The sequence below is a fragment of the Nannobrachium achirus genome, assembly GCF_963921795.1.
Source record: "Nannobrachium achirus genome assembly, chromosome: 19".
Lineage (NCBI taxonomy): Eukaryota > Metazoa > Chordata > Actinopteri > Myctophiformes > Myctophidae > Nannobrachium > Nannobrachium achirus.
Genome location: NC_137826.1, coordinates 22,076,650 through 22,148,738, shown reverse-complemented (window position 1 = coordinate 22,148,738; position 72,089 = coordinate 22,076,650). Strand labels below are relative to the sequence as shown.

The 72,089-nt window shown below is 42.3% G+C and overlaps 2 protein-coding genes across 3 annotated transcripts; both read right to left on the bottom strand.

Annotated features, from left to right (window-relative positions):
• Positions 1 to 9,741: 9,741 nt before the first annotated feature.
• Positions 9,742 to 30,081, bottom strand: slc22a6l (solute carrier family 22 member 6, like; the record flags this gene model as incomplete). The annotated part of the gene is made up of 10 exons (XM_080749321.1): positions 9,742 to 9,745; positions 12,768 to 12,980; positions 22,850 to 22,958; positions 24,005 to 24,219; positions 25,217 to 25,332; positions 25,955 to 26,078; positions 26,410 to 26,578; positions 28,161 to 28,315; positions 28,641 to 28,744; positions 29,683 to 30,081. The coding sequence occupies 10 exons, from the start codon at positions 30,079 to 30,081 to the stop codon at positions 9,742 to 9,744; spliced, it is 1,608 nt and encodes a 535-aa protein (XP_080605447.1).
• A 13,112-nt stretch (positions 30,082 to 43,193) lies between these two features.
• Positions 43,194 to 69,381, bottom strand: pygma (phosphorylase, glycogen, muscle A; the record flags this gene model as incomplete). Of its 2 annotated transcripts, XM_080748387.1 has the most annotated exons (20): positions 43,194 to 43,343; positions 44,344 to 44,410; positions 44,681 to 44,815; positions 49,434 to 49,644; positions 50,803 to 50,944; positions 51,190 to 51,248; positions 51,952 to 52,099; positions 52,206 to 52,307; positions 52,651 to 52,765; positions 53,823 to 53,986; positions 54,803 to 54,949; positions 55,482 to 55,574; positions 55,893 to 56,036; positions 60,044 to 60,126; positions 61,737 to 61,848; positions 63,159 to 63,290; positions 63,777 to 63,880; positions 64,622 to 64,700; positions 66,490 to 66,591; positions 69,139 to 69,381. In XM_080748387.1, the coding sequence occupies 20 exons, from the start codon at positions 69,379 to 69,381 to the stop codon at positions 43,194 to 43,196; spliced, it is 2,532 nt and encodes an 843-aa protein (XP_080604513.1). The 2 variants fall into 2 exon arrangements, with proteins under 2 accessions (XP_080604513.1, XP_080604514.1); XM_080748388.1 differs by lacking the exons at positions 64,622 to 64,700; positions 66,490 to 66,591 and having other exon boundaries at positions 63,777 to 63,797.
• Positions 69,382 to 72,089: the final 2,708 nt, after the last annotated feature.

The following is a 72,089-nucleotide window of genomic DNA, read 5'->3' as shown; positions in this document are numbered from 1 at the left end:
GCCATGACTGTCATTATATGACTGGTACATCATTCCAGACCTCATTAATTTTTCCCAAAAATATTTACATCAATTAATTTAAGCCTAGAATCAAGCCATCCAGGATCCTGGTGAATGGTGACCATAACACATTTCATTCTGTAAAATAATAATAATATATGACTAGGTATTTAATAAATACCATTTGTTTTGCGATGATGATGATTGATCTATTGTTTGTTAGTACCATAGTAAATTAAATAAGCCATTGACTACGATTGCACTGTATAAAATACTGGCCTATTTAGCATTTGTTTTTGTTTGTTTTGTTTACACAGACATTTTATGATGACCCCGATTACCTTCAAGATTACCTATAGCGAATACCAGTAGAGTCGCCGAAATGAAGGTCGCCCGGAATGGTCGCCGACAAGTGTCGCCGACGTGTTTGGAATAGTCGCCTGGCGTTATAGAAAACTCATCCAGGCAGTGAGAAATCTCATCGAGAATGGTCGCCGACGTGTTTGGAATTGTCGCCTATATTTATAAACCATTATAGACAACAAAGGTATAAAGGGAGTGAGTGAGTGAGTGAGTGGGGTATATATTTATAAACCATTATAGCCTACTTAGCATTTAAAACTCGACAACAAAGGGAGCGAGTGAGTGGGGTATTCAAGTGAGTGTTCATATGTCATATGGGTAGGCTACCCTACCCATATGTCACCCACACGTTACAGTAGTATACTACTACATGTTTTGTACCTGTGCTATTTAGAGAAACTATAAGCTTATATAACTGTATAAGCTTATATAACTGTAGCTGTACCTGTCTTCTGTTAAACATCCAACTGCCCCTCAACGTGTTGCTTTAAACACATGAGCTAAATTGCGGTTACGACGCAGCAGCCAGCCAGCTTTGTACTATGACTTCTGTTAAACTACTCTGCGTTCTGCCCTCTGTTAATCATCCAGACAACGTTTCAAAAGTTGTCTTGGTCTCATCACAGAAGCGAAGCCTACTCTGATTTCAGCCTTCCGTTGATTCCAACGTCGCGGTAGTTCTCACAGAAACGAACACAGACGAAGCATCAGTGGCTTTACCGTCTCAGCATCCCATCACAGCTGCGGAAAGCGAGCCAGCCAGTGGTGTTGCCAGATTGTCATTTGCGAGAGAAACAAGCAACCATGTCTATAACAATAAGCCAAAAATAAGCAACTAGGGCATGTCAGTCAAACTTTATTGTCTGTTATTGTTTTAGAACAATGGTTCTCAATCCTTTTCATGCCAAGAACAAGGACCCCCAATGTTTACAGTGTACTTTACAGAAAGAAGATGTACTTATAATAAACAGATTTGGCAACACAGTATAGCCACAAATCCTCATTCTCTTCTCCTTCTAAATGTATTAGATAGTAACTAGGTACATAATAATGTTTGAAAAATAGCAGATCTTCAAGCTCGAGCTTGTAGATCGGCTATTTTCAAATAAACTAGGGCTTATTAAGTGGATTGATTGATTATGTATGTTTGTTAATGTCATCTATTAGTGATCTAAAAGCACAGTATTTTTTATTTGTGCCCATTGTCTCTCTCTCTCTCTAGTGACCCCACTGCACAGACCTGGGTGAAAGGTCCACCACTTTTAGTGGTGTCTTAGGGTCGTTTCATACCGTTATAAGGAGCCTAACTAATTTCGGTTCGGGAGTGCTCCCCGACCCGAAATTATTTAGGTTCGGGGGGAGTTCATCCATACTTTCTTAACGGCTAGTGCCGAAGTCGCTTGTAAATATTGGAGGTCAGTGGCATGACTTACTAAATTTCCCCCTTGGGATAATAAAGGTATCTATCTATCTATGACAACGTTTGTGACCGATGAATGAGCATTGCAGGGCCGATACATATTTGACTTGCCCTGGCGCTGCTGCACGTTGAATGACTTGAAGTCCAGTGAGTAGCAGGCAGCAGCACCAGTGACGGGGACACGGGGTCTCTTCCATAGGTCTCTTTCTCCCTCTCACTCACTCTCACAAACGTCGAAAACATTTAATCTACAAGCTCACATTATAGACGTGCCGGCGCCGCGGCCGCCTCTCTTGCTGCATGCATATCATCACGCAGTCACAACTCGTCGTGGACAACACGGAACATTAGCAAAGTTGTGTCTATGCTTTTCTTTTCTCTTTAAAACGGTCGGCGAGTAGCACTAGCAAGACATGCACCAAAGCTGTGTGTGTGTGTGTGTGTGTGTGTGTGTGTGTGTGTGTGTGTGTGTGTGTGTGTGTGTGTGTGTGTGTGTGTGTGTGTGTGTGTGTGTGTGTGTGTGTGTGTGTGTGTGTGTGTGTGTGTGTGTGTGTGTGTGTGTTTCGCGCGCGCGCCTCCCAGTCCACCACTCGTCTCCAGAGCTGGCAGCTGTATGTATCCGCTCTGCGATGCCCAACACACGGCCACACAAGCATTTGGAAGTCGGCGTGTCTCCCTCCCAAACGACCGCTGTTTCCTTGGATTTACAGCCGAGAATATGCACTTGAAGCCGGGCTGAATGAATTTGAATACACCGCTGAGTACCGAAATTAAGTCGGGAGGTCACAACATTTCGTCAGCACCGTAGAGCCGAATTTAGTCGGTTGACGCCCCCCGAACCGGGAGATGCGAACCATATTTGGGTTCGCCTACTGCCGAACCGAACTTTGTTAGGCTCCTTATAACGGTATGGATCGACCCTTACTCTTACTTTGCTTGCGCATATGGACAAAGCAGCAAAGTGGCATTTGACATATTGAAATGTCTATAGTCAAGTATCTGTTTCACCAAACAGAAAGATTAATAGCCCACTTTGAAATTCAAAGTAGGCCTAAATACAAAGTGCATTTTGTATGGACATTCAACAATCATAGGCCTATTAAGAAAACAATCCGAGGCCAGTATGAACATTAAATGAGAATAGGCGCAGTTTTTTTTTTCTTTATTTTTTTTAAGATTCGATTAAATCAATGCATTCTGATAAAGTCTCAGAATGCATGTCACTGGTATCAAATAGAAATAATTTACTAAATGCCACAACTTAGACCTGACATTATAGAGTAGGCTATCACATGAATATTATAGCTTTGCGCCAAGTAGGGATTAGGGGAACGTTTAGAGTTCACATCATCACACTTGTAGACCTAATATTAGGCCTACATCCCAGCCAATTATTGTAGGCTATTACAATAGGCCTATAGACAATTTGTGTCGGAGATAAATCGCCGTCTGATATGACGGTAAAAAAACGATTCAAACTCAGCCTGCACAGGACCTGCCAAACTAAACGGACGTGGGTACCCTTTTAATTGATTGACTGATCATTTACAGCTGATGGCTTTGATTACTTCTACTTGGCCCCGTATAGAGAAATCTCTCTGTCCATATGGCAATGGCAAAACGCAATTAAATGGGCTGGCATTACGCACGACGCGTAATGCGTGCCATGTCTCTCCATTAGTGTTCCATACATCATTGTTGCATCAATTGCTATAATATAACATTCCAATTCATAAGTAAAATGTATAAGCTAGTCATATCTGTCAAATATTGTTTTAGTTCACTAATAAAAAGCTAGTATGAAAGCAACTTTGTTATATAAGGTTATGCACACCCGTTGTCTTAAAATCTTTTGCAAGAAATATAGCCTAACCCCGACTGCAATAACTGTTGTCTGTCAAATTATCTTTTATTTCAAGACAAAAGCTAGGCTATAGCTAGGCCTATAGTACAACGGGTCCAGTGTGTAGGCTATATGATGCCTCCTCTGTGCATCAGTTCACCGATCGACCGCATGATTATGTAGGCCTATTATTATTTTCAATCAAGCAAACACATCTAAGAAATTCCATAAATAAAAAAATTGAATTATGAAGTAGTGAAAATAGCCGATCTACAAGCTCACAGTCACAGCATCGTGAAGCGAAGCAATGTGTTTTGAGCATTCCATTTTAATTAAAAAGATCTTCTGTGAAATGTAATTTACTTATGTTGTATCAGCTATCATGAGTGTTTTATATGGATATGGGGGAATCACAAATAAAATAAACTCGTCCCTTGGTTGAAACATCAACAGAAATGTAGGCCTAATTATATCAAACTATATCCACAAAGTTTTATTTTACTGTCTGACAGCATCATGTTGCGAGCCACGACTCAGCACATATAGTGGCACGTGCACACATTAGACATCAAAGGGGGCTTGAGCCCCTGCCCTTTTATCCACCTGTAAAAAGTGCCCTCTCCAGTCTAGACCATGAATGCAGTTTTTTATGGTGAAAGAAATGCAAGCGCCCTTTTCCGTGCCATACATGAATGCAGCTCCTGAACTTGAATGCAACATCTTATGTTGAAAGAATTGACCTATTTGTACCCTGTATATATAAATGTCACAATGCGACATAGCTCTGTTTACACAATGCTGTACCCCCTCCAACTGTATGTTCCCCATTTTCAACTGTTTTTATTTTATTTTATTGTATTTGTGATACTTGCTTTGGCAATGTAAACGTATGTTTTCTCATGCCAATAAAGCTCCTTTGAATTGAATTGAATTGAATTGACCTCCTTTAGAAGTGTCAGCCCCTGCCTCTCTAACATTCTCTGCACGTCCCTGGCACACACTGACAGCTGCACGCACAGTTTACCTCGTGTCGTCTTGGTCGGAGGCGCGAACATAGGCTCGGTTAAAGTAGTTTGTGTCATGGAGGATGAAATGGATTGATTGAAGACTTAATTAGAAGTTTGCATAGAAAAAGGTAAAGTTTCATGACGTTTATTTCCAAAGCCACGTACCACCGCACCACTGTGTGGGAGTCGGACTACGAGCGGTTTTAATCCCAACGAAGCGATCTGTGCAGTCAGACATGCTGCTATTAAATCTACAGATCCAATACGTTGTAGTCGTTGGTCAGAGACAAAGTTGTCAGCAGCCAGCTTGTACAGTTATAAAGATTATAGTTTCTCTAAATAGCACAGATACACGTTGTAGCATACTGTAACTATTATTTAGGGTAATTGATCTGCAAAGTGGTGGACACTTGTGCAAACGTTATGTGTGAATGGGTGACATTGATATGGGTAGGGTAGCCTACACTCACTTGAATACCCCACTCACTCACTCACTCACTCACTCACTCCCTTTATAGTCTACCTTTGTTGTCTATAATGGTATAAATATAGGCGACTATTCCAAAAACGTCGGCGACACTGTCGGCGACATGTAAAAGCTGTCGGCGACAATTCCAAATCCGGCAGGCGAGAATTCCACCGAAATTGGTGAGCCTTCCTCGGCGACTCTTCCACGTTTTCCGGCGACCTTCATTTCGGCGAGTCTACCTGTTACCCCTATAGCTACTGTATCTGCTTGGAACTTTGTTGAATGGGCCCTGGTGATATGCTACCTGGTAAGTTAATTATGTTGAAAAACTATTTCCCCGACATTAAGAATATGTTGCCTATTTTAAACCTTATTAAATGTTAATTCCAATCAACATTAGTCATGCATAATGTAGCACAATCTCAATGATAGGCTATTGGGAGAATTACCGAAAGGAAGCCTTTCTAAAAACTTCATGAATCTCCATTTCAAGAACTGCTGACATGTACAGTAGAGTTTATTTCGTTTACTCAATTATCAATCAAGTATCCTATATTCATTATTAATTGCCTAAATGGGTGATCGGTGGACAGTGGGTCGACGTCACAAACGTAAAATCCGGACTTGCGTGGCGCACCATTGCTCCATTTTGCTCCAAACTTGGCACAAGCACTGTTCAGGGGTCTTCCATGGAATATCCACTCCAGTGGCCAAACAAATACAATAACGCTCGCCCCAAAACACACTCACTATTGAGATGTAACTCAATCGGTGCCGAGTTGGCTTCACAACGTTCGGCACGGAGACTCGCTCGCCTGAGGTTGCTCGGCAGTGCCTCATGTCATGGCTCAAGTCCTAAGTCAAATTCATGCCTCTGCCATTGTAACTGTTTATTGTCTAACTATTATAATTCCTAACTTAATATTAGGGGCTGTAGTCTGTTCTCACCAAGCGGGCCGAGTGGTCCGCCTCGCTTGGGGCTTTTTTAAGCTTGGGGCTTAAAAAATGCATTCGGTTACCCGCCACACCAGGGGCCCCCAAGGGCAAATCTTACAAGATGCTGTACAATAAATACAACGAAAATTAACTCATCACAGTAAAATAGAGTAACAATAAATGGAAGTTAAAAACCAAAATAGTTAAAAACAAAAGGTAAGGCAAAACATGTGGCTTACAGCTTTTTAAAGGCATCAACTGAATCTGCATTTCTTGGGGACAGTGGTTGGCCATTCCAGAGAGTTGGGGCTACCACAGCGAAAGCCCAATCACCTTTAGTTTTCAGCCTTGTTTTTGGGACAATCTCACATTGTCCTTGGGCCACAGTAGTTAATTTGTACTTTGGGACGAGCCTGTGAAAAGCTTTATAGGTTAAATCAATCCTCCAGTCAATTGGTAACCAATGAAGCAAGCACAGTTGTGATATATGATCTGCTAGAGTATTGGTTAAAAGTCTAGCAGGCACATTCAGTACCAGCTGGAGTCGATGTATAGAGGTGCTACTCTAGGTGGTACACAATTAATTGCAATAATCCAAACGGCAAGGCTATGATAGAAGAAGATAGGGTCAGTCCACAGGCCAGTGGTCAGGCGTGGGAGGCAAAACTGGATCCAGAAGTTCGGTGAAATACATTGGAGTCAATAACAGCCTGCTGGACCAGCTTGTGAACAAAGTCACTATTTCTGAACGATTGTGTCCGTTGTCAGTTAATCAGTTCAGAAATATAAAGAAGACATATCAGGTTGTTTTCAACCATCACTTGTTTTTCCATGTGCACACTATATTATTTAGGCAGCTAAATGGCATGCATGCATCGTTTCTGGCTTGGCACTGTTTTTTGGGGGCAATTTCATACGTCTTAATCTAATTCAATTTTAGAAAGTAATGACTCCTGCATTTGTTGATTCCATACAGACAGGCAGTCAGGGAGATTAAGACACTTAAATCAACAAGAACCATAACAAGTACCTTACTAATATCAGTGCTAAGTCTCTGTATATAATTTTCTTTCCTGATACAAGATTTTCTTAAGGATTATAGAAGTAACAGGGTCAAGATGGCAAATGGACGATTTTCTCATAGCTACAATTAGAAATTGAGATACTAGTGATCCAATTTGTTATTATCTGAGATTTCACAAGATTGCCAGCAGAGGTCACCATATAATGTAACCCTTTTTGTCTCCACCAGCCGAAGGCATGGGGGAAAGTACGCACGGACGGACGTCTCCGTCCGTGCGTCCGTCCATCTGTCCGTGCGTCCTCGCAGTTTGTTACCACCTAATCGGACCATTGGCCCGGTCGCTGCCAAAATGAGCACACACACTCCCTGGATGCCAATTCAGAACCTCTGACATTTTTTAAATGGGCCTGTTCTAGTGCCACCTTGAGGCCGATGTTTGCAAAACACATTTCTGTACACTACTCTTACAGATTTTGTCCAAAAATCCTACAAATCGGTAGGCAGTATCTCGACAGTCATGTGATCGACATGGATCTGTCCGATTTTGCATATTCCATCCTGATTGGCTAAGATTGGCTTCCAAAGTTTTTAGGATTGAGCCGTTTTGAACAAAATGCCTCAAATCACAAACGCAAAGTGCAATTATCATGAAATCACACACACACACATTCCCACTAGGCCACTTCAATTTTTTTAAATCAGCCTCATGGTGGCGCTATAACAGGCCGATTTGTGGTTTTACCTATTACTCCACCGATCAGTTTCAAACTTTGTAAGCGCACTCCCTAGAGGCCAAGGAAAAGCCCTTTCCCTGCATTTTTCACATCAGCCTTTTATAGCGCCACCATGAGGCTGTTTTTTGACAAACACATTTTTTGACACTTCACTGTCTCTGAAGCTAACTTGTCCACTCACCTTGGATTGCGTTTGACCCCGCTCATTCATAACCACCTAATTCAATACCACCCAATGCACACCCACAACCAACATACAGTACCACAACTGGTGGAGACCTGTGCTCGGAAGAGCACTGCTTCTAGTTATGGACTTTTTTTGTTTGTTTTTGGTTTAGGGCAGCAAACCTTATGAAAAACACATTGATGATCTGAGAAAGAGACAGTGAAACATCAATGGCAGTGGTGTACATGTACTCAAGTCTTGTCCTACAATGTTAAGGTACTTTTACTTTACTAGATATTCCATTACATATCAGAGGCGAATATTGTACTTTTTACTCCACTACAAACTTTAGTTACTAATTTAGTTACTTTGTCGATTTGGATTATTATTACAAAACACACATTAACCACTTCAGCCCTACTGTATATACATTTCGGCCATTTGAAAATAGCTGATCACAAAGCTCACAATGCGTCCTCCATTTTAATTGAGATTGGTGATATTGATATACTGAGATAATTCTGGGATAAATAGTGATATGTGCTTTGAAAGCCTGTAATAATGTGTTCAGCTGGTTCAGCTTGAATCACCAGGGAAAGATGAGAACTTACCTAGGGTGACCTTTGTAGGTATTGGCAATTCCACCTCCTCTTTTTTTTTCTTTCTGTCTGAATCCATGTATTCTGGCCGACATATGCCTCAATAAGTATCATAAGGCGGTTCATGTCTAACCGGGTGTGAGTTAAGTGTGTAACATTAAACTCTCGATGAACTTTAAGATAATCATTCATTTAAAACATAGTTAATTTGCTTGCTAGAGATCTAACATTAACAACGCTGTGGAAGACCTGTTAGGTTGAAACACGTCCATTGCTCTGTCCGTCACATGGAGAGGACATTTATCGTCTGATGGCTGTTCTCTCATTTTCATAACATTATTGAGCTGTGCACCTTGAGACTTTTATTTAATCTGAAGTGCAGGCATTCTGCTATGCTGCACTTTCTCTTTGAGAGCTAGCATTGAAAGGTTTACTTTATAGTATTTGCTTGTCTTAAACAGACGGTTGCAATTTGCAAAATGTACAATTTATTTCACACATGATGTTTTGTAGAACTCCAGTGTCCATATTTGTACTTGTAGTATCCTTGACTTGCTGAAGCACCAAAACAGCACCTGTCACAACAGCCCAGCCAGCAAGGTGTGGTACAATCTGTGGTGATGCCTGTTCCTATTGTCCAGTGAAGAGTTAGTTCACTACAGTTTACCAAATGGGATTTGATGCAGAGTGGCACTTGGGGAGAGATCCATTGGTGAAAGGGCCTAAGTGCACTTCATCTTCATGACTGTAGGTGGCAGAACAAGACTAAATGTTGATCAAAATGCAGAGCAAATTGCAGGTCACTTTCTGAAAATTACTTTCCAATACATTATGCTTTCTTTGCTATTCAATAAAGTGAATATTCTTTTACATGACCTGCTAATCAGAACAGCAGCCATGGTATTAAGCCTTATATTTATACTCTGTTTAATGTCTACTTGGAGTCATATCAACCCTATGGGTTAATACATTCTCATTTGTCAATTTGTCAAAATAACATTTGTTATCAGTTGCTCTAAAGCAGTAGTTATTCTCAATAGAGTAAAGAATGGGGGGGGGGAAATAGGAACCAATGTGTAAATGACATCAAAACGTCATTTATACATCCTTGTCTTTTTTCATATTGTGTCTTATAAGAACTTTGTTCCAAACGGTTTGACTCATATATGGATATAAAGAATCAACTGATGGTGAGAAAACGCTAATGTTACACCAGAGATGAGATAGACTGTATCAAATATGAGTGACTGACTATCATAAACCATACAGAGCCACCTCCCTGACAATATCGAAGAGGCCGTTTGTTTATTTTTGGACCACAATGCTTATATGAGACGATTTTAAGATGACTCGGTGTTATTCTCCATAGAAAAGTTACTTCCGCGAACCGGGGGATGAGCGAATGACGTCATGACGTTGTTACTCGTCTTTGCCAACCCTTTTCTATTCACCTGGTATCCTGCAGAAGAAAATTGGTCCTGACTCAGTGCTAATTATACTCACGTACGCGATGGCATGATGAAAATCACCCAGAGAGCTGATTATGAGTATAGGCCTTAATCACTGTTGCAGTCTCAAAGGGCTTTACAGGTCCACATTTCAACAAAGGAACAGATTTTCACATGCCTGGCAGGGTTCCACGGTGGCACGCTGACCATGCGTCAGACAGTGTGGAGTTGTGAGCCCAGGGGCGTCACAACTTGGGGGGGGGGAGAAGTGGGACTGAGTTACTAGGGCCCAAGGTGGAGGGGCCTTAATTATTTTATACTTTAGCTATTGAAAAATAGCAGATCTACAAGCTCACAAAGCGGCACCGAGTGCAGCCCTGCGAGCTTGTAGATCTGCTATTTTTGAAAAGTTGTGAAAATTTGTGCAAATCTTGGAATATTATGTATTTTTAAAGCAAACATTTGTAACTAAAATGTTGCTTCTGGGGGGTCCCTGGAACTAAATATTTTGAGATGGGGGTCCGTGGCCAAATACATATCATTTTGGGGGTCCTTTCACGTGAAAAAGTTTGAGCACCACTGACAAAGAAACATCAAATCCTTAGGATTTAAAATATTCAAAGACTTCAAAAATAGCAGATCTACGTGAAAAGGTTTGAGCACCACTGACAAAGAAACATCAAATCCTTAGAAGGATTTAAAATATTCAAAGACTTAAAAAATAGCAGATCTACAAGCTCGCAGTGAGCTTGTATATCTGCTATTTTTCAATAGTTAGCAGAAAGTAATGCATAATAATGCGTTCCCAGTCTAAATGGGTTAAACCCCCTCACAGTGAATCCTTGTACCCAGGGCCTAGAATTTGGTGCGACGCCTCTGTGTGAGCCGCCATGTCTCGCATGTCTTTTCCTTTCTCCCTACACCACGTTCCTCTCTCATGACACTGTCCTGTCTAATGAAAATGCTGAAAAGCCTACAAAAAGTCTGAAAAAGTAATCAGGACCACAAGAGATAAATGCTTCTATAATTAACCACAGCAGGTGCATGATTGTTGTCTCCCATTGGGTGGTGCTGTTTAGCACTTCTTATGGCTTTGACATGGTCACAGCCACAGTCAGAGTCCCTGAGGGAATGTCTTGGCATTCTGGGCACCATGGCGTACAAATCAATCATCAATATTTAATCATAGTATTTGTACAACTGGATGTGTTGATCATCCATGTGGGTGGCTGTGGCTTAGGAGGGTAGAGTACAGTTAGCCTGGTATAGTGTGCAGTATATGTCAAATTCTAATAATGTCTAATTCTACGTATATGCGTAGAATTAGACATTAGTCTGGAATCTATGTGTGGAACCTGCATTTCAAAGTTACAGATTATTTTTTTTTATCTGGTGATAAACCTGCCCCATATTTGCATACTGGGCCCTGATTGGTGTCCTACAACTTGGGTATAGGGAAATCCAATCACAACCGAGCAGGGCCAGAACAATCTTTTTTTGCACAGATTCCCCGGTTCTCAGTGTCGAAGTGTCCTTCTTTAGCAAGACACTGGCAGTGTGTGAATGGGTGAATTTAACTCCACATTGTAACATTCTGTGGATGAAGACACTATATACTGTAAAGGCAGACCACTTACCATTGGCTCTGACTTTACACCCGTAAAGTACCTCTGACTGTGATAGTACACTAAAAGGGAATCTGCAATGAAGCAGTTTCAGAGGTTGAAAGGAAAGAAGGCCACTGCAGGTGAGATATAAAAAAAAAAGACTACATGGATTTTAATGGAAGTACAAAGGATTAGGGGTTAGACAAAACCCACCGCATTTTTCGAGAAATGGTGGAATATATTGTATTGGTACAGTACAGTTTTGAGCTCGTTGCAATACATATTCATTATGAGGCAGAAATCAATCAGGTTAATTATTTAATTAAAATATTACAAGTAATTGGTTGAAAAATGCACTTCTAAACAAAACAAAATCACGCCTTTGTCATGTTTCAAAACACATATTTTTACAGTTAGGATCATATAGTGTCTGTGTCCTCAAGCAGTAGGCTTTAGCAAAATATCCTGGTTGTCTTGCAAAGAACATGGTTCCTTTTTTGGCAAAGGGTTGGAGCCTTTCTTGCGTCCCCTGTGTTTAAAAGAGAAAATGAATTTGGTTGCATTATTATTTTCTACTGTATTTGCTTCCCCATAAGAGTGACCCATTTAAAACTTTTTCCTGCATGTGCCACAATCTGTACTGTATGCCTACCGTTGTTCAACATGTCTTGCATTTAATGAAGATTCAGTGTTGTTTCCAAAATTAGAAATGAGCCATTTGATTAAATGAATATTAAGACGCCTAACAACATAATGATGCATAGATGGCACAAAAATATGTTACAGTGTGAACAAAGCTGGAAACAGCTGCCGCACCTGCTGCCTTACACAGCCAAACGTTCTATCCACATGTAGTGATGCATTAACCACACTCAGCTGCGCCTGCTACTATGGTATTTTTAAAACAATCATTTGATTAAATCTTTTCATTTTAATGATGTTCTTGAAAATAACACTTTTTCTGCCATTGATACAAAGATAATTGTCATGACAACTGACTGGTGATTACCGAAGAATGTTGTTTGACGGACGCAAGGTCTCAAACACATCCACAAACAAATGACCAGATACAGTAGTACACTTTTAAGCTTGGAGATAGCTGCCTGCATGAATTGTGGAAGAAGCTAGCCACTAGTCCAGACCATTCTTACCTGTCTTCCATATCCTGTATCGTGTCCGGTAAGGGCATACCAAGTGTTTCTGGGAGAAATAATGCTGCCACCCCAGCCAGGATTGGCGCTCCTCCATAGATTAAACCTGGTAGCCAAGGGACACTTGGTAGCCAGTCTCCGAGAAGCAGCACCATAGGGGCCACCATGGCCCCTACACGAGCCATCGTGGAGACCCAGCCCATGCCATTCTGTCTGATGTCAAGAAAAACATACGCACAATTATTGTTAAAGGGGAAGACCACCCATTTTCAATATTGAACTGTGTCATTAATATACCTTAGAGGAGTTGTGTGGAAATAGAAAAAAAGTTCCCCCCCTTCTGTGTTGCCTAGAACTGGAGGATTGATTTGGGGGTTTGTATTGTAAAGTACAACTTGATGACATCACACATTGTACTTTACAATACAAACCCCAAAATCAATCCTCCATTTCTAGGCAACACAGAAGGGGGGGGAACTTTTTTTCTATTTCCACACAACTCAATCATGACATATTTCAATATTGAAAATGGGTGGTCTTCCCCTTTAAATACCCTTGCCATCATATTTACTGCCATCAAAGCGGAAAAATAATTATCTGCTATGTGCTATTTGAATAAAGATTATTGTTATAGCTCCTGCTATGTTTAGGTAATGATGATGGTTTGTCTATGCAATTGTTTACAACATGCAGTGAAATGTTGTCGTTATATCATGGCAAATAGATGTTAACTTAAACCCTGTATACTTTACTCCAGGGGTCTAGATCCCTACACCAAACCTATTCGCAAAAAATCTGATCTAAAAGCTCACAATGCGACGAGTTGTGGGGTCTTGTGACCTTGTAGATTGGCAATTTCTGCCAAATGTTAGCACAGAATAGGAACACTGGAGTTCATTAAGATGATGGCCAGCCAATGGCAGAGGCGAGGGGACCTCTCACCTCATACTAGTTAGTTCCCCTCCTTGTTTCCCTCTACGCCAAATCTCTTGCTGAATATAGAAGCCCACACACCAGTGTTGATTTCGTCGACTAAAACTATTGACGGAAAATGTTCGTTGGCTATCCTTTTTTGCTGACGAAAACAAAATTAAAACTAAGCTATGATGACTAAAACTATGACTAAATATATTAACAATTTCATCAACAAATACAAATAAGACTAAAATGTTGAGGGACTAGTGGAGGAGAATTTTATGCTTGGTTGCGCTCAGGTGTTGCGCTCTGAAAATAGCAGATCTCACAATCGTTGTGAGCGTTGTTGATATTTAATCAACTAAAACTAGACTAAAACTAAAAAAATTCAGATGATATATGACAGGGCAATGAGGTCTTATGCACACCTGATAGGCTTAGAGACGGGTGCGTAGGCAGGGATCAATGTATACTTTCAATCATGCACAAATAGTACATATGACCCGCACACCATCTTACACTTGGCCAAAGAACAAATTTGTATTTAATAATGCAACGTTTCGGTCAACGACCTTCTTCAGGCATCTCTGCCTGAAGAAGGTCGTTAGATGCCTGAAGAAGGTCGTTGACCGAAACGTTGCACTATTAAATAAAAAGAGTTCTTTGGCCAAGTGTAAGATGGTGTGCGGGTCATACTGTATGTACTATTTGTGCATGATTGAAAGTATACAGATGACATATGATGAAAACTAAATTACATTTTATTCAAAAGACTATGAATAAAACCTAGCCTGATTTCAGACTCTTCGCTGAGCTTGAGTCTGACATTATCCCATTGACATTTGAAATTCCCAATCACAAGAGATCTGGTGGGAGGGGTTGTGTTTGACTTGTGTGTACACAAAAACATTCCCCCCTCCCCCTCCCCTCTATGACAGGCATCAAACAGGTCGTTGTCTTTGATGCTAACGAGGAAAGCACAACCCCCTTTGAAGTTCAAAGGGAAACATTAAGAGCTTTGGCTGAGCTCCCCCCCTTTTTTCAAAAGTTAGACCCACCCCCTCCTCCGAGGCTCCGACTCTCATTGGCTTGGTTCTGCCTAAACCAGAGAAACTTTAGCGTCATATGACAACACCAGACCAAGAGAACCAGTCCGTTCAGAGAGTGGGTGGGTCTATGGGCTGGAGCCAGGCAAAATAAAACCAGTAAGGTCACGCCATGTCTTGGCCACCTGGCCAGTGATGTATATCGGACCATTTACCCATATATGGAGACTCCTGGTACCCATATATTCACAGATATGGGCTTCCTATTGATGACACCAGGGATCTCCATATATGGCCATAAAGGGGATTTGGTTCACCTGGCATCACAGGGATCTTTATATACAGTATGGGCATAAAAGGGATTTGGTTCCCCTGACATCACAGTGATGTCAGAGCATGAGAGTCAATAGAACAGTGAAGTCATGATGTCACTCGCTCATCCCTCGGTTCATGGAAGTAATTTCTCTATGGAAAATAACATTGAGTCACCTTAAATCCTCTCATATAAGCATTGTGGTCCAAAAATAAACAAACTGTCTTTGCGATATTGTCGGGGAGGTGGCTCTGTATGGTTTATGATAGTCAGTCACTCATATTTGATAAAGTCTGTTTCTGGTGAAAATGTAACTAATTGGGTGACAGTAACATTAGCGTTTTCTCACCATCAGTTGATTCTTCATATCCATATGAGTCAAACCGCTGAGATCATTTGTTTATGTTTGGAACACAGTTCTTATATGACGCCATATGAAAAAGGTCTATGGGAAATCAGAATGGGGGAAGAAAACCGCAAACCAGGTAGGATGTGTAAATGACATCACACTTCACTACTCTGAACAAAAAAGACAAGCATTACCCATACGGTATACAGATACGGTTAAGCAAAATAATGAATAACAGCTAGAGATTATTTTCTTAAGTATTGTTGCACACAGGCCATGCGTTTTGATTCTAATGTGAAAATACCACTGTCACTCCAACGCATACAGTGATTGGCTTAAACGTGGCTGCGCCAATTCAACTTCCCACCAATTCTGCAAGTTCCGACTACAGCTGAAAATAGGCACACACCACAGTAGCAAATAACCCCCAATGCATGGAAACACCACTGTTTATTGTCATACCTCCAGACAAGGTCCCCCATTGGGATATCAGCGCCACCTGGCGCTGCAACAGAGTAAAACTCATAAGCTCCCGTACGAGAAATATCATTTGTCGGTAGGGCTGTCAATCACAAACGAGGGCACCGCCCCCGAGTGTATATAAGCCCTGCGGGCTATCATAACTTCCTCTTCCGCACCTCTGCTTACCTGCAACTAGTGTCGCGAACTCAGCCATATAAGTATAATTTTCTTTAAAGTTTAGCCTAAGCGTTGACTAGGAAAGTCGGCCACTGGCCTTTAGAGATTATTCTCCTGTACGATTCTAATTCTATTTCTTCCTAACAGTTCAGTCTTTTCTTCACTTTAGCTTTGAGTCTTTACTTCTTCTGTGTACGTTCTGCCACGTGTCTCCCTGCCTTAGCTTAGCTTCGCTTAGCTTCGGTTAGCTCACGATGGCAGCTCGTCGACCTACAGTTAGCAGCCTGCTAGCTAGGGTACCGAAGAAGTGCGGCCTTCCCAGCTGCAAAGGCCTCATCGCCAATGAAGATACACATCTGTTCTGCATTGTCTGCATGGGGGTAGGACACGCCTTGGCCTCTCTGTCCCCTCCGGCCCCGGCCACGGGGGTGAACTGTGCTGAATGCCTCCAGTACGATGTTCCAGCCCTCGAGGCACGATGCGAGATCGCTGCCGCAGGCTACGGCCTTCACACCACGGTCTCCGCCGGAACCCTCCCAGACACCTCTCCTCGTGTGCCGGACAGCGCTGAACGCCACAGCGCTGCTTCTCGCCACGTGGTTAGGCCTCCAGCGGCCTCGCCCTCTGCTAGCTTCGGTAGCCCCGTTGCTAGCGGGTCTGCGGCCCCTGTTTCCACTGCTGTTTCTCCGACGGGCTCGACTGGTGCCGTGCCCAAGAAGAGAACATGCAAGACCGCCCACGTTGTTTCTCCGCCAGCTTCAACGTGGACCGTCCCCCCCAAGGAATTCCACCCTCTAGTCGTCGGGGACATTCCTCTCTCCTTCTCCGTCCCCCAGCTACGGGCTATGCGGCCACCTAGCCCCGTCTCCTGGCATGCTAGCGACGGAGACGAACCGGAGCTAGAGGACTACGACATGGAGGAGGTGGACACGGAGGGTGAGTACTCGGAGGAGGACGAGTCCTCTTTCCCCTCCGGACAGGGCGGAGGCGCGGCCAGGGTGGTTCCTCATGCCGAGGCTTCCATCTCCGCCGCGTCCTCCCAGGCCCCTTCTGCCTCTCTCACCCCTTCCATGCCGGCTGGGGCGAGAGGGGCAGCGGCGCAAGACCCACACTCCATCCCCATGGACGAGCTCTCGGTGCTGGAACGCGCCGCCATCCGGTGTGGTCTGGAGCTGCCACTCGGAGATGCGCCACTCGGACCACGGGCTAGGATTCCTCTCCTGGGCCAGGATTTGGAGTCCTCTCCCCCGCGTCGGATGGAAAAGCTACCACTAGTCCCAGGCTTTGCAGAGGCCCTGCATTCAACCTGGACTACACACAAGGACCCCCCCAAGCTCCCCTTCCTGGTCGATTACCGCGACTCAGAGAAGGCGGGAATCCCCTTGTGCCCTCCCATGGACAAGCTGATGGCCCAGTCCCTGATAGGGAGCATCAAGCCCAACCATGAGCGGACCGGTCCTGGAGGCCGGCCTCCCCTCAATCTGGCCGTGGGTAAGAAGCCTCCTGGGTTTGCCATCCCCTTTGACGACAAGCAGTCTTCAAGGGTGAGGAACTCTTACAGATCTTCCGCGCTGGCAGCCAGGACGATGAACGCCACCCAGCTGCTGCTTTCCTCCACCAGGCGCCTCCTCAGCGAGATGCGGGAGGTGCCTGACGTGCTGGTGGTGGAAATGGACAAGTCGCTGCGCATGCTGATGGACTTGAATGTCCACGCGATCGAGTGGCTTGGACATGGCATGGATTATTGCATCCAGGCGGAACGTGCCAGGTGGCTAGACAAGGTACAGTGTCCTGGCAGTTCTGGAGAGGAGACCGGGAAGATCTTGCAAGACCTCCCCGGCCACCCTACCTTCCTCATGGGCGGTGGACTGGAGCTTCTCCGCCAGGAGGTGGCGGATAAGAAGATCACTCTGGAGCTACTGGGAGCCACGACGGACCCCCAGGTACCCAGAAAGGAAAAGAGACAGGGACGGAGCAAGGCCCCTGGTCAGGCTGACAGGGGGCGCTCTTCCTCCAAGCAGGGGAAACAGAACAATCCCCCTAGGACCCCCTCTTCTTCCTCCGCGGGACCCCCTCGCACTGCAGCGGGGGCTCAAGCCCGCTCTCAATCCCGCCACCCTCCCAGGCACGGGATACCGGCCAGCTCCCACAAAGCCCGTGGGAAGCCGCCGCGAAAGTGACACTGGACTCTGGCGGGGTCCCCCTGAAAATTCAGGGGACCCCCCCTTGCAAGCGCAGACGTTTGGACAATATGAACAATTTTTCTTATGCAAAGAAATCAATGTTTATTCCTCCTCTGTGCTCTCCTCCAGTGCCTGTAATAAAAAGTGTGTTGATGAAACAATGCCTGTTTATTTCAAACCCACCTGCTTTACTACAGACGACCCCATTTTGCATGAATTTAACCAGTGTAGAGAAGTCCAGGCTGGAATTTCTTTCCACTCAGATAATATCGCTTCCTCCAGTCATGCAGACAGGTTACAAGCAGAATATTTCTCTTTGCAAAATGTTCCCAGACAAGCTAATTCCTATTCACAGTGGTATAGTCTCTCGAGTGTGCAATACCCCTCTGTCTCCACCGAGCGGCACTGTTATGCCGACTCTAGTTCAGGACAGGAGTTTGGTCTTAGCGTCAGGGAAGAAGCCAACACATATCACCCAGGGTCGGCCTCGTCTTCCCGCAAGGAAGCATATAAAGGCCTTAGCACAGGTTATAAACGTAAATACAATTCCCCGAGCCGGGGATTATGTTACTTATGCGATGAACCCTGTCCCCCGGGCTCCACGTTGTGTGTCGCATGTATTATTAACAAGCGAGGCTTCTTGGAGGTCACGTGTCCGTCCCCCACCGGATACGGAAATAAGCGTACCGGAAACGGAAACGCTCTTTCCGCCGGTGACTCCGCGCCTTCCGGCCCGGAGGTCACGTGTTCGTTCCCCACCGGATACGGAAATAAGCGTACCGGAAACGGAAACGCTCTTTCCGCCGGTGACTCCGCGCCTTCCGGCTCGGCGTCTAGCGGATACGGATACGTGCCCGGATATGGAACCTTTCCCTCCCGGCCCAGTAGTTCCGCTCAGGCGGTACAACCCCAAGGCTTCTCCGTTGCTCAGCAACACGTTAGCACAGTGTGCAGAGCAATGGAAACGTTGCAATCCGAATCACTGGGTGTTTCGGACGGTGACGCGGGGTTACAGACTACAGTTCGCGAAAAAACCCTCCCTATCCAGCAAGGTTATTTATACTTGAGCCCGCGGCTTGAAGGCCGATGCCTTGAGGGAGGAGATAAGCTCACTATTGCGCAAGGGCGCTATAGTGGAGTTATCACGCGACCAGAGCCGTTTAGGCTTCTGGAGCCGTTATTTTCTGGTTCAGAAAAAAGGAGGGGGGCTGCGTCCGATTATGGACTTACGTGCTCTGAACAAGCACTTGAAAAAGTTCAAATTCAGGATGTTGACGTCAGAGTCACTGATGAAATCAGTGAGACAGGGGGATTTCCACTGTTCAGTGGACCTGAAGGACGCTTATCAGCACATCCTCATTTATCCCCCACACAGGAAGTTCCTGCGGTTCGCCTTCGAGGGGCGCCTGTACGAGTACACGGTCGTCCCTTTCGGTCTTTCTCTGAGCCCTCGGGTTTTCGTGAAAGTGACCGAGGCAGCCATTGCTCCACTGAGGCATCAGGGAGTCAGGCTGGCGAACTACATAGACGATTGGATGATTTCCGCCGCCTCCTGCTCAGAAGCGGCGCGCCATACCAATCTGGTGTTGTCACACCTGAAGGCCTTGGGTTTCAACGTCAACTTTGGCAAAAGTATGTTGTTACCCTCCCAGCAGATTTCCTTTATAGGAATATCTCTGGACTCGGCCACCATGTCCGCTCGCCTCTCCCCGGAGAGGGTGGACAGGTTTCTGGCTTGTCTGGGCTCCTTCCAACTGAACCAGGTGGTCAGGTACAAGGAGTGCATGAAGTTGACTGGGCTGATGGCTTCAGCAGTGCAACTTCTGCGTCTGGGCAGGTTTCATATGAGACCTTTCCAGCGGTGGTCACTGGCGCTCAGGATTCCTTCCCTGCAAGGGTACAGGAAGGTGACAGTCAGCCAGGTCTGCATGGACGCTCTGGTCCCATGGAGGGACCAGGCGTTGTTGACAAGTGGGGTCTCCATGGGCGAAGTGGTGTCACGCAAGGTGATCACCACAGACGCCAGCCGTTCGGGGTGGGGCGCCACCCACGAGGGGCGCTCAGCCAGGGGTCTTTGGACCCAGGCCATGTTGGAGTACCACATCAACTATCTGGAATTAATGGCGATCTACTTGGCGCTCAAGCATTTCGAACCATTTCTCCGGGGTTGCCATGTCCTGGTCAGGACGGACAACACGGCGGCCCTGTATTATCTCAACAAACAGGGCGGCCTCTCCTCGCGGACGCTGGATCAGCTGGCGCGCGAGATGACCCTCTGGTGCTTGCCTCGGTTGAGGTCCATCAGAGCATCCCATGTCCCGGGCCTTCAGAACGGCGGCGCCGATCTGTTGTCCAGGGGGGAGCCTCGTTACGAGGATTGGTCTCTCCACCCTGCGGTGGTGAGGCAGATTTTCTCCAGGTTCGGTCGACCGCGAGTCGACCTCTTTGCCTCCCAGGAGAACGCGAAGTGCCCCCTTTACTTTTCAGTGAGGGGACCTTCTCCTCTGGGGATGGACGCGTTTGCTTACGAATGGCCACAAGGTCTTCTCTACGCGTTTCCACCCCTGGAACTGATTCTTCCCACTCTGGAGAGGATCAGATGTTCCAACCAGGAGGTTCTTCTGGTGACACCATCCAGGGGAGTGTGGAGGTCTCTGATCACCCCACTGCTCTCTCAACCCCCTTGGCGGCTTCCTTGCTCAGGGATCTGCTGCGCCAGGCAGGGGACGAGATCTTCCATCCAGACCCACGGGGCCTAGACCTGTGGGTTTGGCCCGTGAGAGGGAGAACCTGCTTGCAGCAGGCTTCTCACCGATGGTTGTAGCCACTATTCAGAGTGCTAGAGCCCCCTCTACTAGGGCTGTGTATGATGGAAGATGGAATGCCTTTTTGGACTGGTGTGAGCTACAGGAGCCACCTGTGGTGGCTCATATAGCTTCGGCCCAGAAGGTGTTAGATTTCCTGCAGGACCGCCTGGACCTTGGTCTGGCGTTCTCTACACTGAGGGGTTATTTAGCGGCTATTGATGCCTGCCACCTGGGGGTGGCAGGCAAAGGCCTTTCTAAAATCCCTGAGGTGGTCCAGTTCATGCATGGTGTGGACCATTTGAGACCTGTGACCAGAGCCTTGTTTCCTGTTTGGGATCTACAAGTGGTTCTTGAGGGCCTTTGCAAGGCACCCTTTGAACCGATTGGCAGGACCTCTTTGAAACATTTAAGTTTCAAAACAGCTCTTTTGCTTGCCTTGTCTACGGCTAAGCGTGTGAGCGACCTTCATGCGCTCTCTGTGAGCCCTGATTGTATGAGGTTTCTCAATAATGACTCCAAGGTTCTTCTTAAACCTCATTTGAGTTTTATTCCTAAGAACCGAGTGGTCCCGAAGGAACCTGTTGTTTTGACGGCTTTCCATCCTCCTCCGTTTGCATCAGAGGAGGATAGGCGTCTTCATTGTCTTTGTCCAGTTAGGGCCTTGAAGGCCTACTGTGATAGGACGGTGGACAGCAGGTCTACTTCTCAGCTTTTCGTGGTCATGAATGCCCGTCAACGAAAAGCGGTGTCCAAACCCACTCTGTCGAGATGGCTTGTGGATGCTATTAGGTTGGCTTACACCCGGTCTGGGTCTGAAGTGCCGGAAGCACTTAAGGCCCACAGTACTAGGGGTGTGTCTACCTCTTGGGCTTTGTCCAAAGGTGTCTCCATTGAGGAGATTTGTGCAGCGGCGAATTGGTCTTCGCCGTCTACCTTTGCGACCTACTATCACCTGGACGTTGCGCCTTCTGCTATGGCGCATACGGTTCTGGGTGCTGCTGCCCTTCCTACTGTGTAGTGGGGCGGCTCTCTCCCCTTCCTGAGATAGCATGTTGCTGTCTCTAGGATACGTGGGGGGACCCTGAGTTTTTCCCTTATATTATTGCAATTTTATAAGGTGGACCTGTGTCTGCCCTTAGTGCATAAGGCAGGCCTCGGTCTGTCAGGGTCTTTTTCTGTCTGAACACGCCCAGGCCCTGTGGGTCTGGGTCGGATCAGTCCTGAAAGGGGTCACGTCGGTTGACAGGACCTCCTTTCCGGGTGTGGTCGGTGTGCACGACAGTCTTGTCGGTTCATGACTTCTCGGGGAGTATATGAGTCCCAATGGGGGACCTTGTCTGGAGGTATGACAATAAACGTATAGGTTCCGAACGGAACCATGTTTATTTAATACCGGAGGACAAGGTCCCCCAGAATAAAGCCCCTCGGTTCGCTAGTTGCGGGCGCAGAGGTGCGGCTTTAGAGGAAGTTATGATAGCCCGCAGGGCTTATATACACTCGGGGGCGGTGCCCTCGTTTGTGATTGACAGCCCTACCGACAAATGATATTTCTCGTACGGGAGCTTATGAGTTTTACTCTGTTGCAGCGCCAGGTGGCGCTGATATCCCAATGGGGGACCTTGTCCTCCGGTATTAAATAAACATGGTTCCGTTCGGAACCTATACGTTATTGTTTGACCGTCGGCGTGATACATCACACAACAAGACATAATGGGAAAGTGCCCACTTGATAATCACAATGACTATTCTCGTTATTTACATAGATAGATGGTCTTTCTAAATAACATAAAGGATAGCTATTGCTAATTGATGAAGAGAAAAACATCTTACCGAATAACTGTTGGGAACAGTTCTCCAGAATACAGATAGCAGCAGTTGAAAGAGGCAGCCAGGCAACCTTTACCCAGGACAGCCAGACAGGTGCGCACAGTCTGTTTTTCTGGACAGTATAGTGAAGTCAATACATTAGTGCAATTAAGCAATATTGAATGAGAGGGTGTGCATTACCGTGGTTAATAGCATGCCAGTGTTGCTGCAGGAACGAGGCGTCCACCGACTTCAGTAAGCAGCGCTGAAGTGCCATTAACCACGGTAATGCAGACGAGTTCAATAATGTGATTATACAACAGTTATCCTTATTAACTCATTAAAAGCCAACCCCGCGATGTCGCGTGAAAAGTAATAGAGTATCTATAGTGCCATCCACGCGATGTCGCGTGAAAAGTAATATATTACTGTAACGGCGAGTAAAAATACCTAGTACTTGGCCGAAGCTCCGGAGACGAAATCCGGCGCTGATTTGTCATCATCACGGCTCCACGAGCACACAATAGTCATCCCATAACATTGAGGTGGACGGCCGATCTCATCTTTAATGTCCATTATCTCAAAACTACACTTTAGAAGCTAGGATGGAGGCAGATGCTCGCTTATTTTACACAGTTATAAAAGCTCCCGGTCGGCCATTACACAACTCCACGTGGACACGCATCGGTTCCGGCGCACGATCCGATGACGTCAGACCGGAAGTGATTGCGCGGTGGACTTCTGGCCTTCAAAATAAGACAACGCAAGTGAATGGGACCTGAAGGAGGCACTTTGGACATTATAATCCGTTAATGTCTGGGGCTCAGAATGAGTTAAAACACACCAACTTCATTTCATTGTAATTAAGATATTCGATAGAACATTTTATTTTTTAATGTCAGTTTTCACTACTATACGTCTCTAAACTTCCCATGAAAACTGCTAGCGTAGCGGCTTAACATAGTGCTGGGACAGGGAACTGGCTGCTATTTCGCGACCCGGCACAGCAGATTTTTTTTTCTTTGATGAGACCCGTGCCACGATGCTGGTTTGAAGTACGGCTAGATAGCTACAGTATTTACAGTATTTCAACCTATCAGATTGCTTCGTCGGAACTACCTGTACAATTACAACAGTGTTGCAGTGCATTTAAACAGTCTGGTGTATTTGCTGACATACCATACGGCACAAATATGTTGATCAAAATGACAGTTCCAGCCAGGATGAGAGATGCACACTGTGATGGCCGCCGTCCCCAGAAACACATGCCCACAGTGACAACGACTTTGGCAGGGATGTCAACCGTTCCGAAGATGACTTGGATCAAGTAGACGTCCACTCCAAATTTTTGCAAGTCCATTGAAAGACCATAGTAGGCAAAACTGGTTGATAACCTAATTTAGGAAATATAGAGATAAGATAAGATGTTACAAAATCTTGATCCCTGAGGGGTAAAATGGTAAAATATCAGAGATTAAATTTGATGACGCTATAATGGAGATAAATGTAAGGGTTATTAGATGAGATGCTACTGTTGAGTAAAGCCTATGGTCCATAGCATTAGAAGGAGTTCTCCTTAATGCTATGTCGCCGATGAGCCCCCCACCTCACGTCTAAAATACACCTTTTAGCCAGAAAAGAAAATATTTCACCTGAAAGACAAAATCTGGTCAATGGAATTTTCTATTGACACGATCTGTAGAGGCCTAGAGGGCGGTGTGGAGTAGCTCCGGTTACATATTTTCTTTTCTGGCCAAAAAGTGTATTTTAGACGTGAGCTGGGGGGCTCCGAGTGTTCCCACTAAGGAAAGTAGGCTTTCAACACAGGGGCTCATCGGTGACATAGCGCTAAGGAGAACTGCTTCGAAGTTCTAATGCTATAGACCAGTGCTAAGTAAAGCCCAATTTCTACTTTGTTGAACGACCATATTTTAAATGTTTATTTTATTTTTCAGTTATTTTCAGTGAGTGACGTGATCATCATATAGTGATTAGGGCTTAATGCCAGCCTGGATGTAGATTTAATCAAGTGTACAGAGGGCAAGTGCAGAGTGGACTGGTTCTAGGGTTATTTTTCCCCCTTTTAATCGCAGGAACCTTTCACGTAATTTGAATTAGGACCTTGTTCAAGAACTCAGGTATTATACTAACCCATGGTTCAGGAACTAGTGGGCATTTACCCAGCAGGCAGCAGCACTCAACACTGGTTATTGGTAGTAGTACTTGCCTAGTTTTGCAAGAATGTTACACAAACAACGTACCTGGTTTGAAAATGGCACGTTTTACAGTGGGTGTTTTAGATTTTGGATTTCTTATAGAACGCAGTAGAGATGATCTGCAGTGCACTAAACTGAAGCATTGATTAGATTGTCAGAGAATCAGAGAATGTACCAGACAGCACTGAGACTGATGGTCATAGTCCTCATGGTGGGGGTGCGGAACAGGTCAAAGACAGAATGTCTACCCTGTGAACAAGACATCTCTTTCTTCATGGACTCCTGCAGCATCTGAACCACATGAATAGAAGACGTTCAGTTTGCACTGTGTTTACTGCAGTACGTTTAGAAAGTAGAATGGTGCGCCACAGGTTAAAGGATTTGGTGGGATTTGTTCCTTAGCTTGCAGGGCTAGCAATGGCATAGCTCCAGAAGCACAGAATCATTGATGCGTTTGCATGCACTTTAAAAGCTGTGTGTGTTGAAAATGTCTATAATCTGGAACAACATTTATAAACAATGACATGTTACACAGCATATAGTTGCCGTTGGGCAGAAACGTATCTCCATATTTCAACGGTTTGTTTTTTCTTAAATTAATTAAGAAGTGTTGTGCAAAGTAGCAAAAAATCAGCTACTTTGAAAACATTACTTAAACATTTCAAGTGGAAGTGTGTCTGTGTTTTTTATAAATATTGAACCAATGAAAAGTATTAACAAGAGCTTGTGACTAAATAATAACTACAGTCATTTTCCTGAAAGTACCGGTTTTGGACGTACAAGTCTTCTGCCTGACAGGCAGTGCCAATATGCTGGTGTTAGTGGAAATATACGTGGATTACATCTCAACGTGTTATTGTAAAAAAAAAAAAAAAAAGGGTATGGATTGTAGCTTTAAACGCCTCTCCCTTACGTCCATATCAATCTTGTCTCCATCCTTGTCGCGACCATTGATGTGGGCCACAGACTTTAGGTTTTTGACAGCTTGGTCACACTGCTGATTCAGGGCCAACCACCTCGCTGATTCTAGAAACCACCTGGCCAAAAACAAGTTACACAACTTGTGAAAATCACTTTTCTGATATCTGGTTTGTTTGTTTGAACCAAAGACACAAAAAGAGTAATAAAATGATAAAATTGATTCCCCATGATGGCGACATATTTTTCATTTGTGCAGCTAAGATAAAAATAAAATTAAGAAAGCAGCTAATAAAAAACCTCTTATGTAAAAAAAAAAAAAAACCCCAATAAGAAACCAGCAACATTCCATAAAGTGACGCTTTTAAATTAGCCGCTACCAAAGACAAACACATCTGTGAATCGGTAACCCAACTTTAACCCCCAAAAGCTCACTGAAGCACATCTCACCACGAGTAGAGAAAGGCGACGTAGAAGGGAACAGAGACAGCCAGCGTTAACCATCGCCAGTCCCTTATGAAGTAGGCCATCAGTGCCAGTAAAAGCTGCCCCATGGTGTAACAGTAACCTGTGCCCGTGCCCACCACTGTTCGCACACGGGTAGGGATCCACTCCACAACTTGAAATGAGAGAGTCACAGGAGATATGGAAGTTGATTGCACTCATTTGGTCTGATTTTGCAATTATGTTCAATTATTTAGCAAAATGTTTAATTATTCCCCCTTTCCCTGTTTGACTTGCGCTCTCTTTTCTCTCTCTCATTTTTGGAGGGTAAATTCAATTCAGCTGTCTAGTGACAGTAACTGTACTGATGAGCACTCAAATTGAACAGGACAATACTTAGTTAGTTCATACTAGGTGTCGGAAAGATAAATGCATTCAAGTTGTGTTCAAATGGAAATGGTTTTAATTTTAGAAAGAAAGACTCAACTTTCTTTTAGTGTCAAGCCAATATCTACATCTTTAACTGTGTTAGAAAAAACAAATTGAAAATAAATAAACCAGTAAGACACCCTTAGGCGTCTTTCTGGTAATAATAATAATAATTAGCTGATAGGCTATATATATATATATATATATATATATATATATATATATATATATATATATACTGTATGTATATATATACTGTATGTATATATATACTGTATGTATCCTTATACTTCCAGAACAGAACAGATAGATGACCAATAAGAGGGGTGTCATGTGTCTATATATCCAGGGTCCGGGTGAACTAGCTAGGCTTGCCTAGTTTTTGCAATTAAATATGTCATTATATGTTATTATATATGTAATTAATTTATCATTTCTGCTCACATAAATCACTAGACCACACTTCACGATTACGATAGCTGAGTGCTCACATGCACAATTAGCGATTCATTATCAAGCTCAAAGATTAATTGAATATTCGATTAACTTTTATTAATCTATGCAATGAATTTAGACCATTTCTATTAATAGATTTAAAGATATTAAAGATAGGGTAAGTGATATATTAAGTGAAGTTTTTTGCTAAGCTCTATAATCTGGTGGCAAAATGATAGCCAATCAGGAGAGAGTATCTATTTAGTGTTTCAGTTCCAATTTGTATCCAATTGTATGTCTGAGTTCTTTCTCCTGATTGGATAAAATTGGTATCCTGACCTTAAAATGCATTTTCTGTTTGATAAAGAGCTGGAGAGACATGGAGACACATGTTACTGAACAAACACTATATAGCAATGAGTACTATCAGATCAAAGAGCTACTTAACACTTATTATTTGAATCACTTACCCTACCTTTTTAAGTAACACATTTTGTGAATCCAAATAGACATTTGGAAATATAATATAATAATGTTAACCCAGCTGTCAAAAAAACATATAATTGAATTATATGGAGGACACACATTGATTTGCATATCGTCACTGTCGGGCAGAAACCTTGTATCTCCAAGTTTCAAATGTGTAAATCTTTTGCAAAGCAAAGCCCTGCTTCATCATACAAGGCCGTCTCACAAAAGCAGTGAAAACAGCCGATCTACAAGCACACAACGCCTCGCAGTGCGAGGCGTTGTGTGCTTGTAGATCGGCTGTTTTCACTAGTTTAAATCATTTTTAAAATGATAAATGCAAAACGAACGGTTTTGGACATACAAGGTTTTCATCGGACAACGACGATATAATCCCTCTGCTGTCCTTCCCACTAATAACTTACTGAGAGAGAAGGAGTTTAGCACCAGGCCAGACAGGGCCATGCCACATATGAACCTGAACAGGCAGAAGATGGAGAAGGAGGGCGCAAATGCGACACACGTCCCCGCCACGGCGAACATCAGGTTAGACATTATCAGCAGGAAACGTCGGCCATATCTACAGTATGAGACAAAGGAGATTAGAGAGGTCAGACCTCACGGTGCGTCTCTCTGAGTTACACATGGATAAATGAACACTGAGGATTTTACTGTATGCCGTCTGCTGATAAGAATTGTTATGCAGGTCACACAACAAATATGTCGGGAGATTGCATTTTCTGTTTTCATCATGGATTTTCCTTCTATGTATGTTTACAAATGCCAACAATCAAAGACAAGATGGATGCACGTATCATGGACTATACATTTGTAGCAGCTTTACACCTAAGAGTAAATGAAGATAAAGTTATGATAAATTCAATATTCAGTAGAATAAACGTCACCTATCTGACAGTGCGCCGAAGCCAAACGCACCCACAAGCACTCCTCCCATATAAATAGTTTGTCCCATCTGCTTTAAGGTGCGGAGATCACACACCAGATTCCACTGAAGAAAATGTGCAAAATAAAAACACAAGGTAACATACTATAGACATTTACAAATGTTAAATTCACAATGTTTTTCATGGAGAAAAAAAACATGCACATCACAGTGTGTCCAATACAATTGGTGCTGAATCACTGGTAGATCAGAGCAGAATGATCTTCAGTACACATTTTTGCATTTTTATTGCATGCTCTTCCTCAGAAGTCTGCATTGGTGTGCAGCTCTAATCTATTATTTTGCATGGGGTCATGTTTTATCCATAGAGCCCTACAATGACTGCAAGCAAGGGTTCAGTGAACCCTTGCTGAAGAAACTAAACAAAATCAACCTTTACACTTTAGAACCACCAGTATACATTGTGAGCCTTGACTTTTACTTTAAAGCAGGGGTCTTCAACAGGGGGTCCGGGACCCCTAGGGGGTCCTCAGAGTTACTACAGAGGGTCCTCCATCTTTGTGTGATAGAAACTTTTCTTTTTCTTCTTTTTTATATTAACCACTTGAACCCTAGCATCCATATTCTGAGAACTTTAGCCAAAAATAGCAGATCTACAAGCTCACAATGCCTCGTGCTGCGAGGCATTGTGAGCTTGTAGATCGGCTATTTTCGGCAAAGCGCTTTGGTGTAGAGGAGAAAAGAGCAGACTAAGTACAGAGTGAAAGGTCAAGTTTTATAAGTATAATATTGTTAAATATCTGAAAACACAAATTGACATGATTCCAAAATACTCTGATGATGGTGCTGTCAAACGATGAAATTATATGGAATCTTTGAAGAGGTTGTGGGGTCCCTGCTTCATTTCTCTCACAACTAAGGGGTCCTTGGCCTGAAAACGTTGAAGACCCCTGCTTTACACTTTAGAACCACCAGTAGGTCTATACATTGTGAGCCTTGACCTTTACTTAAACGTTCAACAAAATCAATAGAAGTAGTCCTACCTCAGATATGATTGTGGAGGTCCTCTCAGTGTTATTATAAGACCATCCGTCCACGCATCCCTGTAATGCGATGTCCTCCTCGCCATCCCGTTCCTCGTCTGGGCTGAATGTGCCATTCTGTGCCAGGAGTTGCCACTGTGGCTCGACGTAACGCTGGCAGCTGTCGGGCCTTCCGTTCTGGTCCAGCGGTACTGTGACCAGCAGCGCCTCCTCTGGTCTCAGCTGCGAGCGGGAGACGTTCTCTGGTGCGCTGCAGTGGTGCGGTGGCACCCAGGCCACAAAGTTCTGCAAGAGGTTGTGACTGGCCATCATGAAGATGGGGAGGCAGAGTAAGGTGACGTGCAGGACCTGGAAGCGCCCTGTGCTCCCCGCCAGTTCTAGGAGATCAGCAAATGCCATGGCTGTGTCAACCAACGGATAACTCAAAAGAAAGGGTTATGGTATGGGCTCTTGTAGTTTAAGTCCCTCTGCAACAGTCCTTATGTTCTGGCAGTTAGGAAACCTCAAAGTGTCCGTTGCTCTAACGACGGTGGATGTTTGATAAACACCTGTGAAGTGGCAGAGGCAGCGATATTGAAAGCAAGGACTAACCCAAATGAGCATTCATAATATTGCAATTACTTTTAATGTTTAGAATTTGATCAACTTACCCCATTAGATACTGTGCCTCCATTATACAAGCCTAGCTAAATTTCACACCTTTATGAAAAAATAAATAAAAAAAGCATAGCATCTATTCCATTCAAGTTATTCTCACAACAGTCTGAGAGACAAAACATAAGAAACCTCATTGCCGGAGCTTGCAGGCAATAATCAGCTCTTAAATTCCTTACGCTTTTCTAAGAAGGAAAAGTTTTCAAAACTCAGCCTATTAGTAGCTCAAATTAAACCTCTTGAGAAATGAACGGCTTCCTTCCTTGGGAGCTAGTGAACTGTAAGACTGCTGCGGAGTCCTGCTTGGATAGTTCTGCCTTCGGACAGATGCTCCCTGAACTTTATTAGTCACCAGATATGAGGGACAGAGTGAGAATTATGGCTAACTTTGTGTGTGTATGTGTTATGTTTGTCAATGAGAAGAGAGAGAGAGAGAGAGAGAGAGAGAGAGAGAGAGAAAAGTGAGAGAGAGAAAAGTGAGAGAGAGAGAGAGCCCTAGAGTGTGGGCGTGTGTGTGTGTGTTTGCACGTGCACGTGTGTGCGCACACACTTGGTTAATCAGGCTTACTCAGCAGGAAGGCTTTTCTTTTTTGAAAAAAGCAATTTCACATAGTTTCTGTGCTCACATTTTACATGCTGAGTGGAAATCCTTATACAAGCATTTTTATGTGTTTAAGGACAAACGTACACTTTTTTAAAATTATACTGTAAAAGTAATGCTGTCATCAAAGCAATTGTGGCTGTCTCAGTGTCAGCAGGCTTTCCATGTCTGTTTATCAGCATGTTATTTTGTCAATTTAAATTCACACGCTGAGAGAATCCAATGAGTTTAAGAATGTATTGCAAAATATGTGGCTAAACTTTCAACTATCATATGGTGTCGTAAGTGTCCTTCCATTCCGTTCTGTTAGGCATCCAATAATCCTCTGTGTTGTAAAACAAGTGAATATGTGGTCAAAAAAGTGAATATGTGGTCAATGACTGACTATTCCTATCGCCAAAATAAAAGTCTGGGTTTCCGAGGCTAATGACTGACTGACTACATAACTTCTCACCGACGCCTGTCTATAAGTGCTGAAAGGACACAGGGACAGGGATAAGAGGTCATTATAATGACTGAGAGTGGCTGTCCAGACCGTACCTTTAACTACAGCTGAGCAATTAATCAAATCAAGATGGGGTCTAATAATGGCGGGGCTTCATGCAGATTTCAGGGTCCGGAGGGCAGTCTATGGCCTCAGTCATCTGACATATCTATGACGTTTATGACTCCATATTTGGGAATGGTGGCAACCCCATTCGACTACTATTGACTTCCACGTGTGTTAATATAATGTATAAAACAGTCTAAAATATGTGGGGGTTCTTCCTTGGCCTACTGGCTTTGTGCACAAGCCATACTGTAGGTGATGATTGGTCCAACAGTTTGCAAGATTAGTGTACAGACAGACAAAGACTAACTTGTATAAGAAAGACCAACCATCTTCATCATAAACTACAATGATTTGTGGTGGACCTTGAATTGGCGATTTTCAAAGAAGATGAGTTTGCGTGCATAATTATAGAAAATATCAAGGCATAATCAATTACTGATTAAGTTGCTTGAATAATTTATTTCCTTGGATGGAAGAGGATGGGCATCGCGCAGTGGGGAAAGGGTACTGGGCACTGGATATGAGCTCGAGTATTTACAGTAGGTCTGAGTTGGGATGCATTTTACCGTATAGATCAATGTGGTCACATCATGGGTATGCTATTACCTAAATTATACAAACTTATATGACTACTGCAAAAAATAATAGTGCTATGACATAATGACAATGCTGTGGACAAAATAGACACGTAGGGCATCTGAGAATCCTCAAATCTATGGCACTTGCTACCCTTGATTGCTGTAATGTTCTAGCAGTTTGTTGCACAAACAATGAACCAAACTTTCAACTATCATATGGTGTCATACATTACATAAATCATTTCAAAAACACTTTTTACAGTATTTTTTCACACTGCAGAATGTGCAGATAGAGTGCAAGAGGCAGTGAGTCACAGTTTATTCCTTCACCTTCAAATGTTCTTGCCCTAATTGTTTTGGACTTTAAGGAATGTGGGCTCCTTATTTAAGCATCAGCATGAGATGTCAGGTCATGAACCTCCAGCTGCAACAAGAGAAATGCACAGCAGGTGCCTAATCTGTCATTAATGATTGCAGCTGTCTGTGAAATGGCAATAAGACATTCATTGTCAGTTCTAGTCTGTCAAGTCATCAGAGGACCATTGTGGTAAAAGAAAAAAGGAAGCGATAATTTATAATTGTTAAAAAATCATATATTTCACTACAATAAAGCAGACATACTTCTGTCTTGTCAGACTAGTATCACAGTGCATATTTCACTCACAGTGAAAACATCTGGCATTGTCACTTTATGGCAGGGCTCCAAAAACACATCTGCTCTGATTGTGGTCAAACTAAACAGTTGTAGAATCTTCAAGTGCTTTTCTCTTATTTATCTATACATTAAAACTGAAATTCACTTCACTCTAAATACATCCTGCCTGGAATAAAAGCCAGAGAGAGTAAGATTTAATATTAGTTTGCCCTGGTAATTTGATCACGTTTTCTCCTCTTTATTTAATTCTTATCTTTATGAGCACCCCTCCTATCTCCCTTGTGTTCGCTGCAGTGTGAAGGCACACTTAAACTATGAACATAATGATTAAGATTCCAAGTAAAGTAAAGTAAAGAGAGGGAGTAGTAAACCATTGTCATAAAATCAGCTGATCACAGATACTGACTGTAGTAGTGAAAAAAAAGCACAAGATCATCATTCATTTTTTTCTGTCTGAAATACATTAAACACAAAATAAATGTAGTGTCAAGTCTCAACTGTTAGTGTTTAATGTATTTAACATTTATTTTTCTATCATGAAATAGTGTGAAGTGTGTGAGTTATTCAATACGGGCTATCTAGAGTGGTACAGCTACATTCAGTCAGATATCTCTGTCCGTTATGATACAAATCGTTAAAAGGTTTGACCATGAATATGGATTGAAACTGTCCAAATCTCAGCTACTCACAACATTAAGAACCCTAATGGAGAGTTCTGGAGTGATGCCCGGGATTCCGGTTTCCAACAGTATAAAGGAAAAAAATGATGAAAGCTGCCTTTAAGATCCTCATGTCTGTTTACCATTTCACTATTGGCTTACCTTTTTCCCAGAGGTCCAATAGGTCATTTCATCTTATCTTTTATGGTCTCACACAACACTTATTAAAAGTAGCCTAGTAAACTGACTCCTCCCATCTTCTGTTCGCATTCGAATGAAGGCAGGAAGAGACTGGTTTACGAGGCTATATCAAAAGTGGTTCACTATGGCTCTGGAATGTTGTTTGTATTGGTATTTTTAGTGGCCACGGCCACGAAGTGGCAAAAGGCCACTCATTGATATTGGACTTCATCATTATTCTTCCGCCACTTTTTCTCTAGCGGCTAGACCGTGCAGTCGCTTTTTACGAAACTCTCAAGGGGGTGTACTTGTACATCAAGCTGCCTCACGCTACAGAAACAGGAGATGGGCTCCTGCCCTATGAGCCTCATGGCTCTGCCGAGTCATATGGGCCTCATGGCTCGGCAAGGCTTACTATGTACAGCACCATAAACTGTCCAGGTGAATAGTATCACAGTATTTTATGTCTGTTGCATATAGGCCTACAGTCTTTTGCATACATGTTGTGTAGAGGCCAATTTGTGCTTTTACATATAACCACCGATTAGTGTAAAACTTTGTATGCACACTTCCCAGAGGCCAAGGAAAAACCTGTGCCCTGCATTTTTCACATCTGCCATTTATAGCGCCACCAGAAGGCAGACTTACAGTATGTAAAACACATTCTTCGATATTACTCCTTCAGATTGTATCCGAAAATCACACAAATCAGTACACAGTATCTCTACAGTGATGTAATCATGACGGATTTGTCCGATATCATATTCTATCTAATTGGCTAACATTAAATTCCAAGGTTTGCAGGATTGCTCCTTTTTGAACAAAATGTCTCAAACGCAGCCTGCTATGTGTGTGAGATTTTGCACACACATTCCCACTAGGCCAAGGAACAGATGCCACCCTTCTCACATTGGCCTGTTATAGTGCCACCAGCGGGTACATTTTTGTAAAACACATTTTTGGAACAAAATGCCTCAAATCCCGCATGCAGCGTCCGATTGCCGTGAAAGGCCCAATAACACGTGGTACCCTTTTCACTTTGGCCTATTATTGAGTCACCACTAGGCAAAAAGAAAAAAAAAAACACCTGACCTGCCGGAGACCTGTTCGGAAGAACACTGCTTCTAGTTTTTCTTTGATTTCTTCTTTGCTTTCCCTTGATGCTTTATTGCTTTCCTGCTTTTTCTGCCTTGGCCACTTTATCGCTGCTTGTAGCTATATTTATTATTATTATTACATAATTCACCAGGAACGTTGCCATTAGCTCTGGAGACTGGCATGTTTAACGCCAAACCAGAGGAAAGAAGATATTTTATGTTTTGGTTGTTGAAGCCCTATAAATATGATGATATAGGAGAGATATTCGTTTGTAAGATGTCTTCTTTTCATGGTGATTTCCTTGAGTTTGATGATTGTGAAAAAACCTGAGGTATGTTTTTGTTAAAGGAGCTTTAGTTGTGGCATATTTTAGACAGATAGGGACATGTACTGTAGTCAGCAGTTGTTCAATATCCCAAAGACTTTTTCCTCTCTGTGATGGACTGATGGTTGCATATGGACCAGTTAGGCAAGAAGCCTCATTAACAGTAGGGCGGCCCAGCGTCTAGTCGGCGACCTGGCCAACTCGGAACAATGTAAATAGGGAATGAATGCCCCGCCCTTTAATGCAAACCCCATTATACCTGTTTTCATAGGACCCGTTTTGACCATTTGTCTGCCTGTGTCCATTTTTGCCCATATATGGAGATATCTGTATCTGTCTGTCGGTGTCCATTTTATGTCCATATATGGAGATCACTGCAGTTATAGTTCTGGGTCCATTTTATGCCCATATATGCCCATATATGGAGATATCTGTCTATCTGCATCCATTTTATGCCCATATATGGAGATCTCTGTATCTGTCTGTCTGTGTCCCTTTTATGCCCGTATATGGAGATCTTTGTGATTCTGCATCCATTGTATGCCCATATATGCCATATATGGAGATATCTGTTTATCTGCGTCCATTTTATGCCCATATATGAGATTTCTGTCGCTTTTTCAAACAATCGTGGGTCGGGTCGGGTCGGGTTGAGGCCGAGCACTGCACTACCTGCTGCGGTGGGGAACGCACGTGCCGAATTTGAAATAGGGAATGAATGCCCCACCCTTTAATGCAAACCCCATGAATGCCCCACCCTTTAATGCAAACCCCAATATACCTGTTGTCATAGGACCCGTTTTGACCATCTGTTTGTCTTTGTCCACTTATGCCCATATATGAAGATCTCTGCACACACAGTACCGGTTGCGGAAAACTCTGATGTCAGTGTCTCTTTTATGCCCATATCTCTGTCCCTTCTATGCATGTTTGCCTGTGTCCATTTATGCCCATATATGGAGATATATTTCTGTCTGCGTCCATTGTATGCCCATATATGGATATCTCTGTATCTCTCTGTCTTCATCTATCTTGAGCAACATTTTTTGTTGACTCATGATGCGTCCATTTTTGGCCCATATGGAGATCTATGCATAGGAACATCAGAATACGTAACCATGGCATTTTTTGTTGACTCATGTGTTGTATGCCCATATATGGATATCTCTGTATCTCTCCGCATAAGGAGATTCCGAACGTTTCGCTATGGAGATCTATGCATAGGAACATCAGAATACGTAACCATGGCATTTTTTGTTGACTCATGTGTTGTATGCCCATATATGGATATCTCTGTATCTCTCCGCATAAGGAGATTCCGAACGTTTCGCTTGTATGCCCATATATGGACATCTCTGTATCTGGAGATCTATGCATAGGAACATCAGAATACGTAACCATGGCATTGTATGCCCATATATGGATATCTCTGTATCTCTCCGCATAAGGAGATTCTGAACGTTTCGCTATGGGTTGTATGCCATATATGGATATCTCTGTATCTCTCCGCATAAGGAGATTCCGAAGGAGATTCCGAACGTTCGCATAAGGAGATTCCGAACGTTTCGCTATGGGTTGTATGCCATATATGGATATCTCTGTATCTCTCCGCATAAGGAGATTCCGAACGTTTCGCTTGTATGCCCATATATGGACATCTCTGTATCTGGAGATCTATGCATAGGAACATCAGAATACGTAACCATGGCATTTTTGATATCTCTGTATCTCTCCGCATAAGGAGATTCCGAACGTTTCGCTATGGAGATCTATGCATAGGAACATCAGAATACGTAACCATGGCATTTTTTGTTGACTCATGTGTTGTATGCCCATATATGGATATCTCTGTATCTCTCCGCATAAGGAGATTCCGAACGTTTCGCTTGTATGCCCATATATGGACATCTCTGTATCTGGAGATCTATGCATAGGAACATCAGAATACGTAACCATGGCATTGTATGCCCATATATGGATATCTCTGTATCTCTCCGCATAAGGAGATTCCGAACGTTTCGCTATGGGTTGTATGCCATATATGGATATCTCTGTATCTCTCCGCATAAGGAGATTCCGAAGGAGATTCCGAACGTTCGCATAAGGAGATTCCGAACGTTTCGCTATGGGTTGTATGCCATATATGGATATCTCTGTATCTCTCCGCATAAGGAGATTCCGAACGTTTCGCTTGTATGCCCATATATGGACATCTCTGTATCTGGAGATCTATGCATAGGAACATCAGAATACGTAACCATGGCATTTTTTGTTGACTCATGTGGTGTACGTGATCTCAGAGCCTTTTATGAAGTGATGTCACAATGAGTCAGCGCTTGCGCCGATTTCCTCTGGAACAGCCTGATGTCAACAATCAGCTCCGCATAAGGAGATTCCGAACGTTTCGCGCCGCTTCGGGAAAGCCGCGAGTCGGTCGGGTCGAGGCCCGGCACTGCACTCCGCGCGGCGGCGGGGAACGCGTGTGCCGAGTCTGAAGCCGGTGGGACGAACGGTTCTCGAGATACGCGGATTACAAACAAACAAACAGACAGACAGACAGAGATTTGTCGCATTTATAGATAGATGTTTACATTTAACATCAGTATCAATATGAACAGTATCACTGGAGGGGAACCTCATCAAGTTATGTCAGCAGTGAGCACCTGTTTACATTTAACCAGTGGTGAAAAAAATGAAGAGAAATGGCAAGTGTTTATGGAAGCAACGGCATACTGTGAAACACGTGTTTCGAACATAACCCCTGTTTGTTAAGTCCTGAAAGAAGAACTCAATTGACTTGTTTGTTTGTGGTTGCTTTGAAACGTATTGGTTACAAACATAACTTGGGTACTTGACTTGACTTTTGCGTTTACATTTCGTAAATATCTAATTATGGAGAGGTGTAAAATAAAAATCACACCAGTGTGAATGGAGCGGTGGTGTCCATGCATTTCAAGGTTGTGTGTATGCGTGCATGAACAGTACATTTCAAGGCTGCTCAATAGTCACCCAGCGTTATTGCAGGCCAGGCTACAGACATTCATAGCTACACACATGGTCACGCTAAGACCACCGCTGAATATTTCTCTGGTAGACAGAATCTACCTGGCACCCCTAAAATTGGCACTTTGGAAACTATTACACACACACACATACACACACAACACACACACACACACACACACACACACACACACACACACACACACACACACACACACACACACACACACACACACACACACACAGATATTTTAATTTAGAGAGGTTATTTTACAGGTTCCAGTCAGTGTTTTATGTCTTTAACGCCAATGATCACCGGTTCAAGTCTCACCTCATGCGGACTATTTAAATTGCGTATTATAGTGTTTGGAAGAGCACTGCTTCTAGTTTTTCTTTTATTTCTTTTCCCACTTTTCCCTTGCTTTCCAGAGCTGCTTTTTAGCTTTTTTGCTTTCCTGCTTTTTCTGGCTTGGCCACTTTATCGCTGCTTGCAGCTATATTTGTTTATTGTTTTAGTTCTCATTTCTCAATTGTAAATACACTATCTACAAGAATGATAATTGTAGATTTTGTTTCTTTATTTATGTATTTCTTCCTGCAGATTCATTCATGTGCATGTAGTCCATCAGTGATTGGACCTGTCTCATGCAAAACCACAAGTAAAACATTGAGTTCACGTGAGAATAGTGACACATTACACTCTGTTAATAGTTACAACCAAACACAAGTCAACAGATAACATCCTGAACCTTGTCTGTTACAACCGGCTTAAGTAGCACTGGTTGGTCGTGTTCACATTGAGAAGAGAGGTTTACAAAGCTCATGGTTTAATAAATGCCTAGGTTGGTCCAACAGTTTGGTCCCGAACTATATTTATCTTGCAACGGCTGGCAGGATTGCCTCAGAATTGCTATGCATTTTCTTGCTCCCTAGCCTAGGGTATGTACAGGGGCTAGTCCCAGTTGGGCGGTGTCCCAGTTGGGCGGTACAGCGATAAGGCGGTGGGGGAGCCTTTCCAACAGACTGTAAAGCAAGCGATCTTCATCCCATTCATGTGTTTATCGTGCGCTTGCCTGGGCATAAATACAACGATTGCATTCACCACGGCTTCGATCGCGCGGCACTCCGCCGGCCGCGCGGCCCTGGCCCGCTCTTCGCGGGCACTCGTGCCTGCGGCACTCGGGCGCGAAGAGCAGGACCAAGGTCCGCTGGCCTTCGCGCCGCTTGCAATGTCGTGGACATTAACTGTGACATATAACCATTGTATTGCTCATAAAAATTTCTGTGAGAAATCAATGGGGTCTCATAGCTGTACGCTTGCCGCCTAACGCTACACCGCCGCCCAACTGGGACACCGCCCAACTGGGACACCACCCAACTGGGATTTTCCCATGCACAGTACTGATTTTGGTTACTCCATGGCCATGCCAACTTTAGGCCAAAATCTCCACTTGCGTATAATATAACTATTAATCAACCAAATGTCTGTCTGTCTGCCAGACAGACAGACAGATGTGTGAAGTTAGCGCCCATATGCAAGCTTGAGGATTGGTCAAGCGTCACGTGACATTTTGTCTATCCAGTCTATAAATAGGAAACCACACGTGCAATGTCGGGTTAGTCTGCACTCTGGTAAGGAGGGGTAAGTAGCATCCTCGTGATGCCACCTCTATGCAGAGAGAGAGATTTGTGTATATACTGTACACTGCTCAAAGAAATGAAGGGAACAAAATGTTCCCTTAATTCTTTGAGCTTTCTTTGAGCAGTACTACAGTACTCAAATACATTCAAATAAACTATAAGGGAAAAATGTGTTCCCTTCATTTCTTTGAGCAGTATTTATATATATATACATACACACACATATATGGCCTTATCCATTCACTTATCATATATCACTTCCACAACGTAGTGTGGGCACAAACTTCTAGTAATACACAATTCTTTCCATCTTCAGTGATGTTATTACAGATATGCCGTTTCAAGTCTCTGACACTGCTGCATCCAAATGGATGTAGCCTAAAAAAAATCCTCCATTTAAGTTAAGTTTGTCCAATCAATGATTTTCTGTGAACATTGTAGAATACAGCAAGTTTTAGAATTTTGGTTGGGTGACTTAAAAATAAGATGGACTATTCTAATGACCGGCACGTTATCCTCGGGAGGCGTAATCACGAAGACTTTGCAGAAACACTCTTGTATTTTGTTCACCAGCTGACAAATAATACGCCCACCAACTCTAAAGCACTGCTTCGTAGAGAGGAGCTGATTCCCGTACCCTTTCACCAAAAACAAAAGGCAACAGGAAGGGGCTGGTGGAAGGAGCAGTGTGGTTAGCACAAAGATCACCTAGAGCTGCAGTCCCCTACTGGACAATGGCCACTGGCCAGGGGCTTTTTATGATTCCTTTTGCCACAGTGTGTGTAGTGTCTTTATGTGTCTTCATGTGTCTACACTACAGTAAGTGTGTGTGTGTGTGTGTGTGTGTGTGTGTGTGTGTGTGTGTGTGTGTGTGTGTGTGTGTGTGTGTGTGTGTGTGTGTGTGTGTGTGTGTGTGTGTGTGTGTGTGTGTGTGTCAGCTAAACTTCACAAACTTCTGGATATTACCAAGTACCAACTGAGACATGCACGGTCCCAGTATGCACTCCACCCCAAGTGTTTTAATCGTCCTCGTGGTGTTCCTGGTACCAGCCTGCTTTTCACTTCCTTAACCGTCGTACAATCAAAATATTGGATTCCTTGTCTCATGATGCAACTGCCCTTATACTGTAGGCCCATTTCTAAGCCCATTTCAGCCTACCGGTAACTCGATTTTGCACTTTCTTTACACCTTTTTCTTCCAGATTTTGTTAAAAACTCTATGTACTGATAAATGCATGTCTCTAAATGCCAATTGGAATTGAGTCAGTCATGAGACACAATATAATTTTTTTTATGCAAACATAAAAAGTAACATATCAATCATTCAATGATGCTATATACAAAAAAAAAAGCATACAGTACAATACCAAATAATTATCAATTTACCTTGCAGCTGTGGTGTACATTCAGTTCATTCATTGAATATCTGTCAGTCTTTTTTTTTTAATATATATATATATATTTATCCCACAGTTTTTGCAACCCATTTTCTCACCCAGTGCCAACTACCTAACCTGTAGTCCTAGTTCCCGCTCTCCCCCTGCCGCACCAGGGGAATTGGGGAGCACCTGGCTGGCTAAGGGGAGGTAGTATAGAAACCAGGACTACTGCATGTTTTTGTGAGGGCATTTACCCTAGGAGACACAGGGAGAACATGCAAACTCCACACAGAAAGGCCCTATCGCCAACCCCACCTAGGGTGTGTGGCTGCTGATGACATGGAGGGAGGAACACGCCCACAGCGTCCCCCGGCGGGAATCGAACCCAGGACCTTTTAGCTGTGAGGCGAAGCCCTAACCACTGCGCCACCATACCCCCTGTCAGTCTTCTCTGTTGTTGGCGTTTCTCCCCAATGTCTATCTCAATACTATTGTCTCATCTCTCGCAGTGTCAGTAGCAGCAGTACTTAACACTTACAGGTTACATTGATATGCAACAGGGCCGTCCTAGTTAATTTGCGCTGCATCACTCTGACTCCACTATTGGATTCATTGCGTTTGACATTCAGACCACCGAGCCTGAGGGTGATTGTTTTTGTCAGACAGCTTGAATGGTTGTTTTTAATAAAAGTAGGAAACACACAGGGTGCCCGCTGGCATAGTGTCTAGGCGCAAACCACATACTAGGCTATTATGCCTGCTGGCGTCGCCGGTTCGATTCCCGATCTGGACAACCTTTGCCACATGTCATTCCCCATCTCTCTCCCCATTTCCTGGCAGTCTACTGTATCCTATCAAATAAAGGCTTAAAAAGCCCCAAAAAACAAATCTTTAAAAAGAAAGAAAAAAAGAAGTAGGGAACACACACATACACACTCACACATGTATGTGCTGCGCTGACACTCTCTCCTCCACTACACCCCTGCTTAGTATAAATCCCTCAAGTTGTTTTCTATTTGTTTTGGGCCTTTTTATGCCTTTATTGATAGGATAGTATGTTGACAGGAAATGGGGATAGAGATATGACTTGCAGCAAAAGCCGTCGGCATCGGAACTCGAATCCATGACATGCTTTCAGGCTACTTTGGAGCCTGACAACCGCTACGCCAGAGGTTCAGGCCAAGTTGTTTTCTATTCCCTACAAATACTTAAATAAAATGGTTAATTACTTGCACCTTTTTGTATTTCGTGTCCTTGTGTCTGCAATCCAGTAAAAGGCAAATAAAACTAGCCTGGCATGGCCAGATCAATGGCAGATTTGTCTGGTGTCCAGGCTAAAATAATGCATGCTGATGCCAGATCTTTGGGTCCAATACCTGAACTTTAAATCTGAACATAATTGTATTTAAATTAAGTTCTGAAGGTTACGTTCTTTATAAATAAAGGCAAAATAATTAACCTAAAAAGACAGCTGATCTGCAGTGCGTATCTTTGAAAACCTTTGAAACATGCCCAAAACCATGACGCCAAATCCAAAGCCTTTAAAATGTATATGCATCGGCTGTCAGTCAGACCATACCCAGCAGGACATAAAGGTGCTAAAATGCATTCAGGTTCATGGTACATGACAGTCTGATGATGGAAATAAAGTACAAAATGTGTTTTTTATAGATTTTATTGGTTTATTATGACTTTAAATAAGGCACAGGACATTTGATGCTAGACCACAACAAGTATGTTAGTCTGGAGGCAACACATATGCCATCAACAGACCAACATTACACAGCATTAACCATGGAGCAATCATACCCACATTATCCCGTTACGCTGCAGTTTCATGTCCTGGACCTAGGCTCTCGAGGAGAAACCCAATGTGATACAGGTCAAGTAAAAAAAAAAATAGATGTATTTTACTGTATCTGAAGTTGGGAGACGTAAAACTGTCTAGCAAACATGCAGCACTTGTTGACTTTTGACCAGTGGCATCATGCTAAATTTGAGAATGCAAGTGAATGGAATCAGGCTAAGCTGAATACAATACATTCTGTGGAATGGAGCCAAAGAACGCACTAGTTCAGAAAGTCTGAAGTAACAAGTCAGATGTCTACAATAGCTCTATCTGCATATTCTAACAGCGTCTGTGGCGTGGGAGTGACTGGGTTGGGTTGGGTGTTTGGTAAGTGGCTTAGATTTTCTCATCAGGGGCAGGAAGAGTCTCCATGGTGGGCTCCATTCCCCAGATCTCCCTAGCATACTGGGCGATCGTGCGGTCACTGGAGAACTTTCCACTGCCGGCGATGTTGTAAATTGCCTTCTTGGTCCATTCCTTGGGGTTCTGGTGGGAGAAGGAGAATGAATGATTAATCTCCTCATCAGTTGATATTCCAAGGTTTTTGTCTTGTTTGTTGAAGATGAGTTGAAGGCTCAGCGTTGTGCTCTTGGTTTCTCACAAGGTTGTGCCATTCTGTTTCTCAAAATATACATACTGTAAGTATTGTAGTGGTGGGTATTACATAATATATACGTCAGTGTTTCCAGACCTCTTCTGGATCAGGGTCCACTTGGAAATCTCAAAAGTGTTCACTGCCCACAGTGCCCACCCATCTGACCACTTAACAGCCATTCAGCTGCCTTGTTAAGAGCTCAGATGGGTAGTGGGTAGCGTGCATTTTCAGAGCATGTTTATTTTAATATACATGCTTTATATATTTTAAGACGTGATCTTTTTTTTTAATATATTTTTTATTAATGTTATATTATCTTACTTGCAATAGCCTCATGGCTCCGTCTCGGCCCACACGTTGGGAATCGTTTGTGTACTCATATATGTATGCAGCTTAATAAGCCAAAAGGATTAAAGTGCTCCATTTTAATGTCATTCTGCAGCTGATATCTACACAGTAGCAGACAGTCATTATTATGTATTAATTAGAGCAATGTACAGTATCGAATTATGTGATTTATGAAATGAAACTAATCTCATATGGCATAGATCACAAGCTGATGAGATATAACATTTTAATTAATTCCTTAGCTCAATAATGTATTCATTCATTCATTTATATAATGTCTAACAAATCTCCTTTCCTGTGCTTGTCCTGAGCACATTGAGAACATTTCCTAGCAACCTCCATTAACAAGGTGATGCAGTATTGAATCAAACTGAATTGAATTGAATCATAAGATATATCAGCAGCCTATAATCCAGTCCACATTATTCTGATGATGATGATGATTATTCTGATCTGATCAATAAGTATTGTGTATTGTGCAAAGAATTATCGGGTAATTTAGACTTTATCTTGTGTACTGTAAGTACTTTGTACTGTACTTACCTTGTACAGTTCATTGACTTTCTCCTGGCATTTAATGTAGTCTTCATAATCAGCAAACACCTTGAATCTGAAAGTAACATATTCAATATTGTTACAATAATTAAATTACACTATACAATGCTTCTTACAACAGTCCCAACCGTCATACGAGAGTACAGTGAAGTCACGTCACACTGCACTGACCAAGACAATAAGACCATTATTTTTGTGTACATATCTTGGTGCACTGGTGTTTTAGTTTAGACAGTAAAAAAGTTAAAATGGCATGTTTATGGTTGAAAATGTCAATTTTGTTGAACAAGGATAAGCTGGGATTTAATGCTAGGTTTGCGCTTACCTGTCGTGGTGCATCAGCAAGTCCACAATGTCCTTAAACAAGTCAGGCTCCTTTGGGCTGAAGAACCCACCAGATATCTGGTCCATACACTGTTTCAGCTCAGGGATGCTGTTGTAGTATGTCTGAGCACAGTATCTATGCAAGACAAAATAGACAACAACAAAGAAAATATATATATCACTACACCCTCATTGTACAAGTGCTATTAGCATGGTCTAACCAACGGTAGTGATTAAAAGAAATCGCTGAGTATGTCATGTATGATATATGGAGTCCATTTGTGCTCTTTAACCATTTAAACTATACATTACGTACTACGTACTGTATGTCATTGCCAGGGGTCTTCCAAGTAGGGATGGGAGGATACGCGATATTATCGTTTATCGTGATAAAAAAATACTCACGATAATCGTATTGTGGGGATTTAATTTATCGTGATATCGTCTTCCGTCATGCACTGGGATCAATTCACCTTTTATTTGCCGAGCTGCGTATCCGGTACCATTTAAACCCTCTATAATGGTAAAAGGTACTTGATAATATACGTACTTGATACAGTCTCTCTTTTTTCACTCTCTATCAAATGTCTTTGCCAAAAAATAGCCGATCTACAAGCTCACAACACGTCGCAATGCGACGCGTTGTGAGCTTGTAGATCTGCTATTTATCACATGGATAATGGATATTGATTATCGCGATAATATCGTACATCGCGATTTCTTTTGTCACAATAATCGTGATATGAAATTTTCATATCGTCCCATCCCTACTTCCAAGGCTCTACTTGGCTAGCCTGGCGTTGCTCATACTAATTCCTCACTGTAAGGGCAAGTTTTTTTTGCCCAGGCAGATTGGTCTGGTTCCAGGCTACTACTTGGACCCTTCCTGTTGTCCCTCCACACTACTCTAAATGTCTTTGCTGGAAATAGCCGGCCCGATCTACGATCTCGTAGATTGGCTGTTTTCTTCTTAATGTTTGCCTGTTACGTCGACGTGCCAAGAATTGGATGCAACAGTTCATGTGGTTAAAGAGTAACAGTCACATAAAAAGGGGGGAAAAGACAGAAAGCATCAGACCACGTGCATCACTGTCTGTGTTGGGAGTTGAGCTGCTCCCTGTTCTATCAATCATCATGTCTAGTCTACCTCCAGTCCACTGTTGCAGTATGAATTGTCTTTCAGAAACTACTTGCTTAAATGATAGCGTTCTAACAATTTGTATTATTGTCTCCACCAGCCGAAGGCAGGAGCATGAGCCTGTTCTAGCGCCACCAGGAGGCCAATTTGTGCAAAACTACCTTTTGGCCAGTACTCCTACAGATTTTGTCCAAAAATCACGCAAATCGGTAGACAGTATCTCTACAGTCATGTGATCGACATGGATCTGTCTGATTGTCCATATTCCATCCTGATTGGCTGAAATTGGCTTTCAAAGTCTGTAAGATTGGTCAGTTTTGAACAAAATGCCTCAAATCAGGAACACAGCGTGCAATTTTTGTGAAATTGTGCACGCACATTCCCACTAGGCAGAGGAAGAAATGCCACTTCAAACTTTTCAATTCAGCCTCATGGTGGCGCTATAACAGGCCGCCTGGCCTGGTGGAGACCTGTGCTCGGAAGAGCACTGCTTCTTTGAGCTGAAACTGCAGAGTTTCAGCTCAAAGGCTGTGTGCACCCTTCATTTACAAACACATGCCAAGTGTGTTTGCAAGTCTAAATGTAAGCTACATTTTTAATCTATACTGACCACTTTCAACCAGGTGTCCCTATTTGGGCTTGTCATTATGGGCATGTAAGAGCTTTCTGGGGATTGCAAAAAAAGAAGATCTACAGGCTCACAACATGACACAATGCAATGCATTGTGAGTTTGTAGACTTCTAGTTGTTATTATTTTTTACAATTCTTGTGCATAGAAGGTACAGTACACATAAATTGTGAGCATTTCTCAGAATCTGCGGTATACCGGTAGAGAGACGCTAGCTTGTGACTTGGCCAGTCAGTCCATCTATTATCTTAGGCTGGTCTTCTATGCCAAATTAAAAATACAGATCTTTATAAATACTTAAAATGGCTTCACAACAACAATGTTGGTGCAGTAAGACAGAAAGTTATTATAGGCTATTATAGAAGTTCCACAAGAAAGGGAGTCTACTGCCTTCATGGAATTGACATGGCTTTTGTATACACATACAGTAAATCATTTATGTTACTATATCTGCTGCTATTTTAACTGCTTCATTCCATTGCCATTTATTTTAACCATGCACCTTACCGTGTATAATATACTGTATATGTATATATTTGACCCAAATTAGGAATATTTGTTTTCCTTCTTTTCTATCTCTATTCTTTGCCCCTTTATTGAAAACTGCCAATGATGTTAGCCTGTATGACAAAGATTATACATGAAGCAGTACTTTCCACTATTAAAAAGTGAGTGCATGGCACATGTATCTCTGAAATGGAAGTTCCCCAGGTGCGGAGAGTGGAGAAAACGATGGTTAAAATAGCCTCAAGCGAGGCACTTCAACCTATCTTCATAATTGGTCCTCACAGTAATAATAATAATAATAATAATAAAGCTTTATTTGTATAGCACCTTTCATGACATGAAATGCAGCTCAAAGTGCTTTACAGAGCAGAAAATGAAGCACAGTTACTTAACAGAAAAAATAAAATACACATGAATACAATAAAGCAGAACAATAAAAACATAAAACATTGAAGAACAATTTCAGAACAGTGTGGACGTCAATAGCATCAAAGGGATAAAAAAATAATTCAGCTAAAAGCAAGAGTAAAGAAATAGGTCTTGAGCTGTGCTTTAAAGCTATCCACAGAGGCTGCCTGTCTTAGGTGTAGTGGGAGTTTATTCCAAACTGTCGGTCCGTAGAAGCAGAAAGCTGCTTCACCATATTTTTTATATTTCATTTTAGGCACATCGAGTAGGTCAGCACTAGAAGACCTGAGTGGGCGGTTTGGAACGTATCTATGCAGGCAGTCATAGAGGTACGAAGGTGCCAGACCATTTAGAGCTTTATAAACAAGTAAAATAATTTTAAAATCAATCCTAAAAACAACCGGGAGCCAGTGTAGCGACGCTAAGACTGGAGTAATATGTTCTCTCATCTTAGCTTTAGTTAAAACTCTGGCTGCCGCATTTTGAACAAGTTGCAAACTGTCAGTTGTTTTCTTTGGCAGACCAGAGAGAAGTGCGTTGCAGTAATCAAGCCGAGAGAAAACAAAAGCGTGGATCAGCGTTTTTGCATCGTCCAATGTTAGATAGGCTCTAATTCGCGCAATATTTCTAAGGTGAAAGAAGGCAATCTTGGTGACATGATTAATGTGTGTATTAAAATTCAATTCAGCGTCAATGATCACTCCCAGGTTCTTTACAGAAGTGTTACTTTCTTTAGACAGGTTACCAAGTCTACTTATTATTGATTCTCTCTGCGCAGTAGAACCAATTATGAGAACTTCTGTCTTGTCCTCATTTAGTTTGAGAAAGTTCTCACTCATCCAGCATTTTATGCTAGACACACACGTCAGCAATGGGTCTAATGATCATCATAAGATGGCACCATTCCTGTGGTGCCCACCTGCCTTAAGGCAATTTTAATATAGGATAGGATTACTTTTTTCTTTTTTAAGACAAAACGATTCCAAATTATTTTCAGACAGATCGTTGGAAGTCTTAGACAGGCAAAGCATATAGTAGGAGAGAGAGAAAAAAAAGGTACCGGCAGTATTTTAATCCTAAACCTGTAGAGTAAGCGCCTTAATAAGTCCTGTACTTGATCAGATGAAGAAAGGTTCTATAAGAGTAGACGTTGGGTCCTGAGATGAAGATCGTAACTTCCACTCTTACTGGGCTCCTGAATACAATAATTTGCCGTAGAATATTATTCATGGTACTGGGTCTTTATCTAGGAATGTTCTGTAGTTATTCAAATGATGTCAATTTGACCCTTGGCGTGTGGCCTGGGATATTATATCCTTCAGACATCCATTATAGGTAATCTAATTTATTCAAAGAGGCTCTCGGATAAAAGGTCTCTCATTTTCCTTCTTCAAAGTGCACTTAGAGTGGCTGCTACAGATCATCACAAGAGGCTTAAGCTCCCGATCATGCAATTTACAATATGAAGGGCACGCAGCATTTAAGAGATCAGCAATCCAAACAAAAGCAGGCTGCAGAGTTTCAGCTCAAAGGCTGTGTGCACCCTTCATTTACAAACACATGCCAAGTGTGTTTGCAAGTCTAAATGTAAGCTACATTTTTAATCTATACTGACCACTTTCAACCAGGTGTCCCTATTTGGGCATGTCATTATGGGCATGTAAGAGCTTTCTGGGGATTGCAAAAAAAGAAGATCTACAGGCTCACAACATGACACAATGCAATGCATTGTGAGTTTGTAGACTGGCAACCAAGTATATATTACACTTTGGTTTTGGTTTGGGTTGTGTAGTTACCTTGTCATGAGGTAACTGGGGCCCACTTTGTGTTTACTTTATTTCTATTTTTTTTTATAGTTACAGTATATGTTCTCAATTTGAATCTTTAATCAATTAAAGTTTTTCAAAATGATAAGAATAACTTCCACTTTTTGACAAAATATTGGTCAAAACATGGGTCTTGGACTCCACAACATTGGGATCAACATTGGACACCATATGCCTCAGGCCTCGGTCTAACGTTTTGTTCCCTGAATCACTGCCGTTGATTCACTGTTACCCAGCGCTCCTTACCCGCCGGCGGCGTCCATGGCGTCGACGTCCTCCACCCTCATGCCAAAGATGAAGATGTTGTCCATGCCAGCTTCCTCGGCCATCTCCACGTTGGCGCCGTCCATGGTGCCGATGGTCAGGGCACCGTTGAGCATGAACTTCATGTTGCCGGTGCCGGACGCCTCTGTGCCCGCCGTGGAGATCTGTTCAGACAGATCAGCCGCAGGGACGGCTGCAGAGAGGAAGGCGTTAGTGTAACTGCAGTGAATGCCAGCTGCTACAGCCAGTCGTGGACGGTAACAAAGTACATTTCGTTGTTGTCGGGTGGAAACCTTGTATGTCCAAAACCGTTCTTTTGTATTTATCATTTTAAAAATGATTTAAACTAGTGAAAACAGCAGATCTACAAGCACACAACGTCTCGCGCCACGAGGCGTTGTGTGCTTGTGGATCTGCTATTTTCACTAGTCTTGTGCGACAGTCTTGTATGATGAAGCAGGGCTTTACTTTACGAAAATAATGTACAAATGTGAAACTTGGAGATACAAGGTTTCTGCCCGACAGTGACGTTTTACTTTTATTTTTGAGTATCTGTGCTTTATTTGAGTATTTGCTTCTTTTTTCTTTTTGGAGCTGTGTGGAGCTCCCTATACGTGGCCGTGTGTGTGGGTCTGTCTGTCTGCGTGTCTGCGTGTCTGTAGCCTACAGGACCTTTTGTGACCACACAAGGGCGCTGTTGTTCAGGACACACACACACACACACACACACACACACACACACACACACACACACACACACACACACACACACATACTTTCACTCCACCACATTTTAAAAAACAATATTGTACTGTTGACTCTACTGCATGTTTTGGAAGGGGAGAATGTACATTATGAATTAACCCACACAAGTACTGGGGTGGAGTACTTTGTGCACCGCCGGGTATAGCTGTGTTGTGCGTGTTCGTGTGTGCGCGCGTTCGTGCCCATGAGTGTTTCGGCCAGCACGACAAATTGTCACATTGAGGTCATTAGTTTTGAAAGCCACAGTATGTGCCTCAGGGGTAGCAGATAAACAAGGGAGGGCCAGTAGAATGACTCATGACTGCTGTAATTATGATTGTACTGTACTGTACTGTAGTGTGTGAGACTGTATCATTAAGTGTTCTTTATGTGTTGGGGCGATATGTATGTGATAATGAGCATGCGAATAGACACCCCGTTGTAAATGGCAGTCTCTGTAAGAAGTCTATCGCAGTGCCAGTGTCGACTGAATGGCCCAAATGTAATTGTAGATACAGTGAAGGAGGTGGGTGGAGTGGGAGTAATCGTTATTCAGAGAGAGAGGGAGGGAGAGCGAGAGAGAGAGAGAGATGTTAGAGTTACATACCTTTCTCAGCCAGTGTGACTCTGTAGTTCTCCAGGAAGATGACTTTGAGACGGTCTCCAACCACTGGGTCGTTGTTGACCACCTCACCGATGGCAGTGATCAGACGGATGATCATCTTGGCAGTGTGGTACCCAGGGGCAGCCTGCAAGGAGGCAGACAAGCACGCATTAAGGATGAATTGAGGGTGTGGGATGTGGGTGTGGGAGGATGGGATGTTACAGTTCTATTTCTCATGAGCTTCACTCTATGTATGGGGCTCTATGGGTTAACCACTCACCATGATGAAGATGAGTGGTTAACCATAGTGGGCAAAGCCAGAGATCTTAGAGCAAGAGTAATTTACCGTAAAACTTATAGTGTTGTGTAAATAGTTGAGAATCAACGTACCTTGCCTCCGATCATAACGGTTCTGGGAGTCCACACCTTGTTTGGCTCCTTCTTGATACCTGAGAGAGTGAGACGGGTGTTATGAATTATGACCGTTATCTGCTTGACCCAGTACACACATCACATGTGGTGAATCCCTCATACAGTACGCATAAGCAATGAGCATAAGTAATGCCACTGATACGGTGACCATCAACTACTTTATCAGATAGACTGACGTCTGTGCACAGTGATACGAGATGCATGTTCAATTCCTATCCATTCTGATTTTGTCCTGGTCTCATAACTTCTGGTCACACCATGTGTCCAGTACTGTATATATCACTGTTGTCGTGTGGAGACCTTGTATGTCAGCAAATCTACAAGCACACAACGCCTCGTGATGCGAGGTGTTGTGTGCTTGTAGATCTGCTATTTTCACTTGTTGTGCGATAGCCTTGTATGGTGAAGCAGGGCTTTGCTTTACAAGTATTCGTCCTTGAGGGGATCCCAGGGAGTCCCCAGGTAAAGAACCAAATAGAGTTTGCAGATGAATGCAGGACATGTTATGGATCAATGAGTGCAAGGGCTACCTACGCTTGTAGCTTGGCAAACAATTTTTGCAGGTCACACTACATATACTGTAGTGTAGTGTAACACGGTAGAACATACCACTGACAGACCGCCATAACTCTTCAGAGTTACTGTAATGTCCCGAACCTCTGCAATATTTCAATCTGAATTAAATGTGCAGCCAGGTTAAATGGTGTTAACCCAACTTACGGTTGTAATAGGTGATAATATGCAGGCAGTTGAGCAGCTGTCTCTTGTATTCATGGATTCTCTTCACCTGGATGTCGAACATGGAGTTGGGGTTGATCTTCACCTTGTAGTGCTCCTCCAGATGGACAGCAAACTTCAGCTTGTTTTCCTACATTAGTAAAAGATAGCGTAGGTTACAAACCTCAGTGTCGTGTATAGAGGTGTATGTGTTTTTTTTGTCCCTGCAAGATAATACGATCCATTGGTTACTTCACCTGCTTGACTTTAGCAATGTCACGAATGAATGCTTCATCATCCACAAATTCCAACAGACCCTTCAGCTGGTCAAGATCACGAACGAACTCGTCTCCGATTCTCTAACAAACACAAAGTCACAAAACAGTTTATTTTATGTGTTGCATTCTTGGTAGGTTGGTATCTTGGTAGTGCTGTAGTGCTCTAGATTTCTAACATTTTGCTTAACTGTAATATCACCATTCCAGTTTCCACAATCAATGAACAACTGTCAAATTTACTGTATGATGATGTATATTAGTAGGTTAATTCCTTACTTCGTCATTGACAATGACAAGAGTGAAAATAGTAGATTGTTAGCCTGCAGATCAGCTATTTTCTCTATTAAATTGATAATCAAAAAGGAACGGTATTGGAGAGACGACGTTTCCAACCGACAGCGATGATATGACAGTCAGGACCCACCTCAGCAATGACTTCAGCCAGACCAGGGTTGCACATCAACAGGAAGCGACGAGGAGTGATGCCATTGGTCTTGTTCTGGAACTTCTCTGGCTCCATCTCATAGAAATCTTTGAAACTGCAAGCAGGGAAGAGAAACAAACAGTTAAATTATCATGTTACTACGTATTATTACTCTGTTATAGGGCTGGGCAATTAAAGGACCACTTTTCAAAGAATCTTCATGTATTTGCTCCTAGATGGTAGCATTTTTGTCTATTTAGTCTGTGGTAGGCAGCTTTCTGAAAGGCCGCCTCTGAGACACAGAGTGAGAATCGACAGGTTTTGTCTCAATTCATTCTACTATGCTGCCACCAAAATATGGATGGAATGACCTATAAATACATAAAGGTTCTAACTCCTTACCCAAACTCAAAACTAATCTAAAAGGAGTCCTGTTCTCAAAATACATGTGGACATAGCTTAACTCCCCGAACATCTTGATAGTACAATCCTCTGCCCCCCCACCCCCACCCCCACCCCTCCTTTATGATGTTACTGAGCTTCATCCCAGTATGTATTATAGTATATATAGTATATATATAGTATTATGAATTACTATTGAATTGAGTACAAAGGACCACAATGGAAACAAGCCCCTGGGGCTTTTTGTGTTATAATTTTAGCTGTACTATTCTGTACTGTTAATTATCTTATTAATTAAGTATTCTATCAATCAATTCTCTTTTCGAATTCTACCTTCTGCTTCCCAGGTGGGCTCTCTACCCATTCATTCTGGGGTCGGGTAGCCGTAGGTAGGACACATGGATGCACAATATCTCTCAGAGTTGGCAGAACGGCAGAAATGTGGTGTCATATCGTCACTGTCAGGCAGAAACCTTGTATCTCCAAGTTTCAGATATGTTTTTTGGACAATTAAAGAAGCCCTACATCATCATGCAAAAGTATTGAAAATAGCAGATCGGCTTTTTTCACAATTTTAAATTGTTTGTAAATAATAACAAAAAGGGAGGTTTTGGACGTACAAGCTTTCACAAAAGGTTATCGTGGATTGCAGCTTTAACACTGAGGAAGGAGGATTGTACTGTGTGATGTGTCATTATGCCTAGTTTATGCTCTGTCGTACAACAAAGTGTAAATCAGGCTTCTTGGAGTGACATGCGGGTACGACATACATGGTGGCTTTGAGGATGTCAGAGTGGATCCTGGCCACACCGTTGACAGCATGTGAGCCCACGATGCACATGAAAGCCATGTTGATCTTCTTCTGGTCGCCCTCCTCAATCAGAGACATGCGGCACAGGCGGCCATTATCACCAGGGTACTTGGCAGCAACATTCTGGAGAAAGTGAACAAAAAGCATGTATAAGTATATTGTATACAGTATACACTGCTACTGTCTGTCTGTCTGTGTGTGTGTGTGTGTGTGTGTGTGTGTGTGTGTGTGTGTGTGTGTGTGTGTGTGTGTGTGTGTGTGTGTGTGTGTGTGTGTGTGTGTGTGTGTGTGTGTGTGTTTATGTAATATTGTCATATGGCACAAAATGCCCTTCCTGTTTTTTTAATCCCTTCAGGCCTGTTTTTGTCAGTTTCACTGTCTATATACTGTAGACTGTAGTGTAGAGTATGTTCATTGATATTATTACAAAAATATAATTGATCATAGCCGTGTTTCTTTTGTCTATTCCTTGTACCCTGTCAATGGACCTGAGTCCGCTAATAAAAGATTGAATTGATTCAATTCCACATTATTCGATTAATTGGGAGTAATCAATATAATTGTATAACTGTTAAGAATGTGTTACCAATGATACTGATTAAGGCTCTGTTCCATTCTAGTCAAACAGAGTCAGAGTGCTGATTGTACATGTTGGCTCTCTGGAAACTGCTACACCAGTGTCTCTCAAAGTGTCCTTGAAGGCGTTCCATATGGCCCTTTATTGGTCTGAGAGTACAAATGGAGAGTGTAACAAAAAAAAAATGGAACCAAATGGAGTCGTATGGTTCCATTTTTACAATCTCAGAGTTATGGTCCTTGAAATCAAAACATTTGGGAACCACTGTGCTACACCAAATTGAGCCTATCGATTCTTGCTTCTGGATGTGTGCAATAGGAAATCCAGGGTGGATAGAATGCATTGCAGTGTACACCACTCACCTCCAGGTGGCGGCGGTTAATCTCATAGACAATTTCCAGGTGACGGGGCAGCAAGTAGGCAAACAGATCAACGGGCCAGCGCTCAAGAGCCTCGGGGAGAACTGTGTGGTTTGTGTAGGCACAAGTACGATTGCAGATATCCCAGGCCTGCACAGAGACACAAAGCAAGAGGGGAAAAGACATGTTGTTGAGGGGGAGGGGGAAATAATACAGTAGTTAATCCCAATTACTGCAGAATTTCAGGAGCAATGTATGCAGTAACACAATAGAAAAGCTTTTCTACACCATGAGTCAAGACTCACATTTAGCAACGTTAGCAGTTAAAACATCTTAAATAAAGGAATGTTATGTGAATTAATATATTGTGTCCTGATATCATAATCATGATTCACAAATAAACACGGTGGGATGAATATACAAAAATGACTAAAACATGCAACATCAATATTCATATCAGAAAGCCACACACAATTTGTATTTTTGTTGCCCTCTGCTGTTCATTTGCCACTGAAACACCCTCCTCCAAAAGATGTAACAAAATACCTCAGTGATGACAAAGAATAGCGGAAAGTGGGGAAAACACTTCGAGTTCAGCTCTTGCTGCTCTTGGTGCTTTAATACCTCCTCCCATCCCGGCTTCCTCTCCTCATCTACAAGCACCCTCATCAGCTCAACTCACCTCATCCCATCCCAGCTTCTCCTCATCTACAAGCACCCTCATCAGCTCAGGGATGGCCATGGCAGGGTGAGTGTCGTTCAGCTGAATGGCGACCTGTGTGTGCCACACATTCATCACATTCATTATCTTGTTGTGAAGCAATTTGTAAACTCCAGTTTGAGAGCGCCAGCAAACAAAAGGGAATCAATCACCCTGACTCCGATAAGAGTACAAATGGAACCAAATGGACCTGTAAGCGTCCATTTATTTCCATTTGCACTCTCTCCGAGTTAAATTAACGTTCAGGATTTTACTGGGTGACATGTGACATCCTGTCAAATGAATGAAAAGGATACATTGAAAAAAAATATATATATATATATATATCAAGCACTTTTTTCCACAATCTTTTCTTTCTGAACTTTTCCTCACCTTCTCTGGCAGTCTGCTGAAGTCTGTACGAACGATGTCCCTGGAGCCAAACTTGGAGACCTTAAAACGGCGGATGATGTCTTGAAGGGTGGCAGACACCACAAAGTACTCCTGCTTCAAACGCAGCTCCTTGCCCTCAAAGAACTGTGGATCAGAACATGTCGGATCTATCACTGAACTGTTCTGCATGCAGGCAAGACTATACACTTTTACCCCCATTCCTACTGTGTTGCTTTTATGCATATACTGTAAATGCCCATAGCTCTACATGCACAAGACACATTTTTACACCAAGGGACACGATGGAAGTAGGTGTTTAAAGTAATGCATTTAAGTGCTATCCTCTGGACCGTCATCAAGAGACTCTCATCAAGGCACTCTTGATGAAGGCCCAGTGGGAGCCAAACGTCTGTCAATTTAAATAAAAAAACAAGCTGCTAAGCAAGACCAGTGTGCAGGGTTTTCTGTTCATGAAAATAGTTTTTTTCAATGTTTTCTTCAGTCTCAATCATAATAAAATAATATCAATCAAGTCTGAATACAATATTGTTTGATTTAAAGTGCTAATGCCTATGGTAAAGGTGCCGTCACAGGTCGATTTGAGTAGTTGAAACTATATCCAGATTAGAATATGTGGGCTAGTGTGTGCATGTACAACTGTGGTATATTATGATGCAGCGTTGTAAACCTGGGGCCGTGGCTGAGTGGGTAGAGAGGCCGTCTGGGAATCACAAGGTCACCGGATTGACTCCCCCGGCTTGCCCTGAGCTAGACTGAGCATAACCCCTAGCTCCCCCCATGTGCTCATCTGAGCCATCTGAGCAGCCATCTTTTGGGTAAATGCAGAAAAAGTAGCTCTATATATCGTCACTGTCGGGAAGAAACCTTGTATCTCCAAGTTTCAAATGTGCCGTCGCACAAAAGTAGTGAAAACAGCAGATCTACAAGCACACAACGCCTCGCAGTGCGAGGCGTTGTGTTGTGTGCTTGTGCGCCTCGCAGTGCGAGGCGTTGTGTGCTTGTAGATCGGCTGTTTTCACTAGTTTAATTTTTTTTTTAAATGATAAATGCAAAACAAACGGTTTTGGACGTACAAGGTTTTCATCGGACAACGATGATATGGACCAGTACAGACTCCCTTTCCCCGTTCCCTGTCAGTGGGTCTCAAAGTGGGGTCCAGGAAGGAATCCCCCGGGTTATGCGTCCGTATTTCCGAGAGAGTGTATAAATGGAACCAAATGGACTCTGGACGGGTTCATTTGGTTCCATCATTTGTACACTCTCAGAGCTAAATGAACACTGAGGATTTGACAGCGTAGACTGGGGTCCCAGACGTAAAACTCATATCAAACCGGGGGTTCTTGAAATGTCTGAGAACCACTGCATGCCCTGTGAGGTATAAACAGACATCATAGTGGTGCCAAAGAAGAGGCACTTCAAACATTCGAGGATGAGGCACTCAAACACAGCCAGCCTGTCATGAATCAGAATGTGTCGCCCATGTGAGGCTGTTGTTGATGGTGAGCTTTATTGGTGACAGCTGGTCAGTAGTGCAGTAATGGTGAAACCCCCGATGGACTGAAATCAGTAAAAGGTTAAGTCTTTTAATATACCTTTTTATTCTACTGACAACTGTTTATGTAAATCTTTGTACTGTGCGGCAGGTCATGAATTGTAATATAAATAGAACAGTGAAAAGGATTAAGAGCATTATGGGAGATTCACTATGTAAGCCTTATTTTGGAACTTTTAAAACGATCATTTTAACGGAATCCCCACGGCAGACCCAGGAGCTGCCCTTATCTTCATCAAACGACAGTGATGCGGTCGGGTTTTATTCGCTGTTGATTCTAATTCCCTAGGAGTCAAAGATGATGCCAGGCTTCTCATTGTGAGAGGAAACCTTGGCGACATCTGTGTCTTGATCAAAAAGCTATTGAGTTTCTTTCTTTTCTTCTTCAGGTATTTCTGCATTATTTTGACTGTGGAGGGAACCAGTATGGATAGGATACAAAGGGAAAATGACATGAAACAGGTCCTGAGTCAGATTGAAGTTGAGCAGGCAGCTCTAGTGTTCCTATATCTACTCCTTACTGAATAGATGAAAGATAATGGTGTTCTGCTGCAAAGCTAGTAAAACACTGCATTTTACTGTCTGTGTAGTTTTGGCAGCTGAGAACAATCAATATCGTTGATGCAGCCATAAACCGTATATTATTTTATTGTTTTTATTATGTACCAGGCAGAGAGAGACGAGAGACAAGATGGTGGTCGGATTTGAACCCGCGGGTCCTCATGCTGAGTGTATGGTCTGAGCAACCAGGTACCGAATGAAAATATTTGATTTCATATTAACATGCAGCGCATGATCAGATTTGATTAAAAGAGTTATCCTTGTCTGTCACATCCAGACTTGGATATTTACTAAACGAGAACTTCAATGTAATGCTCTCATTTATTTCATACATATTTCATGAATCCTTATACTTTGCCTGAATTTGATGATAAGCACAACATTCATGCACAGAATCATATTATATATGAAGCCCCTGAGGCGTTTATGTGCAGACCCTAACTGCTCCTAGTGCTGTATATTATGTTGGCAGTTTAGTTAGTGTAAGCCTTATTTACCTTGCCAAAAATTAGTGATCTACAATTAAAGGTGTCTTCTTTTTAATAAATAGGAATTGTATTAGGATTCACTTGAGTTAACCACTTTCATTCTGGCATCTCAGTTTCGGGCATGTCATTATAGGAAAATCGTCAAAAATAGCAGATCTACAAGCTTACTGTGCATCGCATGCTCTCCCATCACAACGGGTTTTGAGCTTATTAGATCTTCTCCAATTTTGCTGTTTTTGAAATAGGAATTAAGTGATTAAGCCTGCATACTTTTATCGTACAATGGTATCACACAGCGAACATAGCCATTCAAGCTCACATGAATTTGTACAACTACTATTTCCGAGAAAAATAAAAATAATGACACCCAAAATAGAGATGCCAGTTTGAAAGTGGTTAAGGCTCAATTTACTGGGTTATCTTTCAAATCCCACCAAAATATCCCTGAAGGAATCAGAGATTGGTGCTATGGGGTGACCTTAGATTAAAAAAAAGGTTGCTTGGGTTATAGGGAAAGGATACGAGTTAGCCACCAATGTATAGATGTTTATCAGCAACTAAGGTGGCCACATTCATTTTTATCATATTGTGTTATGGCTAGTAGAGTTGTGGTACAGTAGCTTACACCTCACTAAAAATAGCCACAGTACTGTGCCTTTTATTTTATTTTTTTAGAGTGCACAGTCTATTGCTTGCTGACACAGTGGTTTCTTTATTGCTGACCATGGCATATTAAGCCTTGCTTTAGGCTATTATAGTACTACTGTTGGTGTATTGTAGCGCAAATATGATTTAGGGGAGTATGGGTTTCATGAATGCATGAAGAGAAACATACTGTGAAGAATATGACTAGTCAAATGGATAACTAGACATTTTGATGTTTTAAAGGGATATTTCACTTTCAAAAAAACTTTTGGTAATTTTATCGTCTAATCAGGCTTTTATGAACATCCTGAACAGTTTTTAATTTGCTTGATTCAATATTTAGATATTTGATGTAAATGTTACCAGGCCCTCCAGGCCAAGGGCCTCTCCCCACACACACCCATTGTAATTTCAAACTCCATTTTAACCATGATAGATTCATTAAAAACACCCATTATTTTTTTGGGTGACTCATACTACCCTCCTAATACGTGAGCAGGACGTGTTTTTTCAATAACTTTTTTCATTTATTTTTAATAATTATTTTTTGTATTTAATTTTTTCCATTTTCCCAAATAATTATTAAAAATAAATGAAAAAGGTTATTGAGAAAACACAGCCTGCTCACATATTAGGATGGTAGTATGAGTCACCAGAAAAGAATAATGGGTGTTTTAATGAATCTATCATGGTTAAAATGAAGTTTGAAGTTACAATGGGTGTGTGTGTGGAGAGAGGCCCATAAGCTGTTTCCCTGTTGAAAGTGGAATATCCCTTTAACACACAGTGTGTCTCCACTCTCCACTAAAATGGCACTGTGAACAGTTCCTCATGTCATAGATGGAGTATATTGATCAGGTGGTGCAATTAGAGCGGGCTCTTACGTTGTCGTTGGGGTACAGCACACGGGAGATGTTCTCAGCCAGGTTTCTGTCCAACACGGCCTGAATGTAGCCACCAACGTTGACTGTGGAATGGGAAAAAGAAACCAAATTGAAACAAATGAAAAGACCTAAAAATTAAAAGACCTAAAAACTAAAATTCTGACTACAGTACGGTTTAGTAATAAAATGAAATCTATATATAATTAAAAACGTAAAACAATTCTTAAAACCCATTTAGAACGGGTACACATTATTGTGTATCATTATTTTATGCTTTAACTATTGAAAAATAGCAGATATACAAGCTCACAGCGCGGCACTCGGTCTGCTATTTTTGAAAAATCGTGAAAATTAGAATTTTGACCCGATTCTATCGGTGTCTTTTGAATCCTTCTAAGATTTTTTGAAAAACCTTATGTTTCTATGTCAGCAATCAGGCCAGCCATCGTCAAAGAAAAGGTCCTTTTCACTTAAATGGAGCTCAGTTAGTCTGTTCTTGAGAGACTACTATGTCAGTGGTTCTCAAACCTTTTCATGTGAAGCAAAATGTACACAATTTACAAGATCGCATGCAGCGTGAGCTTGTATATCTACTATTTTTCACTGGTTAAAGCATTCAATAATTCTAGGCCTAAATGGGTTTTAATCATCTTAGTCTCCGTTGGAGCTGCATGGGTCTGACAGAGAGTCTTATGTTGATAGCGTCATTTATGGCCAGGCTACTTATTTCTACACCTTTTCATTACACCCATAGAGAAATCGATTATATAAAGGAATAGATGGAATCTTCTGCCATGGTAGCACAGCATTACAATGTATTTATTTCTGTGACCGTACCACGTTTGTCATTAAGCTGGATTGGGTCTATAGTGAATCAAGCCTTATATGTGCAAACTCACTAGCCTAGCCCAATGACATTCATTCTAAGTGGGTTCAAATCATTTCGTTCTCTTCTAATTAGAAATGTAATTAAAATGCGGATAACTATTGCTGTAATTCTCAGCTAACGGCTAATGGTAATTAATGGATGAAATGTGCATTTTGAACTTGCATCAGTGTAGCACAAGGATAATTCTGTCATTATGAGTTATAAGTTCGTGTCCAGCACATTTCCATTGGTGCACAGTAACAAAGTATGTTTACTCGAATACTGTACGTGAGTACCTTTTGAGTATCTGTACTTTTGACTCCACTACATTTCTCGTACGCAGATCTAGCATGTACTGTAGATCTCCTATTTTTACAATATTGTTTATGTCAAATAATGAATTGTAATATAGAATACATTATTAAATGTACTTTGTAATTTGTACTTTTGAATACTTAAGTAAAAGCAAGTAGTCTACTACAGTACTTTAACTCAAAAGTGCAGAACAAATTTGACTGAGCAACTTAGTTGAGAAATACTGTACTCTGACTTAGATATCGTTACTGTCGGGCAGAAACCTTGTATCTCCAAGTATCTCCAAAACGGCAGATCTACAAGCACACAATGCCTTGCGGTGCGAGGCGTTGTGTGCTTGTAGATCGGCTATTTTCACTAGTTTAGATCATTTTTAAAACTATAATTACAAAACGAACGGTTTTGGACATACAAGGTTTCCACCCAACAACAACGACGATATACTATATATATATATATATATTGACTACTTCATCCACCACTGGACATTGCAGACAGTCATATACGTACAGTCTTTAAGGTTGAAGTCACATGGAGCCTTAGCAGACCACAGCCTCATGGTGTTGACAAAGTTGTTTTTGTAGCCAGGGATGGGGGTGTCGTATGGCAGGGCCAGCACAGTCTGTCAGGAACAAATGCATACCTTGAGTACAGTTGGCATTTTGGAAATACTTCAAATTGGACACTTGCTATGCATCCCACGTCTGTGATGCATTATAAAAATACCTAATAACATATTATAATCGGTTTATAACACTGTATAATTATAGTTATAAGAACGCATTAATGCTCACAATGCTTTATAACAATAACCATAACAAATTATAAAGCATTCTATATAATAATGCATTCTATATAATAATATAATAATTCGCCACTATTTGGTATGTCATTATAAGCAGAAATATCCCTCAAAATGCAAATGTTTTCAAACATTTAACACATTTTCAAAGATGTAGTGTAAAATAGAGCTATTTTTATGACATGCCTGAAATAGGGACACTAGGCCTCATGCGGTTCAGTTCAAATATGTGGGCATGGATATAAATAGCCAAATATTCATTCTGTGGCTTTGTAAATTGTACAGTACAATACACACAGCCACAGAATAGTATTTAGGCCTACTGTATTCTTTTAATTAATCGAGAACTTTTTTTTTGCATATGTCAACAAATCAATCAAGCGTAATGTAATACTATAAGCTCACAATGCGTCACATCACGATACGTTGTGAACTTAAAGAGCGTACATTTTCACTATTGTATTTAGCTTTTGTGGGGTCATTTTATGCCTACAATGACATGCCAAAAACAGGGCTTGATGATCAATTAATTATTTCATTAAATGATTGATTACTGATATATATATGTTTTTATAATTATCGATTAGATCAGGGTTCTTCAACGTTTTCAGGCCAAGGACCCCTTAGTTGAGAGAGAGATGAAGCAGGGACCTTCACAACCTTTTCATAGATTCCATACAGTTTCATTGTTTGCACAATCATCAGTGTGTTTTGGATTCATGTCAATTTGTGTTTCAGATATTTAACCACTTGAACCGTCAATACTTAATTAACTTGACCTTTCACTCCGTACTACAAATCTGCTCTTTTTCCCCTCTACACCAAACCTCTTTGCCGAACATAGCTGATCTACAAGCTCACAACGCCTGCTGCGAGGCGTTGTGAGCTTGTAGATCAGCTATTTTTGTCTAAAGTTCTCCGAATATGGACGCTAGGGTTCAAGTGGTTGATATTAATAAAAAAAGTTTGTATCACACAAAGATTGGAGGACCCCCTGTAGTAACTAGATAACTAGATCGATAGACTACTGCACATGTACAGTAGGTATGTATGTGTCGTATATATATATATATATATATATATATATATATATATATATATATATATATATATATAAGCCATGTCATCACCTGAGTGTCCACCCACTTCACACCGTCATCGGTGTGCTCGGTTCTGCCATAGAACTGCACAGGGCGCATGTACTCGGGGCGGGCCTTCTCCCAGGGGTTGCCGTAGCGCAGCCAATCGTCAGCCTCCTCAACCTTATCAATGAAGCAGCATAACAGAGGAATGCACTTGGTCACTGCATTGAAATGAGTTACAAAATAGCACATTTAGATAGAGATGTTTCTCGAGGAGGAATCAGGGTGAAGATGGTGATACTGTATAAGGCTAGCCGGAGTTAATTGAGGTGAAACCCAAAACATTAAGCAGTGTAAACCAGGCAGGTCTGTGTGTGACTGTGCTCACAGATACACATCTGGTAAAGGTCCGTACACACCGCCGGCGAATTGGCGAATAGCGAATTGGCGTATAATTCGCTTTTTTGGTTCGCTTATTCACGTCGCTTTCGCAAATTCGCCGGTATGTACAGACCTTTCCTGTTATACATTTGAATACAAATTCCATTTTTCTCAATCCGACAAATGAATCATCAGCCTCCTCTGCGTGATAGAATATAATCGGTAAAATAATAAACAAAATAAAACAAAACAAAACAACACGTTTTTTTTTAGACAGTGTCTAACCTGCCAGCCATTCTGGATTTTCTGGTTGAAGATGCCGAACTCATAGCGGATGCCGTAGCCATAGGCAGCCAGACCCAGGGAGGCCATGGAGTCCAGGAAGCAGGCTGGCAACAGAGAGGAGAGGAGAGGAGAACATGAAAAATGAATGTGAGCTTTAAGGGGAGCTCATCTCATTTATAATGACTGAAACCACCGAAGGACAACAAACAGATGCAAGGAAATCCACTGAGTCGAAAGCAATACAGCGTTGGTTTTCAAAGTGGGGTCACAGGGAAAGGGGTTGAGAAGCACTGCTTATCAGGGGCGTCACATGGGGGGGAAAAGTGGGACTGAGTTACTAGGGCCCAAGGTGGATTGGCCTTTACTATTGAAAAATAGCAGATATACAAGCTCGCAGCGCGGCACCGTTTTTGAAAAGTCGTGAAAATGAGTGCAAATCTTTGAATATATGTATTTTTGAAGCCAACTGAAATGTTGCTTCTGGTGGATCCCTAGAACTAAAAACTTTGAGATGGGGGTCCGTGGCCAAATACTTATCATTTTGGGGGTCCTTCACATGAAAAGGTTTGAGCACCACTGACCAAAAAAATCTAGATTTTTCAAAAATAGCAGATCTACAAGCTGTGAGCTTGTATATCTGTTATTTTCAATAGCTAAAGCACAACATAATGCGTAATAATAATGCGTTCCCAGTCTAAATGGATTAAACCCCCTCCCCCTATGAAGAACATTCATGAGGGGGCCCGCAGCGAATCCTTGTACCCAGGGCCCAGAATGTGTTGCGACACCCCTGCTGCTTATAGCTGATTTAAGATGCATGTATTCCAGCAAGTGGAGCTGCTTACCAGCGAGGCGGCCCAGACCACCATTACCCAGACCAGCATCTTCCTCCATGTCCTGCAGCTCCTCCATGTCCAGACCCAACTACCAGGGCAGTGGAAACACAGCGTTAGTGTTTGATTTAGTTTTAGTCATAGTCTTTTGAATAATGTTTCATTTAGTTTTAGTCGTATTTTAGTCATCTGAAATGTTTTGGCTTAAAGCGCCATTCCCGAATCCCACTGGGTGTGTGTGAGTGTGTGTGTTTATATATATTTTTTAATAATTTCTATCCCACGATTTTTGTAACCCATTTTTTCACACAGTGCCAATTGCCTAAGTTGTAATACTGGGCTCTGCTCTCCCTCTGCCAAGCCTATGGAGGGCCCCGAACTGAGCTCATGCTTACGTCAGTGCATGAGGAGTGAGCAGGCCGCTTCTTTTCACCTGACAGGGGGGAGCTTCCCCGGTTGGACATAGCGTGTGGAAGGAACACGTTATTCCAACCAGTTCCTTTCCCCCTCCATCAGGTGCCCCGGCTGGCCAGGGGGAGGCATTATAGAGACCAGGATTACTGCATCTTTTTGTGAGGGTATCTGCCCTAGGAGTCCCGGGGAGAACATGCAAACTCCACACAGATAGGCCCTTTTGCCAACCCCACCTAGGGGGTTGGGGTTGGCAAGGGTTGTATTTCTTTTTAATAGTTGATGTGAACACTGCCATCCACTTGGCTTAGAACGATTTATATTTTTTATATTTATAGTTATAGTGTTCATGTGAATGGCCCTTTATTTTAGTTAATAAAGTTAAGTACAGTTGATTTTGATTAAAAAAAGAGCATTTTGGCAGGCCATGATTATGCCCAATTCTTACTTGTTTGCATGCTGAAAATAGCGGAATGTTGTGGGCTTGTAGATCTGCTATTTTTAGAGTGCAACACCAAGAGCGCAATCAAACTAAAATACAGGTCTACTGGACCATATTCACGACATATCTTCAGTCAGCAAAATGAACACTGGTTGAACATAACACAAATTAAAACGGTGTTACACTGTATATGTAAGAACACTTTGTGACGTTTTACAGCTATAGAGTAAAATTATGTCGAAAAGATATTTTATACTTTCAATGTACAGTAATTTGGCAGTCATTACTGAAAAGCAAAACCCTGACAGGGTGACTGTGCATTATGCAGACATAACTTTATGCTGCATATTATTTTTATTTTTAGCTTGGAGCTTCCGGCTTCCATAGCAACGTAAACAGAGGCACAGAGCCACAGCTGAGCTGCAGTTATTGCCTGCAGCTGAGCACTATGACTAAGGACCTGCTAGATCAGTAGTTCTCAAAGTGCGGTCCTGGGATCCCCAGGTGTCCATGAGGGGTTTCCAGGGGGTCCCCCATATAGTGTCACATCGTCGTTGTCGGATGAAAACCGTTCCAAAACCGTTCATTTTGCATTTATCATTTTAAAAATGATTAAACTAGTGAAAACAGCCGATACCGCGAGGCGTTGTGTGCTTGTAGATCTGCTGTTTTCACTACTTTCGTGCGACGACCTTGTATGATGAAGCAGGGCTTTACTTTGTGAAAGAACGTACAAATTTGAAACTTGGAGATACGAGGTTTCCACCCGACAACGACGACATGCTATATTACACACTATTATTACACAGCTATTATATGAGCTATTTATTTAACATTTTTGAGTAACTCTGATTGGATTTCTCTAGATGTGTGTCCATGGCACAACATCTTTTCAGATGGTGGTCCCGCAGCCAAATACCTTCGCATGAACCCTAACCTCAGTGGGGGTATTTCTGAATGGGGATGTTTCTAAGTGGGGGTGTTTCTGAATGGAGGTCTGCCCCCCCGGCAGGTTAGCATGTCTCACCTGGTATGTAGCCTCATCACAGGCGTTCTCCAGCCCCAGGTTCACCATGGTGTTCTGGAGGGTGCGGCCCATGTAGAACTCCAGGGAGATGTAGTACACACGCTATAGAGATGGAAATGAGCAAATCATGATATGAGTGGAGTACATTCTTTTAGATCTCTTTTTATTTTGCAATTTGAAGGTGGGTTAACACAGTGTTAAAATTGTTATGTTGTCATGAGAGGCAGATTCACAGTGGGTCACACTGTAATCCAATCGCTTGCTTGAGAATTACACATTTGGCAATGACCAGACACTTTTGTGAAAAGTAAAACACTCTTTGTGACTTTGTAAAACTATAGAAACTGAATGTCGTCGTGACAAGGTTAACTCGGAAAACCGTATAGGAAACCCTTCGGGGAGTTATAATACGCCAGCTTTACGGTCAGCACTGTGACACCTGAAACGGGCTTTAGCCTTTGCCATTTAGCTTTGTGCACTGGTACGACAGCGGGGGTGTGACACAGACACACAGGAGGAGGAAGGGGCACAGTAAGGGAAGGGGAGGATAGGTGCAGATAGCTTTGGGGTATTACGTAACGGCCAACATTTTGACCGAGGCAAAAAATAGCTCCTCTGGAGGTTGCTCAAAAGGTCAGACAGCACGATACCCATGCATTCATTGTAGTACAACGACATAAGTATAGAGGAGGGCATCCACATGGGAAGTGGTATAGATATACTGTAAATGGGTAAATATAAAGTAATGCTCTACTTTGTCCACTGGCCTCGTTCCAGTGTAACTAACTAAGTGTTGATTGAATGACAGAAGATATTGTACTAGGTAAATAACAATGAGTATCATTAACCTTAGGTGAACTATCCCCTCATAGTGGAATAATTAGTTGTTTTATTTAAGCTTAGCTTAAGCTCAATGAATTATTTCTTGAAAAATGATGAGCTCTTGTACCTGCAAATCTACCTGAAAAGGCCGTTCTTTTAATGTATGCCGCAAACATCATTTTACAGATTTGCTGAATAGCTCAACTAATGCAGCAGTCAACCAATACCTATGACTATTAGTTTACTAAGAATGCTGTACATACAGTGCCAACTGTAACTCTTAGTTTGGACAGCCCCCCTCTCCTAAGGTTCTGGTTTGACCTTTGAGGGAATCACTTTTGACCTTTCAGTCCATAACTCCTTAACAAGATGATAAAGTTTGAAGGTCAGATGGTCAGTGGTGAGAGGCTGTGTCCTAATATGTTCAACAGTTTAGGAATTGAATGTGTACGTTGTGCTGAACCGGATGCATACAGTGCACATACACAGACCTTTCCTGTGTGCTTTGGCACTGATCATCTTATAGAGTTGACGAGTGCATTTGGTACATTTCGGTCTGCCCTGAGATGTATTGCAAGTGATCGTCTTTGTATCTTAAAATAATGTGGTGTGATGTGATTCCAATGTTAGACATGTGTAATGGATTAACTCGGTCACAGCCAAGCCTCATTCTGTTTCCTGAACCCGTGTGACATTTTCTGACAGTAAAATGAAGGTTGGAAACTTCTATAATAGCTCTATAGCAGTGTTCTCAAAGTGGATTTCCTAAGTGGATTCCCTAACGGGTTCATTTGGGTACACTGTCAGAGTTAAGGGGAGACCTTGAAATGCAAAAGTTTGAGAAACACTGCTCTATAGGTTGTAGCGTGTGTTGTTTAGCTAATAGATGGTATTTTTCAGAAGTCAGACATTCAAGAGGGAGCTAGTCAGACATTCAAGAGGGATTTAAGATATGAAGCGAAGGGGAGAACCAGCTCAACTGACTGATAAAGACTGGAAAACAAATTATGTTTATGTTGAGGACAAGATGGGGAAAAGAAAAGGTCAGTTGGGGTTTAGGTTTCAACAACACAACATAGGCAGGCGTTCACTAGTGCAGTTTAAATGTCATGACATGCCATGGTTCTTACACGAGTCTGTCTGAGCCACTTATAGATTGGCTGTGCTATGCAGCAGAGAAAAGGTCATTACTAGAAACCAAAGTAAAAATAAATAAATAAATGCATACAGTACATAAATAAATACAGTAACACAACACCGTTGTGCCTGATCGGAATGACTGAAATCATTGAAACAATTTTAAAACAAATATTTTTCTTGTTGGTAAAGAAGGGCATTACAGATGGAGTGCTATGTACTGTATATAGTGGAAAAGTCACTATAACCAGAGTGTTGTTAGAACAGATTTGTTGATTTAACAGATCCCTGCTTAAGTGTTCTGAAGATGAGTTCTCTTAGATCATAGAGATGACTCATCTGTTAGATATATGTCTACAATATCTATAATTATTGGCAATAGAATAAGGGGCGACTCTGGCGAGATTATCATTTTTATTACGGAATTTTTGGATGAATAGTGTAACGGGCACTGCAGAATTAAAGTACACATCAAATAACCAGTTTTTCATCTTGCAAGTAAATCATTTCTTTAATCATTTCATAGTGATCACTTAAAAAAAGAAGAAGCAATGAATCTATTTTGATATAGACACCCATTCACTTGTAAGTAATTTGCTTCTGTGTAGTAAATTGCTTCTGTGTAGTAGTGCAACGTGACTAAGGGTTTGGTGGCTTAGAGACGATGCAGGTGTGATGGAGAATACTTACTTTGGGATCTTTCTCATAGTAGTGCTGCTGCGTTCTGATCCACCTGCCCACCAGGTGGTCACGCACCGTGTTGGCAAGAGCAAAGTAGTAATCCCTTTTCGTTGCCACATTTCTGTCCTTGACCAGCGTGAAGTGGAGGTGCCTGTTGAAGTTTGTCTTCAGGTCTGCAACATTTTCAACACCGGCCAGGCCTCGCACGGAGATCTGCTTCTTCTTGTCGTGGTCTGACAGAGGCTTAGACATGATTGCTCTTGACGCTGGCTCTGGAAATACACAGAAGACACACGCACAGCGACCCACCACCAGTAGAGTACAGGCCACAGTGCAAGGGCACGTTCAGGAATTTAAAGGGGGGTAACTATGAATATTGAACAGGTGGGTGGAGCATGTGGTGTCCATATTGAGCAGAGGGTGGGGGTGATAATACTGTCTGGTGAACTATTGACCTAATAATAATAATAATAATAATGAATAGTAATAACCGTCTTCGTCATTATCAAAATAACAGGTTGCATTCCAGCACCAGGTAACACCATGTTGCATCATGGCAATACATAGGAGGACATTCATTTATGTGAACTGTTCTATGATGGAACGCCGTGTCGTCATCAATTAGACGGTTGTGGCTTGTGGTGCCAGGGGGTGGTATTACACTTGTAGGGCTGTCACGATTATGACATTTTACATGACGATTAATTGTCACTCAAATAATTGCGATTAACGATTTAATTGTGTTTTTGTCGTTGACAATTATATTTCTGTTTGGCTTTTAGGCTTTGAAGTTGCACATGGTAGATATGACGAAGAAATATATGACGAAGAAATTACTGACATATTTGACAACTTTATACTTAAAAAAGAACATTGATAGTGGAAATAGCCGACATGTTGTGAGCTTGTAGATCTGCTATTTCCACAATTTTTGACTTAAAAAAAAGATATCTGAAAATGTTTCAACGTGGAAACGATTATGACGATTATGAAAAATAATCACGATTATGTCTAATAATTGCGATTAGACGATTATGTAACAGCCCTACTTGTAGCTCCAGTAAATGACCCAGCTGTCATATAAAGTAATTTCTAATATAATTTACATCTGTCTGCTACTAGGCATAATTTAACAATGCCCAATAACCATTTTCTTTAACATTATTTAATGTACATGTGACATAACAGGGGTTGCAATTAATAATGGATGGCATTTTTTATAGCGCTTTTCAAAGCAAGTTGCAAACTCAAAGCGCTTTACAATGGTCCATTCATTCATACATTGGGAAGTGAAACGACACCAGCATCCTCACATCCCACACCAATGGTGGCAAGCTCCAACCGACCAACTCATTGGAGGCAATGTGGGGTTCAGTGTCTTACCCGAGGACACATCGACATGTGGACAGGAGAAGCCGGGGTTCGAACCACCGACCCACAGATCATTGGATGATCTGAGGCTCTTCCGCCTCAGCCACAGCCGCCCCGACCATGATATTTCCATATTCATGAGAAATATAGGGTTACTATTGGAATGCAGAAGGGGTGTGTGCTTTACAGAGGTTAGCCATGCTGGAAAATGTTTACGACAGTTTAATGGTGGGTCGGTATACTTTTCAGGTTATTTCTGCCATATGAGAGCATGTCTGCCAGTGGTTGCGTGAGAGACGGTCAGACAGAGCAGGATCAAAGCTGCAAAAACATTATTTTAACCAATATTGTAGAGCACATGTTAATGTAATGCAATATACTGTATGTACTGTAGCTCAAAGTTCAATATTTAGGCTGGCCAAGCCGGGATTCTGTCTCGTAAAGACTGGAAGAAGGTTAGTATCCAGGTTCAAATCCTGGACATGGGAATTACAGATTGCTCCTTTAACCTTATACCTGTCAGGAGGAATCTTTCAAAAGCACAGGAAAAGTACAGGAAATGAAGGTGAAATTATTTTCACCATGCATGCTACCGTGACCGTCGCTTGTACAGAGCAACATGGAACCAAATTCACTAATGATTTTACTGTGTAACGAGGTATGGTTTTTAAATGTAGTATGATTACATAAATGCTGACTTGCGCTATTGACAAAAAAAAACAATAGCTTTCATGAGGGATTTATTTCAAACATCTCTTCTGCACAAATTTAGAATCAATTTAAATCCATGACACACTTTCAGAGCTGCACGTGCTGCTAGTATGGGTTTTATGACTCATTTCCAGTGACTCATGAATTCATGATTGCAGTTCAAGTCTGCACCTTGACGTGACAATGTGATATAGGGCTGGGCAATGTGGAATTACATTTATATTGCTGTATAATTTTAACCACTGATGGTAACATTATATTTGGTGTTTACTACTTTCTCTAAAATGTCAATATAAATGCTTCCAAAAGCTTGGCATGGCAACTGCACTCTCATCTAACTATTCACAGTAATTAACAGAGAGGCATGCTGGCAGACTGGGAGAATTCAGTGGCAACGTAGTTCATTTTGTATATAATTAAAATGTATAATTACTTCTGTGTAGTTATTGCTGTGGCTGAAAGGAATGCCGAGCCAGTAGATGGCAATGAAATATTACATATTATAGAACCACTTGCTTGCTTCTAAAGGCTGTGTCAAAGCCTGCAACTGCCCTAGTAATTAGTAGTAGTTGGATAAAAAAAGAAGATCTACATTATATCTTCTAGTTTGCTACTGTATGTCTGCCAAACACTGTAGCACAAATGCAAAACAAAAACTTCAGGTTCAGGGTCCACATACAAGAGTACATTGTGAATACAATACAGATGGTGTTATGAGTTACAGCAGTGGTTCTCAACCTTTTCAGGCCGCGACCCCCAAAATAATCCTATTTTAACTGGGGACCCCCCCCCCCCACCCTGACGAGCACTAAGAGTTGAGGCATTACATTTTGTATAACATGGTTCTATTGTGAAAATAGCTGATCTCCATGTAGATC